At 35.5% G+C, this 72,089-nt stretch overlaps 1 protein-coding gene across 1 annotated transcript; it reads left to right on the top strand.

The window, feature by feature from the left end:
• Nucleotides 1-35,210: 35,210 nt before the first annotated feature.
• On the top strand, nt 35,211-71,645 carry LOC109013654 (TMV resistance protein N-like). The gene is made up of 6 exons (XM_035687106.1): nt 35,211-35,683; nt 54,414-54,485; nt 69,406-69,475; nt 70,890-71,120; nt 71,407-71,499; nt 71,602-71,645. Exons 1-6 carry the CDS (start codon nt 35,228-35,230, stop codon nt 71,643-71,645), a joined length of 966 nt encoding a protein of 321 aa, XP_035542999.1. The 5' UTR covers nt 35,211-35,227.
• Nucleotides 71,646-72,089: the final 444 nt, after the last annotated feature.

Below are 72,089 nucleotides of genomic sequence, written 5' to 3'. Positions count from 1 at the left end.
AAGCTTTCTTGAAGAAGTAAACTATGTATAAATTACGAGTTGGGGTAACATTGCTGTGGAGATACCCATACACACACACAAAACAAAAAACTTAGAATCTAATTATTACCCTAGCAAGTAAGTCTCTTTTACCTCTTCACATCCTTTTGAAGCATGTTCAAATGTCCACACATGCGTGCATTGGAATCTACTTGTTCCAAACTTTAAGCATAAACCTGAATTATGTATGTGTATTGTATTCTCTATCCCATAATCAGTTCTTAATTCATTAGGTATGCATGTAATTTTAGATAACTCATGCACATGTCCTATCCATTTGTTGAAATCTTATTGGTAGGTGTTGCCGAATTTTTATATTTTCTCATGTTTTAATATGATAATTATATGTTAGTTTATAGTTGGATTTCTTCAGAAGTTATGATGAGGTTACTACTCCTTTGACTTCAAACATTAACTTGTTCAGTAGTAGTAACACCAGTCTCCGTCCCAAAGGGAAGACAAGTAAGGACCCCTCAATGGTATGGGAACACTTAAGAAAAAAAGATGGATGTTCATTAAGTAATGCAAAAGCGGGGTGTAATTACTGCCACAAGACTTATTCCTGTCACCTAAAAAAATAAGGTACATCAAGTATGTTGCATCATGTCAGTGTTAATGAGGGAGATAATGATTTGAGTGGCATGGAAACTACACATAAGTTTGATTCAGAACAGGTATGAATGGAAATTGCAAAAATGATAATTTGTGATGAGTTCTGTTTAGGGTAGTGGAAGCCCAAGGATATAGAAAGGTATGCTGATCACTGAACCAAATTTCCAAATGCCATCTCAAACCACTGCAGTGAGAGGCTGTATTAAACTATTTTAAAAGGAGAATGAGAAGTTGAGGAAAGTATTTAAGGTAGTTGGACAGGTTTGTTTAAGTATGACACTTGGACATCTATTCAGAACTTAAATTATGTGTCTTATTACACACTTTATTGACTATGAATTTAAATTACAAAAAAAAAAAAAAAAATATAAACTTTTGTTTGATTCCTAATCACAAAGGAGACACTATTGGAAAGCATGTAGAGTCATGTCTACAGGATTGGGGTATTGACAAGATTTTGACTGTTACAATTGACAATGCTTCCTCAAACGATGTTACCATCGATTATTTAAAAAGGTTTGTGAGAGATCATTTGTTGGAGGGGAAATATATTCACAGAAGGTGTTGCGCCCATATTATGAACCTCATTGTGAATGATGGGTTAAAAGATTGTGATGATTCAATCACAAGGGTGCGTAATGCGGTCAAGTATCTTAGATCCTTTCCAGCAAGAATGGAAAAACTCAAAAAATGTATAGAGAATGAGAAAATTAGCTGTTTAAAATTGGTGTGCCTTGATTTTCCCGCCAGATAGAACTCCACTTATCTCATGCTAGGAGTAGTAGAAACATTTCAAAAGTTATTTTTACGATTGGAGAATGATGATGATTATTTTTCTTGCTATTGTCGTAGTGTGAGCTCGAGTCCCCCAAACTTTAGTGATTGGGTGAGAGTTATAGTAATGGTAAAAGTTTTGAAGATTTTTTATGATGCCACTATGAAACTTTCTGGCTCTTCGTATGTCACTGCTTCTATGACGCCTTCAGCCCCCACTTGGGATTCGAAGAAAGCTGAAGCGTCAAGACATGTAACACAAGGTTATATACCCATCGTACATGACAGATACGATGCAATGCACCTAATGATAACTAGTAATATGCAATATATCGCATCAGAAAGTCAACTTAGGTCAAATAATAGAACAATAATCATGGTACCGAAGCACATAAAATCCCAATGTTTCAAATTTCATAGTCATCAAAAGTTAAGTATTCCCAAGAGAAACTCCCAAAATACGGGACCTGATGGGTATGAACATGGACTTAGTCTTAAAGATCATTTACAAGTTCCAGATGGGCCAATTACAAGGTCAAGAGCCAAGAAAATCAAGGAGGCAATGCAGTCAAGAGCCAAGAAGATCAAAGAGGCAATGCAAGAATTGATGCAATCCACTTGGGACGCGTTTAGCAAGAGCCCAACATTCAAGATGAGCTTGAATGATGAAGATCTAGTTTTGATTCATTTGATAAGCTATGGAAGAGGGCAACAACATGACTTAAAGGTTTTGGGCACTTGAAGGCTTTCAACATGTTTAATTCATTTAAATGACTTATTTTATTAGTTTAGAATAATTGGGTTTATTATGGGAAGGACTTAAGGGGGGCCTATGCAAGGGCATGTTGGAAAAGTTATTATTTTATTGAACTAGGGTTAGGGTTTTACTGTTGCGTGTACTGTAGCCGCACTGTAGATGCGGCACTATTCACACAAGGGGCATTTTTGGAAGATGGAGATTTATTTTGGCTAGGGTTTTAATTAGATTTTGCTTTAAATACTCTTTGTAGTCTCATTTTAAGAAGTTTATGAAATTTGATGAATTTATTCATTGTGAGTTGAGTTTATCTCCTCTTGTTCTTGAATGAACTTTTGAACTTATCAAAGGCAAATCACAACCTTTGTGGCGTTCCTCTTTGTAATTTGGGTTCTTGAGATAGGTTCTTCAATGGGTCTAGATTTTAATATAATCTATGTTCTTTAAATGAGTTCTCATCGGGTCTAGATTCTCCATCCATTGATTTGATTTTGGCTTTCTTGAGTGAGTTTTCAAATTGATTGTAGGTTCAAGGGATTTCATTCCCACGAGTTCATATCATTTGATATCAGAGCCAGGTTTCCAATCAAGTCTGATTTTATCTTTTAATTCTTGTATCTTTAAATTTAATTCTAGGGCTTCATTGTTCTAGGGTTGCAAAAAAAAAAAAAAAAAAAAAAACAAAAACAAAACAAAACAGAGGTGGCTGCTGAATTTCTTCACTGTTCTTAGGGCTGCCAAATTTCATTGTTCTAGGGTTTGTGTTGGCTGAAATCTCTTGCTCTAGGGGTTACCGTATATCACACTTATCCTAGGGTTTTTTGAGTTATTGTTAGAGTTTTCTCAATTGCTTTTTTTTTTTTTTATTTATTTTTATTTTTATTTTGATCAAATCAGTCGGTGAAAATACAAGAAAAGAAAAGAAAAAAAAAAAAACCCGTGGGAATGGAATCCCTTGAACCCACAATTAATTTGAAAACTCACCCAAGAAAGTCAAAATCAAGTCAATGGATGAAGAATCTAGACACGATGAGAATTCGTTTTAAGAACCTAGATTATATTAAAATCTAGACCCATTGAAGAACCTGTCTAAAGAACCCATATTACAAGGAGAAACGCCACAAATGTTGTGATTTGCCTTTGATAAGTATAAAAGTTCATTCAAGAACAAGAGGAGATAAACTCAATTTACAATGAATAAATTTATTAAATTTCATAAACTTCTTAAAATTAGGCTACAAAGAGTATTTAAAGCAAAACCTGATTAAAACCCTAGCCAAAATAAATCTCCATCTTCCAAAAGTGCCCCTTGTGTGAATAGTGCCACATCTACAGTGCATCTACAATACACACTACAGTAAAACCCTAACCCAAGTTCAATAAAATGCTCCTTGTGTGAATAGTGCTGAATCTACTATGCAGCTACAGTACTCGCTACAGTAAAACCCTAATCTTAGTTCAATAAAATAATAACTTTCCCAACATGTCCTTGCATAGCTCTCCTTAAGTCATTCCTATAATAAACCCAATTATTCTAAACTAATAAAATAAGTCATTTAAATGAATTAAACAAGTTGAAAGCTTTCAAGTGCCCAAAGCCTTTAAGTCATGTTGTTGCCCTCTTCCATAGCTTATCAAATGAATCAAAACCAGATCTTCATCATTCAAGCTCATCTTGAATGTTGGGCTCTTGCTAAACTCGTCTCAAGTGGATTGCATCAATTCTTGCATTGCCTCCTTGATCTTCTTGCCTCTTGACCTTGTAATTGGCCCATTTGAAACTTGCAAAGGATCCTTAAGACTAGGTCCATGTTGGCGCACATCATTCCCCCTTTCCTCAAAATGATTCGACCTCAAATCTCCACCTGGAACAAAGGGAAAAATGTTAGTAACATTGAAAATAACAGAAATATGATACTTATCTGGAAGATCCACTTGATATGCATTATCATTAATTTGTTCAAGAATTTGAAGAAATCCATCCAAGCTACTCTTGTCATCAACTGGTAAAGACATTAAATCTAAAGGAGTAAATGGATTAAGTCTATAAACAATTCTAAAAGGTGAAAATTGAGTGGTAGCATGAACACTCTAATTATATGTAAACTCAATGAATGACAAACAATACTCCTACAAATGTTCATGAAACACATCTAAAGTCTTCCTTACACCAAAATGACTGCTCCAATTATATGCAAACACAATGAAATGCAAATGATACTCCTGCAAATGTTCATGCAACAAGTCAATATATGGCAATTGATACTCCTACAAACGTTCATGAAACACACCTAAAGCATTCCTTACACCAAAATGACCACTCCAATTATATGCAAAGTCAATGAATGGCAAGCAATACTCCCATAAACGTTCATGCACCATGTTAATGAATGACAAATGATACTTCCACAAACGTTCATGCAACATGTCAATGAATGGCAAATGATATTCCCACAAACGTTCATGTAACACATCTAAAATATTCTTTACACCAAACTGATTCATCAAATCAAATCCATGCACAAGGAACTCACGCATAAGACTAGTAGGCTCACAAAGTCTATTCTCTTTAAACAAATACCAATCTAGTCTATAGAACTGACCAAATGATTCATTCTCATGTACTCCATAACACTAGCCAAGCCATCATCATTAACATACAATTTCTTATCATATTCAAGTCTCAATAACTTTGCATCTAAAATGATGACAAGGACATACCTTCTTGCTAGAGCATCAACTATAAAATTTTCCTTACCTTGTGTGTACATGATTACATGAGGAAAGGTCTTAATGAATTGCACCCACTTGGCATGCATTCTATTAAACTTACCTTGTCCCTTCAAGTGCGACGAGGACTCATGTTTTTGAAAGAAAGGTTGGATAGGGATTGTCACACCTGGCACAAAATCAATGTAATGCTCTATCTCTCTAATAGGTGGCAATATATTAAACACACCGCTAGGAATCTTGACCTCATATCCTTGCAATAAAGAAACAACAACACTAGGCAAAGAGTCATTAAATTCGTTAGTATAAAAGAATGCCTTAGCATACAAAATCACTTTTGTTTTTCTGTTTTTCTTTGCAATCTCTTTCTTTTTCGTCTCGTGGCTCAACTCTTTTTTCTTGACTCTTAGCCACCTCTTTATTTTTTTTTCACTCTCATTTTTTCTTGATGTTTTGGCCTCATTCTCTTTTTTTCTCACTCTCTTTTCCCTTTTCACCATTTTTTTTCTTTTACTCTCCTATTTTTTTGAACTTTTGGAATCACAATTATTTTTCAACTTGTTCTCACTTTTTCTTCTGGTTTCAGCCCCACCCTCATCTTTTTTATCTCTCATTTTTCTCTCTCTCCCATTTTCGGCCTCACTATTTCTTTTTTTCTCATTCTCATCCCCACTTTTCAGTTTCAGTTGGTCCCTATGGACATGTGTTGGAGTTAAAGGAGCAAGTTTGATTGTTTCCATACCTTTCAAAACTGTACATGTTCCTTAACCCATCATGGATCACTTTCCTATCAAACTGGCATGGCTTCCCCAACAAAATATGGCCAGAATGCATAGGCACTACATCACAAAGCACCATATCCAGGTATTTCCCAGTTGAAAAAGAAACTAGTACTTGTTTATTTACCCTAACCTCCCCACAATTACTCAACCACTGTAACTTGTATGGTCTAGGGTGTTTCAAGGTAGGTAAATTCAATTTCTCCACTAAAGTAGTGCTAGCCAAATTAATACAATTTCTTAAATTAATGATCATACTACATACCTTGTTGTTGATGTGGCATTTAGTATGAAAAATATTTTCACTCTGCTGCTCTGTATCTTTCATCTTAATTTGTGTATTGAGTGCACGCCTGGTAACAAGAGAATCACCATACTCTTCATTCTCATACCCATTTTCAACACTAGACTCACGTTGCCTCCTATTTCTCCTGTCCTGTAGATTTCTAATTACCGCTTCTTGATGATCCATCATATCCCTCACTTCACCCAACACCAAGTTCAACTGCTCAAACTGTTGTGGCATGGCTTGCAACACAAATGATGAGTTATCTGCCATCTCCTTTGGTGATGAGTCACTCCTATGAGATATTGTAATGTGCTGCTTAAAAAGAATATTAGTGGAAAACCTCACACACTTCCTCACGTGTTTACACTTGAATAATGACACTCCACTCGTATTTCACTCTTAATTGAGAAAACCTTAACAATAACTCAAAAAAATAATAACTTTTCCAACATGCCCTTGCGTAGGGCCCCCTTAAGTCATTCCCATAATAAACCCAATTATTCTAAACTAATAAAATAAGTCATTTAAATGAATTAAACAAGTTGAAAGTCTTCAAGTGCCCAAAGCCTTTAAGTCATGTTGTTGCCCTCTTCCATAGCTTATCAAATGAATCAAAACTGGATCTTCATCCTTCAAGCTATCTTCAATGTTGGGCTCTTGCTAAACTCGTCTCAAGTGGATTGCATCAATTATTGCATTGCCTCATTGATTTTCTTGGCTCTTGACCTTGTAATTAGCCCATCTGGAACTTCTAAATGATCTTTAAGACTAGGTCTATGTTGGTGCCCATCAGGACCAATATATCAAGTTATCAAAATAAGTCATATCCCAAAAGTGGTCCCATAACATAAGTCTTTTAATAAGGCCGATCCGGCCTTGTCTTGGTTCCGAATCCTCCTTAGTTGGTCAAAAAGCTGCAACACCTTCGTAATGAATTGGTTTGCAAGTTCCAACCTTTCTAAAAGAGATGACTCCTAAGACCTCGCGTCTCTATGGAGACTCCTTAGGCTTCTGGGAAACTAATCTCTTGCGTTTCCCCCGTTAGTGTCCTCTTGAGTTCTTGTCACAACTTCTACCATTATGAGTAGGGGAATGATAGTGAAAATTACAACAATGAGATTTCGAGAAATCTCAGTAGGTAGACAAATAACATGTAACATATATCGTAAGCATTTGTAAGCAAACTTAACAATGAATGCATCAACATGAGACTTTATTTATGCATTTGACTTTTCAAGAAGACATCGTGCACATCATAACTTTCATAATCCTTTTCTTTCATAAAATGTTTTTTCTTCATTTTCATACTTATTCATTAACATACTTGTGAGCTAAATTCTTATTCATATAACATAACTTTGTGCTCGAGGTATTTCTTAACTTTTAACATATAAATGGATACCTTATGGCTCCCCAATGCACCGTGTGTTCCTCATGTTAGTTACCACATCAACCATTGGCCACTTTGACCAAAGTGACTACGTCTTACTTTTAATCTTTCATATTACGGCAGTTCGCTTTTTGCCTTCCCATAGGGCACCTATTAGCTTTAGGTATAACCCCGTTTTGGTATCCTTTTCTTTTAGGAACCATTCAAGGTTCGTCGACTGTACTTCATCAACTTAGGGGTTACCACTCCATTTTAGTCACTTCTGAGTGGACAGGGGAGTTCCACTAGGACATTTCCCTGTCCTAGCCCTTGGGGTCATGACAAAACCTTTAAAAAGACTATTTTTCATTTCAAAGATTTTCACAATCCCAATGCATGTGACCTGAACTGTGGAAACTTAGAACTTTCATGAGACATGCAAATGCCAAAAGCTTCATCATAGACATATGATACACAAACATGCAAATCCTTGTACATTTTGCATTATGGTTTGAAAATATTAGAACATGCGACCATGTTCCTTTATAAAAGCTCTAAGGCATTGAATACCAAACATGAAATAAATATTCAATACTTTCTATGTAATGGTCGAAACATACAAACTTAGCACATCCAAGAATCTGTCTTAGCTCATTAAACATCAATCACAAAATGAACATACCTCATCCATAGTAATAGTCGAGACCTTTAAGTTTAAAAATATACATTCCAATCAACTTTTAATGAACTTAAAATCTTCTAATGTGTTTGATAAAGTTTTAACAATGAACCTTCATGGGTGGCTGCAACATGCTAGTGATCATGTTTATAAAAGACAAGCATTTTCATGAACTTAATCCCATACAAGATTTGATCAAGTAGCAAACATTCATATAAGTCAAACATTATGCAATCCGAACCCTAAGATGGCTTTTTATTCCATTTTCATATCATGAATAAATTCCACAGGCCATTCTATTCATACATTAGATAGTCATGCTAAGAAGAGATTATATCACATGGAAGAAACATCAATATCACAAACATTCACATAAAACCAAACAACCAACAAGTTCACGTGGCATATACATAAAATATCCAAGTACAAGTTAGAGGTTTACTTACAAAACTCCACAATAGATAACGAGCAAGCTGAACAAACAAATACTAAGAAAAAGACTCCTAATATTCGGACCTCCATTCCCACAAGTCCAAATCTTACATAAACTAAACCTTATCACAAACAAACACTAAGGCCATGACCCTCTCTCTCTTCGAAATATCATGCTTACAAGCAAGTAGTGTTGAGTCCACCTTCCTTGAAGAAAAACCCTAATATAGCCGTATGCATATAGGCGTGAATTCATGTGGAAAACTCCTAAAAACATGAGCTGACTTCTTCTAGCTCAAATGTGTGTGTGTGAGCATGAGCTCTTGATGAACTCACTAAAAACCGAAACTTCATCTCTTAATGTCGTGTGTGTGTGTGTGTAATGGAAGGGAGATTTCGGCTTCGTACCTTCTATGACTCTCCTCTTGGAAGTATCTTCTAGCTTTGCCTACCCTCCAAATAATGTTTGGGTGAGAAAAGAATAATATAGAGAGTATTTGGAGGAGAAGAAAATGGTGGAAAGTTTGAAAATGGTGGAAAGTTTGAGAGAAAGGTGGTGACTGAATACTTCAAGAGAAATTCACCAAATGACTAAAAAACTTAGGGTTTTTGGCTCCTCTCCCTTTTATAGACAAGCTTCTTGCACAAGCCAAGGCTCATTGCATGGATGCTACATGGCGTCCCACCCTAAGGCCTCTTCCTACTTCCTTATCATTTGATTGTGTTGGAAACACAATAAGATCTTTCTGGACAAGTGGTGCCTCCTTCCTCAAAACCGAAACCTCCTTCCCATTTTACCCTTTCACCTCATGTCTTAGTTCAATGAACCTTGTGGCTACATGGTCTTTGTCAAGCTAAAAAGCTTCCCCAATCTCTTACATGTGTGCCAAGTGGCATGTGAGGAGTGTGTGTGTGTGCATAGTGGTTGTCAAAACCTCTATCTTTTCCCAAGAAGATATCCTTTCACCAAACTTTTGGACAAGCATGTGATTGATCATGGTTGGCGGCAAAAATGAACAAACTCCCTTGCCCTAGCCGTCCATCTCAAGGTTTCCCACCAAGATTTCTTCTAGAAACCCTAGGCATGTGGCTCTCCCTTTTCATGTGGATCTTGCCCCTTCCCAAGGCAACATCCTTTCTTTCCTTTTTGCATGCTTGACACATGACAAAAAGCAAGAATATTTTATTTTCCTTTTCCCATGGTTGCCATGCAAGGCCTCTTGGCCTTCCCTAGGTTCCACTTTTCCATAACCTTATCATTATTCTTCTAGAATCTCTCTTTCATAATTACAAGTGTCACAAACCTTCTTCCTACAAGCAAGTCTTCTTGCATGCATGATACATGGCAAGAAGGTGGGTGATCTTCTATGGTAGGCATGCAAGGCCAAAACCCAAGATCCTTCTCACCATCTTCCCTCAATTCCATCTAGATTCATCAAGTCCAAGGCTTAAGCTCCATTGGATGACAACTGGCGTGCAAGAACTTGAGTTGGGCGTGAGCCCTAGTTCCATTGGGATTCAACCCTAATTTCCTATAAAGGCTGAAACACTCATGGGCTTGGGCCCTTTTCTAGTCTAATCCAATTCTAATTGGATTACTCCACCTCTCTTGGCTTATCTAATAATTTAAATAAAATACACAAAAAGCCTAGAAAATCTTGGTCCTCACACTTAATATCGCCTTAAACTTAACATACATATTTAGAATCTAAATCTCAAAAGTTATGAGTTCAATTCTTAACATCTATTGAATCTAAAACCTCAAAGTTCATAAAACATAGTCCTTAATACCTATAGATTCTAAGACCTCAATTATCAGAAGAATCGGCTCTTCCATCAGCAGATTTCTAAACATCAAATTTGAAATTTTTTCCTAAAGTCTGTCGAAGTCCAAAACTTCATATCCTAATGTCTGCATAACCTCAAACCTGGCTTTCGATTAAGCTTATATACACCTTCAAAAATTTAGACCTTAAATCTTATAAAGATTATTTCATATAGTCCACAAAATAAGCCTAACGGAACTAAAATCCCATAGGTCAAGAAAATCATTTCTTAAAATCTACAAAATTTTAAACCACAGATCTCCAAAACTCAACAAAGAGAGTCTGCAAAATCTCAAACCTCAAATTTCATCAAACTCCTTATTATAGTATCCAGAATCTCAAACCTGTCTCTTATACCAACTATAACGTCATGTTTCCAAAGGTCTGGAGAGTTATCTCTTGTAACCCAAAACCATCTCCCATAACATATTTATATACTCCAAATTCTCCATAAAATACAAATTCATTTATTCAACCCAAATATATATGTTCCTTCACCAAGACCAAATAACTACCTCAATGAAATAAATTAAAAACTCCACAAAGTCTCGAAAATATCCATAACTCAAAGTAAGAAAACAACATAAAATCATAAACCTATTAAATAAGAAGCTCCAATAAATACTTGTACCCATTTGGCACTTATTCAACTACGATTATCAAACCTTACTAACACTTCCTACTCTTGACTTTCAGCTAATGCATCAAAATTATCTTAAAAATATTGTGAAGATAAGGGGTGAGTTATCAACAACTCAATAAGCAAAGAACATATACTAGTACGGAAACATGATCATTTTCAAAATTCAGAATGCAGGACAAAATATTTACTTTCAGAACGCAAAATCAGAAACATTTGCTTTCAGAATGTAAAATCAAAACATGTTATAAAAAATATCAGAGCGAAACTTTCAGAAAACATTCTTATTCAAAAATCCTTTGGCATATCAAAATCTGAGACCTCATTTTTATCATATCCGAGCATCATATCGGGATAGATACCATGTGTTTAACCTCCGTGGTAGGATGATAAACCATAATTATAACCCATGGAAGGGTCGTATGCCACCATTATCACCCGTGATTGTGTCGTATTCCATTTTAACCCCCGTGGTAGAGTTATAAACCACAATTATAACCCGTGGAAGGGCAATATGCCACTATTATCACCTGTGATTGGGCCTTATGCCATGTTTAATCCCCCATGATAGGGTTATAAATCACAATTATAACTCGTGGAAGGGTCGTATGCCACTATTATCACCAGTGACTGGGTCGTATGTCACTATTATCACCCGTGACTAGGCCGTATACCATTATTATCACCCGTGGTGGGGTCCTATTGGAACAAAACAGAAGTAATTAGAATTTAATTAGAATACATTTTCAGAAAATCATGCCAAGGTTTTCAAATGCCACAACACATCAAAACATAGTACTGAACAAATTCAGATCATTTCACATCTTGAAAAAAAAAAAAAAACAGATACAGTCAATTTTCTCATCACATGCAAAAATTATCAAATTTTCATATTCACTCCTTTTTCTCAGTTCAGAAAACAGAATGCACAACATTAACTCATGTCTACACCAGTCATGACAAAAATACTTTTATCTTTCATACACATCTCATGAGTAATGCAGAACAAATAACTGAGGTTATTTCCACATTTCTTTCCAAAAACATATCATGCATATTTTTATAAACCAACCTCAGTTCATTTTCTTTTATGTAAAGTCTAGCATAGAAATTTCGCTTACTTGGACTTCTTAACTTTATGAATTTCTTGACAACAGTGATGAATGAAAATTACTCGTCACCTATAAGATTGCCACGAAATTTCCATAAATATCCGAAATCAACATCTTTTTCAATACTTAAACCTGAAATGCTAGGTAACCTATTTTCCTAAAAATCTAAATTTCTCGAAACCCTAAAATATCATCACTTCCCAAAATCCTCAATATCCACTTAATTTCTCTAACTGTTAAACTCTAAATTATTTCTAAAAATGCATATTAATATTAGTTAAATTCTATAATAGCCTATCTACACTTAAAATTTACAACTTAATAAAATAATTATATCAAATTCAAATACTGTAAACAACAAAAACTCATTTAGTAAGATAGACTTAAATCATTTTTAAAGTATTTAAAACAAAAATAAAATCTTATTATTTACTAATGGAATTAGTTGTAAAATACTTAATAATTTAACTTGAATCCATACATATTTCTATATAATTACTTATACTTCAAACAAAGCCCACACAAAGTCGGTTTAATAAAAGCATGCCCAATATGGAACCATCCTAATGACAGGGCCGTTTTGGGAAATAAAACATAAACATGCATGGGCTTTTCGAGAAAGGCATGGAAACAGAAAGAAATATGAGATTATACAAGCTTCCAGACCAAAACTGTGCGACAGAGGGGAGTCCCTACTCACCGGAAGAGAAGGAGAGGCGTGACAAACAGCGTGCTGGGTGGTGGTCGACAATGGTAAGTGTGGCAATTGGGCACTGAGAGAGAGAGAGAGAGAGAGAGAGAGAGAGAACGTGGTGGGAGAAAGAGAGGAAGATGGAGAGGGAAAGTGGGTGAGTTCGAGGGTGGCTTATCGAGAGGATAATGACAGACTTGGGTGGCGTGGTGCTCCCGACGATGCTTTCTATGCAGGTGGCGATGACATGGAGGAGGCTGGTAGTGTGGGGTGGCTAGTTTGTGTCTCATGGTGTGGAACGCGCACTTTATTTTTGCTGAGGGAAACATGGGAGAAGTGTTGAGGTGCAGGTCATGCGTGGAGGCTTACGGGGTTGTGTTGGGTGGTGCTGGGGTGGCATGGGTCTACGATGGTGCAAGGCAGAGGCTGCGGTGCAACTGGGCTAGAGTTTGGACTTCGGCATTTTTGGCTCTCGATGAAGTTTTCTTGCCATGGGTGGTGCTCGTCTTCTGTTAGCCGTGGGTGGTGCACTGAAGTTGGACAGTGGCTTGGTGGTTGCAGTTTTTGCAAAGAGCTGGGCAGCGGGCTAGTGATAGTTACATGGTGGTGTTGCTTCACTACAACTCAAGCGGCAGCAACTCTAGCTTAGGTTACAGATAATTTACGTGAAGGGTGTGTGTGTGAAGTGGGAGAGACGTGCATGAGCGTGGAGATGTGCATGGCATGGAGTCTGATCCTTGGTTCCCACGGGCTTGGACTTCTTGGGTCCATTTCAAAATCTATGGCCCACGTCTTGGATATGTATGAGTTAATAAATTAGGCCGGTTAGATCAATCCAAAAATCTCTTTGATTTGTCTGTAAATTTTCTCAATCGAGTATTAATAAATACTAATGAGCCTCAACTCAAATTCTAAACTAACTAAATCTCGTCTCGTAAATGTTTTGGGCTAATTCGAAAATAGAGATATCCCACTTGGTCCCTTAGATAACTTTAACTAATGATCAAGCCCAATAAAAATTTATATATTGTTGAAATAAATTTTGCGGCCCGTGGCCTACTCTAAAACTATTCGTTAAATCTCAAATGAGTTTTTCTTATGTATTAACCCAAAATAAAGATAAAATTAAAAAATTAAAAAAATTATCGGACCTACGGTTAGTTTGGGCTTGGTGCTCAGCCTGGGTGTTACAATAAATCAATACATATATATATATATATATATATATATATGCTTATAAGGATACATCTTACTAGAGAAGCTAAGGTTCTACATTGGTTGGGGAGTCAACTGGGTTGAATCAACCTCGTCATTTTTAGAAACTTCGTCTTGGGTAAAGTACATGAGTTCTTCTCCAAGTGGGTCATAATACATATTTATCTGCTCCTCTAAATCTCTTAATTCCATTATATACTAATCTTCGTGCTCATGTATTCCTTCTTCTCGGAATGGTAGAGGTGAGACGATGTGTCACTAGGTCTGCATTTACGTCAAACAAAGTACGTTTGTGATCTCTTAGACCGAACTAAAATGGCTGGTGCCAAGCCACTTGCATCACCTACGGTGGCAAGTACCAAACTGTCTAGTATAGAAGGAGAACAAATATATGATCCTTCTACTTATAGACAAATTATTGGGACACTCCAATACTGCACAATAACATGTCTCGATATTTCTTATTCTGTTAACCAGCTATGTCAGTATATGCACCAGCCAAGAACTCCACACTGGCAGGCTATGAAGCGAGTTCTTCACTACTTAAAGGGCACTGTAAACCATGGCCTCTTCTATGCACCATCTCCTCTACAATTACACACCTACTGCGACTCAGATTGGGCAGGCAATCCAGATTACAGAAGGTCTACTAGCGGCTATGGAGTTTTTCTAGGAAGGAACCTGGTTTCTTGGAGCTCCAAGAATTGGCTATTGGTCTAGTCCACATACCAACTATATGGTGCGATAACATTGGGGCAATTGCACTCGTTTCAAATCCGGTGTTCTATGCAAGAACGAAGCATGTAGAGATTGACTATCATTTTATTCGGGAGAAAGTATGTAATAATGATATTAAAGTACAACATGTCTCAACCATGGATCAAATAACGGATGTCTTCACCAAAGGCCAAACTGCACAACGTTTTCAGTATCTTAAGAGCAAATTAATGGTCTGTAAAAACCCCATTAATTAAAGGGGGGTGTTAGACTATTAGAATCTTCATCAGCATCAGAATCTTCATTAGCATCTTCAGCAGAATATCCAGGAGCATCTACACCAATTCTTCACTCTATCCATTCTGTTACTAATTCAAAATAATCCAGCTAGTAGCGTAACTTTCTCCTACAAACTTGTATTTGATTGTTTCCTTATTTTCCTCATATTTGTTTCCTTATTATACGCTTGTAAGTTCGATTATACAGCTATAAATATAATGGAAAACTACACGGCTTAAAGTGTAAAAGCCAACACAAAAGATATCTCGTGTATTCATATTTCTGTTGAATTCTTGAGATCTTATAGTTTATTGGTGAGCAATTAAGATCTTTTCATTATTGATACTGTGCTGTTAGAGCCCATGTTTAGTCACCTTTTTTTCATTCTTTTCCACTTAAACGCCCTTCTCTCTCTCTCTCTCTCTCTCTCTTAGAGCTAGTCTTCTCTAAGGTCTAACCATATATGTTCTCTCTCTTGAAGATATGATAACAGTCTTTTTTGCTGACACTGCAGCTCATTCATCGTATCGGCTGGAATCCTTCAAGTTTTTGGTCGAGAAGTTGCAGAACTCCCTTTAGTTGCAACAAGTAAAGGTAACCATGGAAAAGTGAGAATCTAATGACTGTTCATCTAGTGATGTTTACCATTCACCCCTGCCTTCACAAACTTGTGATTCAGTTGGAAAATTTAAAACTTTTGCAGTCTATTGTGAGGTGTTCTCTTTTTTGTTTTTAATCAATGTTTTAAGGGGTATGTTATTATTCATAAGAGCTAGCTGCAACCTATTTCTATGTTTATGATTATGTAACGCCCCGTTCTCGGAGGTCCGGAGAGTTAACTCTTAATACCTCAAATCAACTTAAATAGTACAACTATAAAATCCGAAAGAATCCAATAAAATATTAATCAATTTAATCAATCAAAATATCTAAGTTCCTCTATGGGGACAATAAAGAAAATCTCAATAACATAAATTAAAAACTCTCTAAAACTCAAAATTATCCTTAACTCATCAAATCAAAATACCCGAAACATAAATTCAGTTTACTAACCACGACTCTCAAATAAGCACTTGTACCCTTGGGGTACTTATTCCACTCTGATCATCACACCTACTAAAACTTTCTACTCTTGTTCTCCAGCTGAACCATAAAAAATATCTGAAAAATATATGAAGATAAGGGGTGAGTTATCAACAACTCAATAAGTAGATGACATATAGTAGTGTGTAAACATGAGCATTTACAGAGTTTAGAATGCAGAACAAAAATATTTTCTTTCAGAAAGCAGAATCAGAATAATGTTTTCAAAATGTAGTGTCAGAACATGTTATCAAAAATATCAAAGCGAAAGTTCAAAAAAATATTCATAAGCAAAATCCCTTTGGCATAGCATAACTGAAATATCACATCTTATCTTATCATATCAGAACAAATACCATGTTTAACCCCCGTGGTAGAGTTGTGCAAACCCCTGTAGTTAACCGAGCAGAAACAGAATGTGAATCTTCCTCTTATTCATTCTCGGAGCCCCGAGTGTGCACATAGGAAAGACCACGTAGAAAACCACTTTGTTTCCAAAGTGGGTGTACCAGAAACAGAAAAGTTGGTACCAACTCGAACAGAAGCCACAGTTTTACACTCGTGGTGAGGTCAGAACGGAACAGAAATAGAAACAGAATGTTATGTCAGAGGTTTTCAGAAATCACATCAGATCATATCAGAGTACAGAAAATCTTTAGAACAGAACAAAATCATTACTCAACATAATTTATGCACAAAATTTTATATTCGCTCTCTTTTTCAAAGTTCAGAAACAAAGTGTAAAAAATAAGCTCATGTCTACACCAGTCATGACAGAAAATAATTTATTCTTAAACAGAATCTCATGAGTAATGCAGAACAAATATCTGAGGCAGTTCAAATATATTTTCATAACAAAACATGTTTATTTTCCAAAAATAACCTCAGCTCATTTTATTTTAAATGCAAAGTCTAGCATAGGAACTTCGCTTACCTGAACTTCTTAACTTTTTCAGAATTCCTCAAAAACGTCGAACAATAATTAATTTTCACCTATAAAATAATCACGTAATTCTCATAAATTTCCAATTAATTACGTATTTCGATATTTAATCCTAAGCTTATAAAATAACCTATTTAATTCCTCAAAACCTAAAATTACAAATCATCACTTTCTAAAATCGCCAATGCTAACTTAATACTATGACTAAAACATTTAAAAGTCAGACTTATTTATTATTGAAAACCAACTATAAAGTTTAATACTGGATAATATAATTATTCCAAAATATTTTAAAATAACTCATAACAATTTTAAATAGACTAAAACATATCTAAAATGTAAAAATAACATTACAACAATATTGTTTACTATTAAAATAAATCTTTACTTAAATAACATATTAAAATATTTAAGTGATTTTTTTGTAATCATAATTATATAAGAGTGTACCAATACATTATAAGAATTTTAAAGCACATTAATATAACACTTAGTAAAAGGGCACTAATGTAATTTCCTTCATTTCTTTGAAAACCAATAAAACCTACGGAAAACAAAATAATATGCATGGTAGGGGCTTACTCACTGAGGAATCACACGGCAGTGTGCGATGGCTGGACTGGGTAGGCAGTGGCGACGCGGCTGGAGAGCAGGCGTGCGGTGGACAGTGCTGTGGTAGGTGGTGAACTCGGTGGAGCACACAGAGAGAGAGAGAGAGAGAGAGAGAGAGAGAGAGAGAGAGAGAGAGAGAGAGAGAGAGAGAGAGAACAACACGGTGAGAGAGAGAAACACGATGAGAGAGTATGGTTTGCGGAAGGGGAGAGAGCTCACCGTGGGACAGCGCGAAGGCGTACGACTGGTCGAGAGCTACGTGTGGTGGTTTCGGTTGTGTAACATGGTTGAAAAACCGAGGGGCACCGGGAGATGGAGAGGCCAGCAGAGGAACTCAGTGGAACGGCTTGAGCAAACACTGCTTTGTTTCGGGAGTGGAAAAACAGAGTATGCCGTGTGTTCCTCCTTCAACGGCTGGGCGACGGTGGTTGGCCTTCCGTGGAGGCGAGGACGACTTGGAGGGTGGTGCGCTGCTTGCAAGGAGGAGTTGCTGTCTGTGAGTTCGTGTGGCAGTGTAGTGGCGTCACGGAGATTCAACCCGTGTTGCGCTACGAGCTTGGCCAATGACTGGGTGTTGCACGGCTGCACTGAGGGGAAGGTCTCACAGTGAGGAGAAGACGTGGCTATGGTGATGCTTTGGGCCCTGGGCGATGGTCGTTTACGGTGGAAAAGGGTTGCTACGGAGGAAACGTGGTCGCTGTTTATTTGTGGGGAGGACAGTGCAGTGGGAGAGATAGGCCACGACTTGTTGGGGATAGAAAAGTGTAAACGGCAACCCTAGTTTGTCAAATTGAGGAACTACTAAACATGAGTATAAATATGCATATCTATTACACAACAGTTGCCGTGAATGATGGAGGGATAGGGACGATCATGCCACGGAAAAACGGACGAGTAAAACGCACCAGACGAAAATCGTGCACAACGAGAAAACTGTGGGGCTAATCGATGCACTGTGAAGTTGCCGTGTGAAAGAAAAAAAATGTTTGAAACAAAACAAACATAATACGAGGAGAAAATAGAGGCGTACGTGTAAGTGATGATAAGTGCTTAAAAAATATATCAAAGGGCAATACGGAAAACCCTAGAGAAAGAGAAACGTGTGCGCGAATGTGTCGTGTGTGTGTATGGAGTGGACGAGAGGAAACCTTACGGGAATTAAAAAAAAAATATAGACGGAAAGAGAAATAAATAAAATAAAACATGCGGGAAAAAATAAATGTGTGAAGAAAATAGAAAAATAAAATAAAATGAACTAAAATAAATAAAAATTAGGCTTGATTGGGTCCGGGTGTTACAGATTATCACTTTTTGATACGTTGAATCATGTTTGAATATATTTGCAACTATTGAATCTGTCATTTTTCATATCGCCAGTCCATCTAGAGTAAGTAATAGTTCGAAGTTCACAAATAATATTATTGTTTATTCTGTTTCAGGATTATTGAAAATGAATTATTTAAGCAAGACTGGAGGTCAAGGAAAAAGGTTCAAATATTTCAGTATGTTTTACTCAAGTGGGCATTTGCACTTCTTATAGGCCTAGCTAGGTACTGGACTAGTTGGCTTCTTCAATAATATTGATGAACCTTGGCCAGAAGTTACTACATGTGCCTGAACCTTGGCCTTTAAATTTCTATTTGTTATAGCTGTAGGGATCTCTAGTTTTGTTTTCTTTTGAATTTAAATTTCTACTTGTGACAGTGAATTTTCGGTATCTATTCTTTTTGCCCACTTACAGTTCTCTACATCTAGGAATAAACCATACCATAAATCTTGCTACAAGGAGAATCACCACCCTATATGTGATATCTATAGGGGAATATATTAGATTTTGTTGAATTACATGGATATGGTTGTATGCATGCATTCATTCATATTCTAATAATATAACCTTAGACGTAAAAGAAATTTATGTACAGATACTATGGCGCATGGTTTTAGATCTATATTAATTATATCTTACAGTACTTAAATAAGTTCATCAGGATATTTGTGGAGTTTTTTTATTTATTATTATTTTGTGAAATACTTTTTCCAGTGGATAAAATTCGCTAGAAATATATTTTTCATATATTAAACTTATTTGCGGCAATCAAATATCATTGGAAATACTTTTCTAGCGATTTTGATACTATTTTCGATGACTATAATTCACAGCAAAAAGATTTTCAGCGATTTAATTAGACCGTTGGAATATATCTCCTCATTAGCGGTGATTTATTAAATATTTGCGACGACTATAATTCGCCGGAAAAATTTTCCCAACGATTTAATAGGCAAACCGAATGAGTACCTGTAGCGTTTTATTTGAAATTTGCGGCGAAAGCAAATTGTCGGAAAATGTAAATATTTGCGACGATTTTTGCATTTCGCTGGTTTAAATTATAATTAAGAAAACAATTACGACGAACATTCAGCACAGTAAAAATCACTGAGAAATATCAAATCCAGAGATATTATGGCTTATTTGCGGCAATTATTGGTGCTAGGAAAGACTCTTTTTTTATAGTGTGTGTGTGAAACCCATCAAGATCTTTTCCGAGTTAGATTTGCAAATTGATACAAAACATTCCCAATTGATTCTTTATCATATTCTCTAAAATATATAATTAAAACTCACTTTTTCTATTTGACGTACTGACTCTTACAATATATCATACATCAGCTTATCTATTTTTTTTTATATCATTTAAATATTATCAAATAAAGTAAAAAATAGAAAGTAGATAAAGAAATGAATTAAAAGTAAAAAATAGGGAGAGAAATTAATTAAATACTTATACAAGTGTGAATAATGTTTCTTAGATGTAGAGATGGTATTGTAGCAAACTAAATAATAGTTATAAAATACATAATTATATTAAACTATTTCTTTTAAATTTTATAAAAATATAGATTTTACATAATACATTAGGAATGCTTTAGTTCAGGATATTGGACATGTTCAATCTATAAATGGATTGTTGGCTACTCCAAACACTACATACAGTACGATTATATATATCGTGTCTATGGCAAAACGTATGAATTCAGGCTTTATGGTTTTATCCTATGGAGTTGGAGAAGGTTGAGCTGATCCCTTCTTTTGGGCTCACGAGGCTTTCCTGGTCGGGCCTAGGCCTAACGTGTTATCAAGACATGAGTAGATAATGGTCCCACCAAAATATTCTTCCTAAAAATAAGTTTTAATTAGTCCCTTACTTTTCCAAATACTGATAAAAACAAGTTTAAAAACTTTCTCAATCAAAAGTCAAAACATCATTTTTAATAAATAAATCAAGACCTATGCAATATGATTTTATTTTTTAAAGGATGGTATTTCTGAAATAGAAGTTACTCATTGAGTACGTGACCAGTGAATCAACATATAAGGGCTTGTGATGGCTTATCATAAACACAGCTTAAATAAACATACATACATACACATATATATATATATATATATATATATATATATATTATGGAGGGTCACGGACTTAGTACGACAAATTTGACAAAATTAGCAGCAAATTTGGTAATGACTGACTCCATTTTATCAATTAGAATGTGTAGATAATATGGATTGATTATCCCTAGATCTCCTTGGAAGATGAACACACTCTGTATATATATTAAGAATAATGTTATTATGTCTTCTTAATTTATCCCTTCATTTTGACCGCTAGTCATCCATTTAACTTTTTTTTTTTTTGGAAATAACTATTAGTGTATTGATATATTTTTTTAAAATATTTGAACATGTTTAAAAGATGTTTGAAATGAAAAGTAGAAAAAAAAGAGTGCAATTTGCATTAATAGGGACAAACCAAGTGGGCAAATTGAGGAGGCATAATAGCACTACTCATATATTAATATTTTGTATGATTGATAAACGTGTATGATAATAATTATTTAAGAAAATTAAAAAATTACTTAGAAAGAAAAAACACTCAAATGACTGTGTTAACTTTAGGTTGGGTTTGGATACAAAAATACTCTCAATCTATCTCATCTCATACTTATAATTTTTCTAAATCCTCATATAATATATAATAAATAATTTAATTTTTTCAAATCTTAAACTAATAATAATATTAAAAAATAATATTCTAATAATATTTTACTCAACTTATTTAAAATTATCTCATCTCATCTTACGATCCAAACAAACCACCATGGATGGGGCTAACAGTGTACATCTAATTAGAGCATTAGCATTAGTTTCTCTATATGCATCTTTAAGATCACATCTTTTGAAGATTAATTTTGCATATCAAGAAAAACTTCCACATTAAATTATGTATCTTTGAACCAAATAATAATGAATATTATTATTTTTATTTTTTTCTTAAAATTATTATTTTTATATATTTTACAATTAGCACCATGTGCTAAAAAATACCAATTTCATATATTAAAATGACCAATTTTATCGATAAATATTAATATTTACTAAAAAAAATATTTTGTATCGAACTTAATACAAATTTTATATATCAAAATCATCTTAATACAAATTCTACAAAGTTGATTTTAATTGGTAGGAGAGAGAAAAAAGGGTAAAATAATGTTTGGAGAGTGAATCATAGCTATGTAAAATTTGGAAGATGTATAATTTAATGTAGATCAATTTAAAAAGATATTATATAAATATAAAAATGAATATGAAAATGTATCAGCCATTGTAAATGCTCTAAGTCATCTAAGTCATTCGATTGTCTAACAATATGCTCAACGGGTCTAACAGTGTATATGATTATTTGTGTTTTAGTTAAAAAATTCTTTAGTGGGTGGAAGCCACCCTGAAAATTACGTACATGCGCGCTTGAAAGCAATACATTTAATAACCGATAGTTGAACTTTCCATCTCAGGTTGACCAATACTAGTACTACGTATATTTTTATTTTTTATTTTTTAGTCTAATAGTTAAGGAAATAATTATTAATGAAGTTGTATATATTTTTTTTATTTTTCTTAATGATTAAGGATATTGGAAAAAATATTTAAAAGAAAAAAATAAAAAAATAAAAATTTCAAATATTGTATAAAATAGTAAAAAGATGATAAACAGTAATAAGTCTATTTTGAGTCAAGGAGAAGCGAACCTACGTAGAACCTTGGATTGCAAATTCATTGGCCCTACGGGTTTTAAATTTCTTTTTTTTTTGCATGCATTATTAATGTTGATGACTAAGAAAGGAGATGTACTAGTAATGTATAATTACGTAATAACGGCTTACATTCTTTCTTGGTATGATAACATATAATACCAATTATATAATAACTAATATATAATAACATTTAATATTAATGTATCATGTATAAACATAAATATATAAATTTATAATAACAAGTAATATTACTAATATTTAATAACTAAATATAATAATATGTACTAGTAATGTATAATAATCAATGTATAATAATATGTAATACTAATGTATAAATATTAACATATAATAACATATAATACTAATACATAAATTTGTACAATGATCTATTTTTTTTTTAATTTTAGTTATGTTTTAATAAAATTGAAATTAAAAAAATATTTGTTTAAAAAAAATAAAATTTGGAAGTCTAAATTCGATTAGTAAGAGCTTAAGATTGTTAAATTGAAATTTCAAATAAATTCAAAAAAAATCTAATAAAAAACCCAAACTAACTCTGTTCTGACAAATCGAAGTTAAAGTTAGATCGAAAGCTATACAAATTGAAATCGGAGTTGAATCAAAGGTAGGGCATTTGGCATCATCCTATTGAACACAAGACAATGAGAGAAATTGTGCATAACCTTCGCATGCATTCAAAGGTCCAAAGTACGCGTTTTAATAGAGTTGACAGAATCATGCCATTCAAAGAAATTACTTCTTTTTCGGGTTTCATTAATTCTTCCTCTGGATCATGACTGGAGAGTTGAAAAAGTCTTGTGGTGTCATTCAAAGGAGTTAATTACTTTACGCGTTTTATTTTAATGTGCGACTTGTGATTAGACTTGGATCGATAAATATGGACGTTGAAGGTATGCACACACAGTTTTTACGTTGAAAATCTACTGTAATAGTTATCTTTGTACTGTTAGACTTTATTTATTTTCATAACTTTCTCAACTTATCCCATTTAATATAATCATTATAAAATTTTTAAATTTTCATATAAAATAAATTAAAAAATTCAAGTTTTTTTAAATTTCAAAATAAAAATAATATTAAAAATATATATTCTAATAATATTTTATTCAACTTTCAACTTTTATAACAACTCAACTGATCTTATCTCATCTCATAAACAAACGATCCATACTTGAGTTGGGTTTGAAAAAATGAAGATTTTTTAATTTTTTTTTACTTAATAGTTAAGGAAGTAACTATTAATGAAATTGTAAATTTTTTTTTAATTTTTTCTTAACGATTAAAAATGTTAAAAAATACTTAAAATAAAATAATGAAAAAATAAAAATTTCAAATATAGAACAGTAAAAGAGTGGTAGGAGCGTAATAAGGATTAGTTTGTATTCAGAGATGAGATGAAATTTGAGTACTTCATCTTCTTTATTGTTTGCAACACTAAGATCATTTGTTCACTTTCTTAAAATTTTTCATCTCATCTCATCTCATTTGGTGTTCACTTTCAAATTATAACAAAATTTGGAAGATGTATAATTTAATGTAGATCAATTTAAAAAGATATTATATAAATATAAAAATGAATATGAAAATGTATCAGCCATTTTAAATGCTCTAAGTCATCTAAGTCATTTGATTGTCCAATAGTACGCTCGATGGGTCTAAAAGTATACATGATTATTTGTGTTTTAGTTAAAAAATTCTATAGTGGGTGGAAGCCACTCTGGAAATTACGTAATTCACGCTTGAAAGCAATGCATTCTACAATTGATAGGATGCTGCATCTACTTTGAACTTTTCATCTCAGGTTGACCAGTACTAATACTATTTATTTATTTAATAGTTAAGGAAATAATTATTAATGAAGTTGTATATTTTTTTAAATTTTTTTAATGATTAAGTATGTTAAAAAAATACTTAAAAGATAATAAAATAAAATAAAAATTTCAAATACAGTATAAAATAGTAAAAAGATGATAAACAACAATAATACTATTTTGAGTCAAGAAAAGAAAAAGCGAAGCTACCTAGAACCTTGATATGCAAATTCAATTCATTTGGAATGTTGATGGGTACGAAAGGAGAAAGCTGACCAACGTCGACTTTTGAGTTGACCACGTGCTATGTTGATGCATATGATGTTTCAATTCCTATGGCTAATAATTTTAAGCAAGCAATGATAGAATTCTTGCTTTACGAGGCAAACTTTTTAATTTGTATTCTTAATTAAATTTGTGACAAACTTTTGCTAATAATTTTATACAGAAGTTGCGTAGAACCTTTGTATGCCATAAGGGTGTGTGATGGGTTCCCATAAACAGGGCCTAAATAAACCGAAAGTTGATGCTGTCTACCTGGAACTTTCCATCTCAGGTCGACCAGTACTACTAGTACTCCATGGCTAGCTTCTATATATATACAAACAGATTGCCTCATGATATCTTCATGAGTGTTCTTCTCTTTGTCTAAGCCCGCAAATTACCAATATTCCCTTCCACAATTAAGCTTCTAAATCTCTTTGCATTGCATTCATGGCCACTCAAACACCCTCTTCATCTACTTTTGAAGTTAGTAAGAAGAGAAAAAGTGACAATTCATCTTCGCTGGATGGAAACATGAAGTTTTCCTTAGTTTCTATGGCAAAGACACTCGCACGGGTTTTACGGATCATCCATATGCTGATTTAAAACGGAAAGGTATTCTCGTATTTAGGGATGATGAAGCACTCCAGCGAGGAGAAGACATTTCTAAAGCGCTTCGGAAAGCAATTCAAAAATCACAATATGTCATCGTCATTCTTTCGAAAAATTATGCTTCTTCCAAAGGGTGCCTCAGGGAACTTGCCGAGATCGTTGAATGGGAGAAAAAGACGAAGCTAATCACAATTATTCCTATTTTCTATTATGTGGATCCTTCAGACGTAAAAAATCAAAGAGGGACTTTTCCAAAAGCTTTCACCGCACATGAAAAAGATCCCAAGCTAGACATCAAAGAGATTAAAATGTGGAAAAAAGCTTTCAGTAAGGTGGGCAATATTAAAGGAGAGCACATACATGACAGGTAACATTTCCTCTTTTCTTCTTCCAATGACAGATATATAGCAAGCAATTATGACATTTATAATTTTTAATGTAGCGCCCCTGCACCGAAGGTCCGGAGAGTTAACTCATATCACCAAAAAAATAATTTCCAAATAAAACTTTTTAAAATAAACCAGAATCTCCATAACATATTAACCTATTTGTTCAATACAAATATCCATGTTCCTACATAAGGGCACATCAGTGGTGTCTCATTGATATAGATAAACTTTTCTACAAGGACTAAAAATATCCAATACTCAACATATCGAAATCACATAAAATATCAACGCTACCAAAAGACTCTCCAAAAGTCATTGTACCCTAGGGCACATAGTCTTCTATGATCCACAAAATTTGCAAATATTTCCTATTCCTGATTTCCAGCTGTTGCATCAAAAATTATCTGAAACATATTGTGGAGATAGGGGTGAGTTATCAACAATTCAGTAAGCAGAGAACATATACTAGTATGCAAACATGAGCATTTACAGATTTCATAATGCAGAACAAAGCACTTTATATTTGCAGAATGCAGAGTCAGAACATGTTATAAAAATATCAGAGCGAAAGTTCAAAAATATTCTTATTCAAATTCTTTTGGCATAGCATAACTGACCACCATCGTACCAGAGCATCATATCGCATCAGAGGCCATGTTTAACCCCCGTGGTAGGGATGTGCAAACCCCGGTAGCTAACCGAGCAGAAACAGAATGTGAATCTTCCCCTTATTTATTCTCGGAGCCCCGAGTGTGCACACAGGAAAGACCACCAAAAACCACTTTGTTTCCAAAGTGGGTGCACCAGAAACAGAACGGTTGGTACCAACCCAAACAGAAACCACTATTAGCACCCGTGGTAGGTCAAATAGGTCACCATCCACAAACCACATCCCAATTCAGAATGTCATGCCAAAAATTTTCAGAAATCATATCATACCAGAATACGGAATACCTTCAGAACAGAACAGAGTTTTCAGAAAACATATCATATCAGAGTGCAGACCATCTTCAGAACAGAACAGAATTTTCAGAAATCACAAAACATTATTTTATGCACAAACTTTCATATTCGCTCTCTTTTTCAGAGTTTAGAAGCAAAATGCAAAATAGCTCATGTCTACACCAGTCATGCCAAAAATACTTTATTCTTAAACAGAATCTCATGAGTAATGCAGAAACAAATAACTGAGGTAGTTCAAATATATTTTCATACAAAACATGTCCATTTTATTTTTATGCAAATCTAGCATAGGAATCCTGCTTACCTGGAATTCTTTAGTCTTTCAAGATTCCTCAACGAAGCCGAACAAATATTAATCGTCACCTATAAAATTACGTAAATTCTGTAAATTTTCAATCAATCACGTATTTCGATAGTTGAACCTAAGAACCTATTTAAATCCTCAAAACCTAGAATTCTAATAATTCCTATAATACCACCATTTTCTAAAGCCACCAATATCCACTTAATCAAATTCGTACCAATAAGAGATTTAATCGAGCAAGTATTTATGCATTTACCGAACTCAATAAAGAGTCATATTTGAAAAAAATAAAATAAAAATCTAAAGTACCAACAATATATTATAACTTAATAGAATACTAAGACCACTTTAAAAAAAAATCTTGTTAAATTCGCTATGCAAAACTCCTCTCTCAAAAATAGGTTTACCTCTTTTTGTTAACAATATTGTTAAAATATTTTCTACACAAAAATAATGTTTTATGAGACTTAAAACCAAAACTCATTTTAACATAACAACAAAAATACATAAATAATAAATACCCTTCATCCGAAAACACACTTCTGGAATGTAAAGGGTTAAATTTGGGAATTGAAATCAACTTTCAAGTTACCACTTTATATATCTATGAAATATAATATATGTATGTACGTAAATCACTTATGAGAAGGAAAACAAAAACTGCTGCACACACAACACTCGGAAAACACCCAGTGAGTGGCGGCAGCAGCACTTACCGAGAGAGGGAGCCACGATGGCGGCGAGCTGGGCGGATGCAGTGGACAAGGGCTGTCCCGACGGACGCGCACTGAGTGGGAGAAAGCGACGAGCGAGACTGAGAACGGTATGAGGGGCACTGAGAGGGAGACGGAGAGTGAGGGAAGGAAAGAACACGGGAAGGGAATACAGGCTTACGGCAGCAAACTGGAGGTGCCTCGGCTGAGCTATGGTGCACAACGATAGAAGGATAGAAGTTTCGGTTGTTGGCTGTGGAGGTGCGACACTAGACTCTGTTTTGGTTGCTGGAAAACAGGGGAGTTCGTGAGTAGTGCGTCCGTGCGTGTGGATGACTCTCGGTTTCGTGAGGCTGAGCAGCGGCCAAGCAGAGGTGTTACGGTGCAATGGCTGAGGTTCCGCGTGGACTGGGTCCGGTGGGTAGCGACTTGATGGTTTGGCTGGTCCTCTGTTTTTCGGTTGTCTAAAGCAGAGGGTTTCCGTGGCTTGCAACAGATGCTATGTAGGCATTGGGTGGCGGCTGAAGCGGCTACACGTTGGTTTGGCTGTGCGGGTGGCTGGGCTGCTGAACGAGGCTTGCGGTTTTGTGCTTTACGGAAGTGTAGGGACTGGCTGCAAGGCCACGGTTTCTTGTGTGCTGGGGCGTGAAAATGAGGGTAGCGGCACATGAACTAGGGTTGAGAAGACCTAAACTTATACATAACTATAAGTAGAAAGCAGAACAAACCTAACTAAAAAGGAAAGGATGGACGTGCATGAAATAGAACTGGTTGGACGCCGTGCGATGAAGTCTGGACCTGCGCGATCCCACGGCTGGGCTCTGAACGAGATTAATGCAGTGCTTTTATCTAAAGCTTCGGGTCTCTAATCAACTAAAAAAAAATAAAAATAAAAATAAAATATATGTATAGATATAATTATCCCATAAATTTGATGAATATCCACTTGATCCATTAAGCTTTAAAACTTAAGTATCAAACCTATATAAAAAAAAATATATATATATATATATATATATATATATATACTGCCAAAATATATTAGGCTCACGCTTTCTCTTCTAAAAAAAATTTTACTCGCAATCTCAAATGCGCTCGGGTGTTACATCTTCCCCCCCTTAAAATAAATTTTGTCCTCAAAATTTGCTGCACTCAAAATCACGTCTAATACACCAATCCTTCATCTTTTCAACAGTCCTAAGTTTCTAATACTCCTCAAGTTAGAAATCTCCAAAATCCAAGTGTCTGTTTCAAACGCGACTTCAAGTTCAAACCTAACGGTACGAAATTTTTTTTTTTTTTTTTTTTCCATAGATTGCAAGCCCCCAAAAATAATAACTAAAAGAGAACTAAACTTCACCACCAGCTAACCTCACAAATCACTAAAAGTGAACTCCCAAAATAATATATAGAACCTCCGAAGAATAATATAATCAAAGTTCCAAACTTAATTCTAAGCAACTTCAGTTCACAAGATTCCGGAATCCAAAGAAGAATCTACTTTCAACCATACTTTTCCTAACTTCTCGCTTTCGAAACAAAAACTAACCCATCAAACACCTAGCTAAAGGAGTCTCATAGATATAAAATATTGTGTCTAAAACCCTTTGCAAACCTCTTCAACCAAACCTCAATATTCTAAGCTATACTACTAGATACGTTCCAAGCAAGCATGATAAATCCTAACTCAACTAAGACATAAAGCTTTCAAGGAGAAAAAAGAGTGAGGTACCTGTGATTGCATTGTTGTCGTCCTCTGCATCTTCAGATGTTAAAGCAAACACTCGGGCTGGTCCCATTCTACGTTGATTATTTCCTTGACTTGATTGTTGGGAAACTGGAGGTGGGTTAGGCTTCCTGTTATCCGACAGAAGCAAAGGACAATCCTTGATAAAATGTCCAGACTTTCCACATCGAAAACACGTCCTCATTTCTTTTCTGCACTCTCCTGTGTGTGCATTATTACAAAAATTGCAGAGGTTATTCGATTGAAACCCTTGCATTCGCTTTTGACCTGAGTTGCTCCCTTCATTTCTCTTCTTCCATGGCCCTTGATCCATACCCGAGGATCCTTGTGGAGTAGTTCTCTTTCTTGTTTCTTGCAATTCCACACCCCTCTTAATATTTTGTTCTACTAGAATTGCCTTGTGCACTAACTCCGAAAAACTCTGAATTTGCAAGACCGTTACCCGTTCATATATTTGGAAATTCAGGCCTTCTTCAAACTTCCTGGCCTTCTTCTCTTCATCCGGGATCAAATATGGGGCGAAACGTGATAACTCTGCAAATTTTGCAGCATACTGGCGTACCGTCATGATCCCTTGCACCAAGTTAGCAAACTCTCGGGCTCTAGCTTCCCGGTCTGCCCTCGGAAAGAAACGGTCGAAAATTTTTTGCTTAAAGTGAGGCCAGCTCACTACTCCAGTTCCATCAGCTTCTCTGATGGCTTTCTCAGAGTTCCACCATCTCTTCGCTTCTCCGATTAATTTAAAAGCTGCAAATCGAACTTTTTGTTGATCGGTACACTCCAAAACACTAAATATCTCTTCAATGTCCTGCATCCAATCTTCAGCTGCATTAGAATCGCTTCTTCCATCAAAAGTGGGGGGATGGGTACTATTAAATTGCTTGAAAGTGCATCCTCCTTCACTATTGTTACGTTGACGACCTGAAGGATTCTGTGCGAGATCATCTATAAGTTGATGCGCTGCTGCTCGTAGTACTTCGGAAGAACTCGTATTTGCTTCCCTCTCGTTATTGGTTGCATTCAAATCTGACACGTTTCGTTCTCGACGGCGAGGTGGCATCCTGGAAAAATTTTTAAAACTTTACAAATTGTTTTAAAAACAAAATTATAGAGTTCATGAATAAAAAGCGTTACCCGTAAAACAAACCTATAGTTTAAACCTTAAAGAGTATGAATTCAACTCGTAAATCTTTATAAATCCTATACATATCTACTCTGGTTTGCAGAATTTCAAATCTTAATTATCCACATCATCAACTCTCTATCCTCAACTTCCGACGTCTTAAATATGGAATTACTTCCCAAACCTACAGATATCCAAAAACTTCATAATTTATAGTTTGCAAAATCTCAAACCTTTGATCAAATTTATGTAAACCTCAAATTCTAGACCTCCAAATCATGTCTACAACCTTCAAAATAAGCCAATCAAATTTGAAGCCTCAAATTCCTAAAATCTCAATCCATATAGTCTGCAGAATCTCAAACCTGGCTCTGATACCAACTGTAGCGCCCCTGCCCCGAAGGTCCGGAGAGTTAACTCATATCACCAAAAAAATCATTTCCAAATAAAACTTTTTAAAATAAACCAGAATCTCCATAACATATTAACCTATTTGTTCAATACAAATATCCATGTTCCTACATAAGGGCACATCAGTGGTGTCTCATTGATATAGATAAACTTTTCTACAAGGACTAAAAATATCCAATACTCAACATATCGAAATCACATAAAATATCAACGCTACCAAAAGACTCTCCAAAAGTCATTGTACCCTAGGGCACATAGTCTTCTATGATCCACAAAATTTGCAAATATTTCCTATTCCTGATTTCCAGCTGTTGCATCAAAAATTATCTGAAACATATTGTGGAGATAGGGGTGAGTTATCAACAACTCAGTAAGCAGAGAACATATACTAGTATGCAAACATGAGCATTTACAGATTTCATAATGCAGAACAAAGCACTTTATATTTGCAGAATGCAGAGTCAGAACATGTTATAAAAATATCAGAGCGAAAGTTCAAAAATATTCTTATTCAAATTCTTTTGGCATAGCATAACTGACCACCATCGTACCAGAGTATCATATCGCATCAGAGGCCATGTTTAACCCCCGTGGTAGGGTTGTGCAAACCCCGGTAGCTAACCGAGCAGAAACAGAATGTGAATCTTCCCCTTATTTATTCTCGGAGCCCCGAGTGTGCACACAGGAAAGACCACCAGAAAACCACTTTGTTTCCAAAGTGGGTGCACCAGAAACAGAACGGTTGGTACCAACCCAAACAGAAGCCACTATTAGCACCCGTGGTAGGTCAAATAGGTCACCATCCACAAACCACATCCCAATTCAGAATGTCATGCCAAAAGTTTTTCAGAAATCATATCATATCAGAATACGGAACACCTTCAGAACAGAACAGAGTTTTCAGAAAGCATATCATATCAGAGTACAGACCATCTTCAGAACAGAACAGAATTTTCAGAAATCACAAAACATTATTTTATGCACAAACTTTCATATTCGCTCTCTTTTTCAGAGTTTAGAAGCAAAATGCAAAATAGCTCATGTCTACACCAGTCATGCCAAAAATACTTTATTCTTAAACAGAATCTCATGAGTAATGCAGAAACAAATAACTGAGGTAGTTCAAATATATTTTCATACAAAACATGTCCATTTTATTTTTATGCAAATCTAGCATAGGAATCCTGCTTACCTGGAATTCTTTAGTCTTTCAAGATTCCTCAACGAAGCCGAACAAATATTAATCGTCACCTATAAAATTACGTAAATTCTGTAAATTTTCAATCAATCACGTATTTCGATAGTTGAACCTAAGAACCTATTTAAATCCTCAAAACCTAGAATTCTAATAATTCCTATAATACCACCATTTTCTAAAGCCACCAATATCCACTTAATCAAATTCGTACCAATAAGAGATTTAATCGAGCAAGTATTTATGCATTTACCGAACTCAATAAAGAGTCATATTTGAAAAAAATAAAATAAAAATCTAAAGTACCAACAATATATTATAACTTAATAGAATACTAAGACCACTTTAAAAAAAAATCTTGTTAAATTCGCTATGCAAAACTCCTCTCTCAAAAATAGGTTTACCTCTTTTTGTTAACAATATTGTTAAAATATTTTCTACACAAAAATAATGTTTTATGAGACTTAAAACCAAAACTCATTTTAACATAACAACAAAAATACATAAATAATAAATACCCTTCATCCGAAAACACACTTCTGGAATGTAAAGGGTTAAATTTGGGAATTGAAATCAACTTTCAAGTTACCACTTTATATATCTATGAAATATAATATATGTATGTACGTAAATCACTTATGAGAAGGAAAACAAAAACTGCTGCACACACAACACTCGGAAAACACTCAGTGAGTGGCGGCAGCAGCACTTACCGAGAGAGGGAGCCACGATGTCGGCGAGCTGGGCGGATGCAATGGACAAGGGCTGTCCCGACGGACGCGCAGTGAGTGGGAGAAAGCGACGAGCGAGACTGAGAACGGTATGAGGGGCACTGAGAGGGAGACGGAGAGTGAGGGAAGGAAAGAACACGGGAAGGGAATACAGGCTTACGGCAGCAAACTGGAGGTGCCTCGGCTGAGCTATGGTGCACAACGATAGAAGGATAGAAGTTTCGGTTGTTGGCTGTGGAGGTGCGACACCAGACTCTGTTTTGGTTGCAGGAAAACAGGGGAGTTCGTGATTAGTGCGTCCGTGCGTGTGGATGACTCTCGGTTTCGTGAGGCTGAGCAGCGGCCAAGCAGAGGTGTTACGGTGCAATGGCTGAGGTTCCGCGTGGACTGGGTCCGGTGGGTAGCGACTTGATGGTTTGGCTGGTCCTCTGTTTTTCGGTTGTCTAAAGCAGAGGGTTTCCGTGGCTTGCAACAGATGCTATGTAGGCATTGGGTGGCGGCTGAAGCGGCTACACGTTGGTTTGGCTGTGCGGGTGGCTGGGCTGCTGAACGAGGCTTGCGGTTTTGTGCTTTACGGAAGTGTAGGGACTGGCTGCAAGGCCACGGTTTCTTGTGTGCTGGGGCGTGAAAATGAGGGTAGCGGCACATGAACTAGGGTTGAGAAGACCTAAACTTATACATAACTATAAGTAGAAAGCAGAACAAACCTAACTAAAAAGGAAAGGATGGACGTGCATGAAATAGAACTGGTTGGACGCCGTGCGATGAAGTCTGGACCCGCGCGATCCCACGGCTGGGCTCTGAACGAGATTAATGCAGTGCTTTTATCTAAAGCTTCGGGTCTCTAATCAACTAAAAAAAAATAAAAAATAAATAAAATATATGTATAGATATAATTATCCCATAAATTTGATGAATATCCACTTGATCCATTAAGCTTTAAAACTTAAGTATCAAACCTATAAAAAAAATATATATATATATATATATATACTGCCAAAATATATTAGGCTCACGCTTTCTCTTCTAAAAAAAATTTTACTCGCAATCTCAAATGCGCTCGGGTGTTAATGTTTAAATTGTGATCTGGTCTGACTGCTCGAGTGTTGCAAGAGGGAAAATATTGAAGTACGAATTAAAGTGTTTCGCTTCCTCTAATAAACAATACTAATTATCAACTAAAGCTAGCGTTTTTTTTTTTTTTTTTTGTTCTTGTCAATTCAGGTCTCGTCAATATTAATTGTTCTATGAATTTATAGGTACGAATCAATAATTATACAGAATATCAGTAGACATATATCTCGTGAGTTGAATTCTAGATTCTCAAGTCATGATTACGATAAACTTGTTGCAATAGACTCCCCAGTAGACAAAATGATGAAGTTATTGGATATGGAATCGGATGATGTTCTCTTCCTAGGAATTCATGGGATGGGTGGCGTTGGTAAGACAACGCTGGCCGAAATAATTTATGATAGAGTTTCTAATTCTAATTGTCGATTTGAAGGAAGCAGCTTTATTTCTTGTATTAGAGAAAAATCTATTACTGCGCGTGATCTAGCTTCTTTACAAAAAGAAATCCTTTCTACAATCATGGAAGAAGAAATACATGTATGGGATCATCACCAGGGAATTAGGATGAGAAAGAAGATGCTGAGTAATAAAAGGGTTTTTATTGTCCTTGATGATGTGGATAGTGACGAGCAACTGACGGCATTAGCAGGGGATCGGAAATGGTTTGGTCCAGGGAGTAGGGTGATTATAACAAGCAGAGATAGTCATCTGTTGAAAAGACATGGAGTGAATGATATCTATAAGGTTGAGCAGCTTCAAAAAGATGAAGCATTGCAGCTCTTTTTTTTTTTTTTAGAAGAGCCGAAGCCACCTGTCCATGAGTGACTCCGTCCCAAATTTTATTAATAACTCTCACTTGTGGCGGAGGAATACCGTGGTTACAGACCGACACCTAGTATTACAAACAATATTACCAGATGTCAAAAATTACAAAACAAAATTACAAACCTACTAAAACGGACAAACATTACACAAGAAAAAGACACTAACGATAACGTAAAGAAGGCAAACCCAAAATATCCAAACGGATTAAACCACGAAGCACCCTAGGCACCTCCCTAACAAATCTCCACTCTGAATTAAGACCCAATGCACCACTCCGAGCCAACCAATCCGCAACTTTATTTCCCTCTCTATAAACATGACGAACAACGCACACCATAGAATCCATGACCAGAGAATTACAAGGATCTATCTATGGATTTTGTGAATTATGCTCAAGGCCTTCCTTTAGCTCTTAAAGTTTTGGGTTCCTTCTTATATGAGAGAGAAATAGATGCATGGGAAAGTGCTAGGGGTCAACTAGAAGCAATTCCTAATCCAAAAATTATGGATGTACTTCAAATAAGTTTTGATGGGCTGCAGGAATTGCAAAAAGAGTTATTTTTGGATATGGCGTGTTTCGTCGGAGGACATGAGCACATATTTTCTTGGATGTTATTAGAAAGATTTGGTCATCATCGCATCGACGTTGATGTTCTCGTCGAGAAGTCCCTCATAAGCAAATCGAAATATGGATTGTTGTCCATGCATGATTTGCTAAAAGAACTGGGCAGGGAAATAGTTCGCCGTGAATGCCGTAGAGATCACCCTGGAGGACGGAGTAGACTGTTTTGTGTGGAGGATCTCTATCACGTACTGGAGACTGATACTGTAAGTTGATTAGTGTAGATATTAATATAAAAAGGTATATTTTCATCCTAATTCTGGCTAATCTGTTGTTTCTTGATTACCAGGGAACTAATGCAACTAAAGCCATAGTCGTGCATTCTTGTGCTGAAACGAAAGATCAGATACTCAAAGCCAAAGCATTTTCAAAGATGAGAAAATTGAGGTATCTTAAATTCCCTGATTCTCGAACTATACAATGGAGTGGAGATCCTTTAAAATACATGCCAACCAATGAGTTGCGATTTCTAGAGTGGCCTGGATATCATTTGAAAACCTTGCCGAGCAGTTTCCAACAAAAAAATCTTACTGTTCTAAGGTTGTGTGACAGTCGTATCAAACAACTATGGAAGGGGTCGATGGTAAGTTTCTCACTCGTATAAATACGTATTCATCTTAATAATTCCCCGTTAATTTTCCAAACAAGTTAATATATTTATATTTTGATCCAATTAACTACTTGTTTATAACAAGTTTTAGACAATTTGAAGGTATTTGATCTGAGTAATTCAAAGAACTTGATTGAAACACCAGATTTGACTGGAATCCCAAATCTTAAGAGAATAATCCTGATAGGTTGTAGAAGCTTGTGTGAGGTCCACCCATCCATCGGAAGTCTCAAAAAATTAAAATTTTTGGTACTTAACAAATGTTCAAGCCTTGAGAAGTTACCAGACCTGAGTAGTTTGGAATGCCTGACCGAAATTCGGGCAAGTGAAACTACTATAACACAAATACCATCTGTCAATCTAAGGCCTAAGAGCAATATTGATGTCTTTGGCGTTCTGTTTTATTTTACTGGAAGCAAGTTGATGCGACTTAAATCAAGGGATCCCATCTATGATATCGGATCACTTGTAAAATATCAGAAGGAAGGAACATATGATAGCCTAGAAGCAGCGTGGATTGATTTTGACAGCAAAGCAGAAAATATTTTAGACATGGCAGGTGTTGTTATTTCGGCTTTAGATGACGATTTGGTGAGTTCTCTCATTCTTTTCTTTAGAAACAAATAAAATATGTCAGAAAAATGCTTTAATAAAAAAGTATTTCATTTCACAAATAAAAAAAATAATCATTGCCTTGCAATTGCTTTATTTTTGCTGCAATAATTAACATCTCTTATTGTGGTTGTTTTTACAGAACATGATAAGTGGATGGTCGTTGGGATTCCATATGATCCCGAAGTGGGTCCAGTATAAAAGTAATGGTTCCTTTGTAAAGATAGATTTGGATGCTAATACGAATCCAGAGATGGGGTTAGCTTTCTTTATTGCCTGTGATTCTGATCAATTCTTTTCTGGTGATTATGGACTTAGTATTTCAATTTCTTCGTTATTCAAGAGACAGAGTATAAACCCGAATGTGGTGAGGCTTACAATAGTGTTTGAGACGGATGAAGAATATTATGTGGAATATAATTGTTTGAGTTACAGTAAAATATCTCATATCTTGAACGTCTCTTTCAGTAATCAAATTGGATTCTGGGTGTATATACCGGCGGTTTTGCGGTTATTGGATATACGGAGGGTCATTAAGATTTCATTTAAAATTGATTGGACTTGGTATTTTTTCCTCTTTTTTGAAAAAGAAGTAGAAGTGAAAGAATGCGGGGTGCATTTAGTATTTCCAGATGATGCTAATTCAAAGTTCTATAATAGCATTGCTCCTTTTGGCCGTTCGGGATCTTCAAATTCAATTTTCCATCGAAAATTTGTTGCCGATATGAAGAAGGCCGAAGGAAAAGAAAAAAAAAAAAGAAAAAAGGAGAAAGAAAGTTGAAGAAGGGTGGCGGCAGTTATGATAGAGATGAAACCCTAAGGGCTGCCCTCCCACTTGCATATAGGCTGGATCCTTTTGTTTAGGCTGGGTCTATGTGTTTTTTCAGCCCATGTGTTGTTTATTTAGAGTTGGTGTGTTTTGTCTCCTTCTCCTCATCTTGGAGGATGAGGGTTTTTTGTAATTTTGTAATGTTGATATGTTTATTTATTAATAAAAGAAATAGACTATTAGACTTATGTTCATAGCAGGAAAATCCCTCCTTTTGGATGGGGTGGTTGGATACTCCAACTCTTTTGGAGGTGGGGGGACAGTTTTATCTCTGTTTATTACATAGAGTGATACTCTCTTATGAGAGTCTCTAGAAGTTAAAATAATGTTCGTCAAAAAGAAATCTGTGTGCAGAGAGGCGTACAATAGATGTGTAGTTTGGCAGAGTTTATTCTGTATTGATTTGTCACAGCTATAACTTCTTTCATGAATGAAATGAATTTTATTTACTACAAAAAAATTAAAAAAGAAGAAGATAAAAGCATGAGGAGGACATTATGTTCTTTCGAAAACAGAAACTTAAAATAAAAAGAGGAATATTATTTGCCTATGTTTCGCGACCCGACTGAGCTGGCGTAATCGATCCGAACCGACATGTGTCGGATTATTATAACACCAATTTTATTCGTGGGAGACTCGTAGCGTATAATTTGCCTAAAAAAGTATTATTCCCCATAATGACTCTAAAGGACTACACGTATTTTTTCACAGCACATTCTGCGTGAAAAGCCTTCAACCTTCATCGCAAAAATCAATTTCATTTCTATCAATCTTGTGGGTATAGGAGCAAGTCCCGCCAGAACATTTGGTGGGTATTAGTACTATTAGCCATTAATAGCGTTGGTGGGAAATAAGCATGTCTTTTAAACATGTTCGCTGATCATCCATGATTGTGATGGTGGGAATTACTTGATTACTTAATAATGCTGAATTACTTTTTCCCCACAAAACCTCATCCGTAGGAAATAGTGATATTCATGAAGGTAATCAGTAGGAAATGCATTTTAAATAAAACCAATTTTATGCTTATTCCCACAACCACATTCCATGTAAATCAGTTATTCTCCATGGAAGTATCCTGTTGCAAAAGTTTGTAGCTCCTGGGGAAAAGCAAGTTTTCCCCACTTAGTTGGGATCGTAGACAATATTTTGGGGTTGTCTACATTTCGCCTCAAATTGTTTTGCATTAAGGAGTGAATAATTGGTTGATACCCAGGTGAGATATATGGTAAAATTACTCCAAAATACACTCACAACCATATAACATAATTTCTATATCAATATTTACAACATTCACTCATGTTCCACTGTTCATTGAAGGAAATGGAAATACATTAATGTTTACTGTGTGGGAAGGAGAAGAGGGTCATCAGCATGATTGTGGATACTATTGTATAACCCATATAACAACTATAGTTCTACATATATGAGGATCAACCTTCCTCCAAATTAAATCTCTCGATAGCTCCAATTGCATTCATGTATGAGATAACTCATTTTGATCTAACTAGAAATGAAGCACCAGCTGTTCCGGTAGCCTCTCTATATCAGGAGATTTTCAGGGCTGAATGAAAAAGACCTGAAAAGATAGCATACATGTTGTTATGATCACATCAAACTCTTGCCTCAGCAGTAGTAGCCTTACAATACAACAAATTACAACCTGACTTCAGTCTGAGAAAGAAATCCTGACATGCTATCTCCCTTAATATATATGGTAAAATCCCATGATAGATGATAAATGTATACTTGCTGCAATATATAAGAATCCAACAACTCAGGAAAAAAATAATTTATATGCCAATACAAGATTTCCCTAGAAAAGGTCAGGTTATAGCACATTGATATAAATTACCTCATGCATTATTAGTATACAATAAAGTACACCACAAAGGTAGATGGCATTTATATATGTCAGTATGCTCGATATAGTTGACAAAAACATCAAGGATTTGTGTAAAGGCCAAATCCTGACATATCATACTCAGAATAGCTAGGACCAAGAAATTATTCTTATCATACAATGGTTCTAGGGATAACCTATTTTCAACTTCAAGCTTGGTTTTCTACCTCAAAAGTGAACAACAAATCAATGATTCCCACTATTCAAAACAAATCTGCTGACTTAAATCTCCCTAAAATCCTATGGTCATTTACAAGTGATCAATTCAGACTATATGACTAATTCAAAAGTAACAAAAAACAAGAAACAATGTTGTGAGAACACCATTTGAATCTGGGAACCAAACCACATGTTTAGCCAATATGGTATCCTATGAACTCAAAACCCATATTATCAGCATCAATCCAATATGAAATATGACATAAAGGAAACATATGTGTCCATTGCATATGCATGACAACTCCAATAAACCAGCTTTGCAACCAACCAAAAGCAGTACATTATTCATGTCTACAAGTATTCCATAAAAATGCCATCATTTTGGTGACCAAGGGAGTGTTGTACACGTGAAAGACTTAATAGGGAAGGTTCCTTCACAATCCTCATTTTAAATTGAAAGAAAATTGCTCTTAAGTTCATGACTTTATTATTTTTTATGGAACTGTTTCAATCGCCTATATATAACTTGAATCTTGATATCAAGATGTAAAATTGACATATTTGTTACGATATTATAAAAATGCTACCAGCCAAATTTTTTGTCAAAAACTGACTGATATCTTCCATCAACATCAGTGACACCTATTAATTCCAGCTAAATACTCTTTCAATACACCAGTCAATACCAAAATCAATATATTTTAAACAAACATGTAGTCTATCCCAAGTTCCATATAACAACATCATGAGCTATGAAGTTAATTCTGTAATAAACCAAGAAAGTCAAAAATTAACATATACCATCACTGGATCTGGAACTTGTGCAATATGTTATATTTTTCACTTCTCTTGGTGGTTGCCATTTCAATATCAACTTTGATGAAACAGTGGCCTTCCATCACAGAACTGTACCCTGCTGGAACCCTTGGATATGCAGCTACCTACATGCAAGCCGGTGTATCCCTGCATGAAAAAAAAACTTAAGTCAACTGTACCCACTCAGGTAATGAATATCCAGAGTGCTTCAAACACTACTTATCATTGTATAGGAGAAGATACTCACTCATGTTGGTGAAAACCATTACTTGATGCATACCATCACCAAACGTCAATACCTACTTCCATATTATACCAGGTTATATATTCCCAACACAAAAGCCCACTTATATAACCACCTCCCACCCTTTATATCAAAACACCCCCAACCTGCCCACACTACACATCGAAACATTGGCATTTATAACACTGCCATTTCCATAGGGGGAACAAAAAACACAAAAAGTCCCCAACATATTCTTCAAAAAACTTGACCATATGAGTGATGTTATGCATCTCCTTGAGTCTCTTGTTGAGACTCCCTACTTGACTCCAATTATGATGATATCATGTTTAGTTGTTTGTCATGCTCAGAAAACTGTTTACTATTGTAAATGTCTGCACAAGTCTTGTTCCTTTCATTCTCCTTGGCCATATGTTTAAATGCCTTGTTCTTTTGCAAGAACAAGAATGGCTCAGGTATGACTGAGTGGCCCAGCCCTTGTGCATAGTCAGATTTGAACCCTAAGACCTCTTTGAAAAAATCAGCAGCAGCTTCATCAACATCCTCAATGTCTTTCTCATTCAACCTCTCTACCATTAGATTCTAAAATTTTGTAAAGAAGGAAACCATGATTTCAGGTCTGCCATGCATAGTCCATTATATAATTAGAAATCAGTATACAGATCAGCTAACTCACATAATTGTGTTCACTTGCTGCATTGATGAATTTTCGCTTCTTACTTGACCAGTGTGTTTCTTTGTAAAATGCAATCATATTCAGTGCCTCCTCACCCTTCAATTAAAATATATGTTAATTAAGGCTCAATCCCTTTTATAAAAACACATAACACTCACTTTAAACACTACATAACTTACCCTCTCTTCCATAAGCCTAACAAAATATTTCCTTCCACCTGTATATTTCACCTTTTGTTTTTTCTTATTATTACTGTTTCTACAAGACTACTCCTGAAAGATTTAAAAAAAAATATTTTCATGCACTTACTCTTATTACTCAATGCCTCAATAGAACTAAATATATGTATATATATAGATGACATCTATAAGAGGAAAAAATAACAACATATAGTCAGTTTTCCCATCAAGATTATAACACTAGTCATACTTACCTTGAATGTCCCGTTGGCCCACCTTTCACATAGCCACTCCCAAACATGTGTCTCAATTGATGATCTCCGACGAGCTAGTGCCTCCTCATGCGATGCATATTTTAGGTAGTGCTTGTGTAGTTCATAGTGGTACACATTGTACTTATCAGGGGTGAGTTTACTACAGCTTCATGATGGTTGTCTTTTGTCCAATCCAACACAAAGTCACCCTGCATGGACATTGTATCATATCACATACTTCTTGCACTCGAAAAATCATGACTTTGAATCATAAATAACAAGCAATAGGCATATCTATTAAACCCCTACTCTATACACTACAAGAAATCTGGCCTTTTCCAGCGATTTTAAAATCGCCGCAACAAAAATCGTTGCAAATACATGTTATTTTCGGCGATTTTCAAGTCGCTGCTAAATTTTCAATGCGAAGTTGGGAAATACAAGGGAAAATGCATAATTGATTTTTTGCGGCGACTTTTATACTTGTTATAGCGATTTATGTCGTTGCAATAGATTTTTTTTAACTGTAGTGGCATAAAATTTCCGTCGATTGCAGTAATCGCGACAATAGATACTATTTGCGGCGAATATTGTCGCTGTAATAACATATGCGCCCATTTACAGGTTATTATCGGCGAATAAAAAGCGTCGGAAAATCTAATAAAATTTAAATCCCCCGTTAGGTTTTCGCTCATTTCGTTCCCTCCAGCCCTCTCCCCCCCCCCCCCCCCCCCTCTGTCCCCAATCCCTCTTCTCCCTCAAGCCTCCGCCGCGCACAGCCCGTCGCCAACGACCCCACCACGCCACCGCCACCTCACCTCGACGTCCACCCCCTCCTTCTCCCCCAGCCCCCACGCCGAAAATTTCCGTTTCCTCGAATCTAGAATTGCCTCTCTCTCTCAGATTTCTCTAGAAATCGCTGCCGCTAGGGGCGCCGTTCTCCACCACTCACAGCTCGACGCTCTCGCCAGTCCTTCGTCGGAGTCGCCTTCTCCTCCTCGCCTAGCCCAGCAGCCCGAGGGCAAAAGTCTTTCCGTTTCTCTCTCTGCTACATCTCTCAAGAACCACTCCATGGCGCCGAGCACCGCCTGGTCTCTCTCTCATCTCTACGCCTCCTTGGTCCTGCTCCGCCACCACAACCACCATGCTCTTCGTCCTCGTCGGTAGGTCATCTCTCCTCCACCGTCTCTCTCTCTCTCTCTCTCTCTCTCTCTCATCTCTCTATTTTAACCGCATCAAGAGTGTAATAAAGATGATTATTGTGTGTCTATGTTGTCTGTGTTGGTGGCTTAGAGTTGTGAGCTGCTTTGTGATGGAGGTAATTAGAACTTGATTGCTACTTTAATGGATCTGGGTTATGAAAAATGAAGTTAGGATTTTGTTTCAATTTTTATATTGACTGACTTGTAGTCTCTCCAAGCTGTGATCTGCATTCTTGGTGGGTGCCATTGATGGTGTTTGTTTGCCTGGAAAATAGTATTTCCATCAGTATATTGTTATAACAACAGAGGAGCTTTGCAAACCTTCTGTTGATGGAAACCCTTCTTTTGCATAAGTCCTATTTAATATTTATGACGAGGAAGTGTGGTAGGAGGCTGTAGAATGAATTTATTTTCTGCTTTGCTTCTGTTTGGGTTCAATTATCTAGTGAGGTCTATAGAAAAAGGAGGAAGCTCGAAGGTTAGAGAAACAACTTAAACTAGTTCAAGTTTGAGGTGAAAAACAAAAAAACTGTCATCTATCATTACTATGTTTGGTTATTAGATTTTCATGAAACAACTTAAACTAGTTCAAGTTTGGTTATTAGATTTTCATGAAATAAAGAGAGCTGCAATCCTGTAGACCACATCATGATCCTGTGGGAAAAAAATTATTATTTGTGGAGACGGACATAGAGATGAAATTCCTGCCATGATAACTGGAAATTACAACTAGTAGAGAAATTGGGGAAAACCTTTATTCTTCTCTTGTGGAAATGTAGAAGTTTTTTCAATAACTTATTACTGTGATTTTGGTTTTCAAATTGTTGCAGGCTATCTTCTTCATGACTTATGTTTTAACATATGGTTGGGCAAGTTTGTCGTGTGAAGTGATGCAATTTCTTGCTCTTTTCTGCAATCTAGTCAAGAGATTCGTACTCAGAATCAAGGATGATTTGTCCAAATTATGCCTTTTCTTTTCCCTACCATACAGAAGTCCCACGAGTCCTCTTATTTGGATTCCTTGGTTTCACATGTTCCATCTTGGCACCCTTAATGTTGCCCTTCTTGCTGATTTACTTTTCACTTGTTTACCTTGTGTATAAAAACCAAGTGAGTGCCTTATCTTGTCTTTTACCTTTTATGATGTTACTTGTGATTACTGTTTGTATATGCTGCTTGAATGTATTTAGTTTTAGCCGACTCCTTTAATTAGTGATTGATCATATTTTTTTCCACAATGCAGAGCTTGTTCTTCCATTCGCCATTGTAGTTACATAATGTGTTTGAATACAGAGTTGTAAACTCATGTAGTTCTGTTTGTTATGTACATATCCAGCCAGCTTTCTTATCCCAAGTTAGTCATAGGTTTCTAGCAATATGTTCTTAGCATCTCTCTCTTACTTTGAAAATGGAAATTGCTTTTTATGTGCCTACACAGCAAGAAAAAATTCTCTGTAAACCCAAATAGAGAATTTGAAGATGTTGGAATTAAAATCAGTGTGTATTTGGAATTATTTTGAAGGGATATGTATGAAAAGAATTCCCCTTCATTCTCTGTATAAAACCTGCCAAGGAAATAGTCTTTATTTTTTGTTCTCGTTTTTTTTTTTTTGGATGAGGAATACATATGCTTCATCCAAATGCAAATGAGACTGTAAAGATTTATGTGATAACTCTTTCTAATTTAAAAAAAAAAAAAACTGTCGTCAACTTGATTGACCCCTGTAAATATATTGGACAATAACATTACTTTTACTTTTCAGTTCCTCAAACTACTCACATAAGTCCCTCAAATACTACAGACAATGCTCTATATTCTGAATCCATCGGACCACCACTTGGGAATCTGAATTAATCTCTACCAGTAGATGGTTTAGTTGCATGCAAGAAAGAGAAAGCAACTGCTCTTAGTTCAGCCCTATTATTTGTGCTGTTAAGGTCAGTTTTTTTCCCCCTAGTTTTCAGTGACTTCTCAGAATTAAGAAGCTGGATCATGGAGTATTAAGATCAAATTACATGATATCATGTACTCCATTAAGCCTTATTTCATGGTTTTGATATGTGCAGGAAGGATTCTTGTACCACCATGCAGAACCGAATTACTTAATGCTCATATTAAAGTCTAATAGCTGGTTTTTTGACTTCCCAAGAGGTAATCCAAGTTGTTCCATAATACGTTTATCAAAGTAGGAGAGGGTCATTGCAACTATATACTTCTATAGGTAGTGGTTAAACATAAATGGCAGTTTTATTATTTGAAGAGTTCAATGTTTTGATCATTAGGATCAATCCAAACCCCACATATGTTTTATTATTAAGATCATTAGGATCATATGTTGGATGTGTTGATCTTTTTGTTTTAAGTTTTTCCTCAATTATAAATAGTGCTTTGTTAGAATTCCTCTCTTTTGCAGTGATGCTTGTCAATTCCTATATTTCTATTAACTTGATATTGTCTTTTGCATATGATAGTTTGTCAAGCTTTCTAATATTTGAGAAGATGTCTTTCTAATTTAAGTCAACATCTTCATTCAAACTACCATTATATCTTCACTATTCCAAGGAGTAATCTTTTCCTATTCTATTGAGTTGAGAAGGTATTCAGTTTCAGAAGTAAAACATGCACATCTCAGTTTCAGTTTTTTTAATTTCTCAGTTTTAATTGTCCCTCATCTGCAGGATAGATTATTATTATTATTATTTTTATTATATCCTTTTGTTCTCCTTTTCCATTATAGATGCATAAAATTTAAGTAGATGGGTCATTGACAAGCCATTTCACATTACAGTAATGTCATTTTTTTGTGTAGACTGCATATCTATACTGTTTTGTGCATTTTTTATTTTATTTTGTGAAACATCTTTTCCGGCGACACTAAGTCGCCACAATAACTTTTTTTGCGGCGAAACCTACCAGCTGGAAATACTTCCCAAGGGCGATAATTTTAAATCGTTGAGAAAAATAATAAGTTATTTGCGGCGATTTATTAAGTTTTTGTGGCGATACATATCGCCGGAAATAGTTATTTTCAGCGATTTTAATGGTGAATCGGAAGGCCATTTCTGTCGAATTTTTGAACATTTCCGACAGACTAAAATCGCCAGAAATAGTAGATTTTCTGACGATTTTTTCCAATCGCCGCAATTGATCAAAAATGGCTTTAGGATAGTGGCGAACCTGCAGCGATTTATAAATCGCCACAATTGATCAAATGTAGCGATTCTGAAGGGTATTTGCGACGATTTTGAGCGCTGGAAAAGGCCATTTTTCTTGTAGTGGATCTAACACGATTGATGAGTTCGTGCTTCTCCTTGTTGTCTACCACACTCCAACTTGCATGACTCATTTCTGCATGTACTCTTATAATCCAGCTCACTCGACTACTGAATATTGTGGCATTTTCGCATGATGGACCCTTATGACCATTCTTTATATTTAAAGGGATCTTACCCACCTTTCATAACCTTTCAAATGCAGTACCCTTAGCAAGCCCTCGACCTTGTTTTTTTATGGGTGAAACCATAATAACGAAGTTAATAAACTTGTTATTAACACAGTAGCATGGCTAACCAAATTAACAACAATGAGTAAAGATACATGTTATGAACATCAAAACCTTTAACTGACAAACCTGTGATGTTATCCCCATCATTTCCATCACGTTGTACATTGTGGATGGACTCTTCTACAACCACTGCTAGTACTGCTTCAGGTGAGGCATCGACTATGGGATCCACATCATCTCTTGGGCTCCTTGTCAGAGGCACCAAATCTGGAACTTCGTCAATAGGGCTTGATACTATGAGTGGACGTCGAGGTCGTCCCCTCCGTCCTCTTTTTACATATATCACCATTAATGCTGTATTTTCCTGTAATTAAAATACAGCAATCCACATGTTTTCTTTGAACATAACCATATAACAATTGTTATCACCACTATACCAAGTTGTGTTACTTTTTTCTAACTTTATCTCTCCTAATTCCCCACCAATAATTGTGTGTAAGTAAACATCATTGTTTGATTGTGCCCAAAAATATACATAACTTAATCTGGTTAGAAAATACAAATCATGATTCAACACTTTGCTATTGCACATCAAGTCACCTTTTCACAAAAACAACAACATATAGTTCAATATTTTCCATGGCCCTAACACAAATCATGTTATCTATTCTGAATGATTTTTAAGGACATAATATAAGCCTTGTGTGGTAGAAATGTGTATGATCACTAGTGCCCAATTAATTAAGTCCTTATCACATTAATGCAATTGAACACATAAAGCTCAAAGGAAGATCAAACTAGAGATGACATTTTAAAATCACAGGTGTTATCATATTCTGGCCTTTTCACAACCAGGAAGTGAAAACTGTTTCAACATGAGTTATCGCATTCTTGTCTCTTTTTAAACTTAGAGGACTTATCACATTTAAAGTATGTGAAAACATACATATATGGACAGAAGCCCTCTACTTTGACAAAAAAACATAAACTAATATCTGAGATGATTTCTAAACACCACACCAGCGGGTATGCTGCTACTGTAATGTCTTTACTACACTTTGCAACATGCCTGAAAAACTATTGAAGGTACTTCTAGGCCAACAACGACAACTTTAAGAAAATGTTTTCCACTGTGTTCTTCTAATTAATCCTTATATGCAAACCCCAGTATGAATTTTTTTACCTCAATATCTGTCAAAGTTCCTACCATAGATGAAAAATTAGTCTTTAGAGTCAACATTCAGATTTAATTCCATCTATATGCCTCTTGAAAAATCCATGATCTTTATGAAGAAGATATATCACACAGAAAAACCATCAACCAAAAATGTATTTACTTTGTGAAGGAAAGAATATGATTGTAGGGTTACAAATGGATTTACCTTTTCTTGCCTTTGCTGGTTAGTTCTTCAGCCAAATGGGTGAACTGTGTGGTGATAGCAAGAGAAATGATGATCAGAAGGTAGTTGTGGTTTTTAAATGCATATGTTGGCTGTGCTGACCAATAGAAAAGACTCTCTGGCTAATTTGTATGTGCGACTTAATTATTAATAAGGTTAGATAAATATATCTCAAGTTAATTTGTGCTTGCATTGGGCAATAGTTTTGGATTTCAATTGGCCAAAGAGGACAAATAAGTTTTTCCCTAAGATCCTAATCCTAAAGCAATTATGACTTAGCCTAATTTCAATACATGAACTCTTATAGATGAGCGCTAATTATAACTAAACTTTTTCTATTCTTTTCTATTGGATTTCCACTTCGGAACAGACTGTTTGCCAAAGGGAGTTTAATGCCCCCTAATAGAAATAGGAGTAGTATACAATTTAAAGTGATGAGGATGATCACATGGAATCCTTACCAAAATAAAAAGACCTACCAGCCCCATTTGGTCATTCTTGAAAGATCTGGTTGTCTTCTTGCTAGTTCATCTTGCCCACCAGCCGCTTGTGTTGTCGTTGCACGTTAATCAGCTATTGCTTAGTTTTTCGCACCTCACTTTTCTCATTCTTCTCAATTTGATTGTCTATTTTCCTTTTCTTTTTTTCCCCTTCTTCACTTGTTGTTCCAATATCGCACCTCAAAATATGGCTGTCCACAAATATGGTTCCCAATTTGTCACATATCACGTGGTGTTTGCTGATTGTGGAAAGTCTGAACATGTATTTACACAAATTGTTGGACATGGCTGTCCAAATTTTGATAAATTTCTCAAGTATCATGTCGTGTTTGTTGATTTTAGAAAATTTGAACCTGTGTTTGCACAAATTGTGGGAAATGGTCTAGGCGTTAGTGAGGGAAGAGAAGTGGCCTAGGCGTTAGTGGGGTTAGAAGAGAAAGGGTTTGGGCATCCTATGTTTTGCAGTTCAAGATAAGTCCCCTAAGTGGTCTGCATGGCAATATTTCATTAGAGGTTTTTTTTGGACATCATCGGAATCGCCAGTTGGAAGATTTTGCCTTCCTATTGATATTGCTTTTCCACAAAATTATAACTCTTATAATATAGCATAAAACAAAAATATAACAAAAATGAAAAATTGAAGCAAAATATATATTTATTCATACTCTTGAAATAAGTAGGTTAAAAGAATATTGTTACATAATTCTACAGTATGCATAACGTGGTCTTATCATCTTATCATAAATTGCAATACTAGTAAAATTATTTTCTGTAAGAACTAATTTTTAATAACATAGCATAGATAGATAGGACATTTTGGGAAAAAAAAAATATTAAGTATTCTGAAATACAATTTCACTACATGTAGGCGAGTTTGCGCACGAAATTGCGCATGCCCCATATGATCCTTCATGTTAGCTCCGTTTTTTAATAAAAACAAACAAAAGAAGAAAAACATGACGAAGAAGACAACAGAGGTTAATTCACTGTGTCCATTCCCAGATCTGATTAGAAGAACTAGTTAGGTTCCATTCGTCAACCCTAATCTAATTTTCGCACCCCATTTTCATATTCCTCATTCCTTCATGACCCAAATTCCACTCTCATATCTTGAAACATGGGAGTGAGGGTCACAGTGGCTGGCTTCTCTTCTTCTTGTTGCCGATTTGTACATACACGAGGTTGGGTGGTGGTGCAACAAGGACTTGGGTAGAGCGTTAGTGGGGCAGGCTAGTGTTTTTCATCCATGGTTGTTGGCCGCTATGTGCGGCAGCTCAAGGGAGCAGTGGCAGTTGGGTTATGCGTAGGATTGATTTGTTTCAGGGGTAGCAAAACAGGGCCTTTTCGTCGGTTGTTTCCATGGTGGTTCAGAGTGCAGGGTTGTGGCAGTTTCTATGGTGTTTGGCCTTAGGTGCTGGCTGGGCAGCATGGGTCATGGTGCAGGGTGGCAATGTAGTGGGGCTGGGCAGCCAAGGTTGTTTGTGGAGGAGTATTCAGTGGCTTGGTTTGTTAAGACGCTGACCCACAAGGTGGTTGGAAGTTTCTGTGCACGGTGAAGCTGGGCTGAGGGCCAAGAGAATTTGCTCTATTTTTTACTTCCCGAAATAGAGAACACGGTGGAACCTCTCTTACGACATTATGGTTGTTGTGGTTTGCCGTCGGTTGCTCGTCTATGGAGGGGAGGCTCACAGTGTAGAAGGTGTTGCTCGGTTTTGGTTTCTCACGGTGTCGCCTAGTAGGACTTTCAGTGGTGGATTTGTTCTGGTCGTGGGCTGTGGAGACTTGTTGGATAGGTTAATAAATTTGTTTTCAATTGGCAGATTAACTTGTAGTCTCATTTTACACGATAATTTTCAATCAGTGTTGAATTTCTTACATGATATCTCAAGCTTGAGTAGTGAAAAAAATAAAGGGGCTTCGTGAAGATTTCTCCTCTCCCACCTTGACGCATCACTCATTGAAACGTACCTTATCAATTTCTAGTTGGCCATCCCAAGTCTTTTTCGTGCCCAAGGGCGTGTGCAAACTCGCCTGCATCCAGCTTTTTTCTCTTAAATATACATGATATGGTATTCTCGTACTATCACATCCTCATTTCAATGAGTAATGAGGGATGCTACCATCCTCTTAACAATACACCCCGGATGATGTATGCATGTAGGCATTAATGCCGAAAGGAGCCTCTTCCCCTGACTATGAGAGAGAGAGAGAGTGTGTGTCTGTGAAAGTACATTGAGATCTTATACGAGTTAGATTTGCAAACTGATACATAGCACTCCCAATTGATTCTTCATCCTATCCTTTAAAATATATCATCAAAATCCACTTTTTTTATTTTACATATTGACTTTTACAATATACCACACATAAGCTTATCTATTTTTTCTTTATATCATTTAAATATTATACTTTTTAATATATTTTATTAATTTAAAATAAAGTAAAAAGTAGAAAGCATATAAAAAAATGAATAAAGAGTAAAAATTAGAGAGAGAATTGAATTAAATACTTATACAAGTGTGAATAGTGTTCCGTAGAAGTAGAGATGCTACTGTATCAAACTAGATATTAGTTATAAAATACATAATCTATTGGATGGACTATATTGAGTTATTTCTTTTAAATTTTACAAAATCTATTGGAAATGCTCTAGTTCAGGATATCGGACATGTTCAATCTATATATACATGGATTGTTGGCTACTCCAAACAATACGTATGGTACAACTATATATATTTTGTCTATGGCAAAACGTATGGATTCTGGCTTCATGGTTTTATCCTATGGACTTGCTGAAGGTTGAGCCTATCCCTTCTTTTGGGCTCAGGCTTTCCTGGTCGGGCCCAGGCTGTGAAAAACCCAATTTCAATTTCAACTTCAAGTATCAAGACATGAGTAGATATTGGTCCCAACAAAATATTCTACCTAAAAATAAGTTTTAACAAGTCCCTTACTTTTCCAAATATTGTTAAAAGCAAGTTTTAAAACTTTCTCAATCAAAACATCGTTTTGAATAAATAAATCAATACAAATACAATATGATTTTATTTTTTAAACTATGGTATTTTCGAAATAGCAGGAACTCGTTGATGAGCACGTTACAAGTGAATGAACATATAAGGGTTTGTGATGGGTTTATCTCTATGATATCTTTGGAAGACGGACACACTCTGTATATATATTAAGAATAATGTTACTATGTTTTCTCAGTTTGTCTTTTAATTTTTCGAAAGTGACTATTAGTATATTGATATATATATTTTTTTAAAAAATGTTTAAACATGTTTAAAAAATGTTTAAAATAAAAAGCAAAAAGAAAGAAAAATACAATTTGCACTCCAAGTGGGCAAATTGAGAAGGCATAATAATACTATTCATATATTAATATTTCGTAAGATTGATAAATGTCTACGTATCAATAATAACCTTGGTGTGCAAATAATTCATTGGCCCTACGCATTTTAAATTTCTGTCTTTTTGCATGCATTATTAATGTTGATGACAACGAAAGGAGAAAGCTGACCAACGTCGACTTTTGAGTATACTGTACGCTATGTCGATTCATGATGTTTCAATTCCTATCGCTAATTTTAAACAAGCAATGATTGAACTCTTGCTCTACGAGGCAAAGTTTTTTGTATTCTAATTAAATTTGTGACAAACTTTTGCCTTTTTATATCTGAAATTTGAGTACTCCATCTTCTTTATTCTCTGCAACACTAATTTGGTTGTCAGAAAAATTAGAAAAAAAAAAAAAAAAAAACAAGTAGCTACTAATTTGCAATATTCACTATGTCAAATGAATTTCTTCGATCTTCCTATAGAAAATGTAGCGAAGTCGGTCAACAGCTTTACCAAATTAATTTATAATTTTGCCATCACCCTATTAAGTACAAGATGAGAGAAGTTGTGCAGAACCTTCGTATGCCACAAGGGCCTGTGATGGGTTACCATAAATAGGGCTTACCTCATGATATCTCAGGTCGACCAGTACTAGTAGTACTAGAACTCCATGGCTAGCTTCTATATATACATATACAGATCACCTCAGGATATCTTCATTGTTCTCATTCTCTAAGCCCCCAAATTACCAATATTTCCTTCCACAATTAAGCTTCTAAATCTCTTGCAATATTGCATTATTCATGGCCACTCAAACACCCTCTTCATCTACTTCTGAAGATACCAAGAAAAGAAAAAGAGACAATTCATCTTGTTCGGAAGAAGATGAAAACATTATAACCTCTTCCTCATCTTCTTCCTTGATGGCCTCGATGCAAATATGAAGTTTTCCTTAGTTTCTATGGCAAAGACACTCGCACAAGTTTTATGGATCATCTATACGTTGATTTAAAACGGAAAGACATTTTCGTATTTAGGGATGATGAAGCAATACAGCGAGGAGAATACATTTCTCAAGCGCTTTTAAAAGCAATTCAAGATTCACAATATGCGATGGTCATTTTTTCGGCAAATTATGCTTTTTCCAAATTGTTCCTCATGGAACTTGTTGAGATCGTTGAATGGGAGGAAAAGAAAAGGCTCACAATTCTTCCTATTTTCTACCATGTGGATCCTTCTGACGTGAGAAATCAGAGTGGGTCTTTTGCAGAAGTGTTCACTGCACATGAAAAAGATCCCAAGATAGACAAGAAAGACATGGATATGTGGAGAAATGCTTTGAGAAAAGCCGGTAGTATCACTGGATGGCACATACACGACAGGTAATATTAGCTTATAAACAATGCTAATTATCAGCTAAAGCTAGCATTTTTTTTTTTTGTTCGTGTCGATTCAGGTCTCGTCAATATTAATTGTTCTATCAATTTATAGGTACGAATCAACAATTATACAAGATAATAGTATACATATATCTCGTGAGTTGAATTCCAGATTCTCACGTTATGATTACGATAAACTTGTTGCAATAGACTCCCAAGTAGACAAAATGATGGAGTTATTGGATATGGAATCAGATGATGTTCTCTTCGTAGGAATTCATGGGATGGGTGGCGTTGGTAAGACAACGCTGGCCGAAATAATTTATGATAGAGTTTCTTATTCTTATTGTCGATTTGAAGGAAGCAGCTTTATTTCTTGTATTAGAGAAGAATCTAAAGCTCGTGGTCTAACTTCTTTACAAAAACAACTTCTTTATATGATCATACAAGAAGAAATACAAATATGGGATCGAAACCAGGGAGATCCCATACAAGAAGAAATACAAATATGAGAAAGAAGATGCTGCGTAATAAAAATGTTTTTATTGTCCTTGATGAAGTGGATAGTGATAAGCAATTGACGGCATTAGCAGCGGATCAGAAATGGTTTGGTCCAGGGAGTAGGGTGATTATAACATGCAGAGATAGTCATCTGTTGAAAACACATGGAGTGAATTATATCCATAAGGTTGAGCAGCTTCAAAAAGATGAAGCATTGCAACTCTTTAGTTTGTCAGCCTTCAAGAAAACCCATCCTACAGAGAATTACAAGGATCTATCTATGGATTTTGTGAATTATGCTCAAGGCCTTCCTTTAGCTCTTAAAATTTGGGTTCCTTCTTATTTGGGAGAACGATAGTTGCCAGGAGAAGTGCTAGGGATCAACTAGAAGCAATTCCTAATAAAGAAATTATGAATATACTTCAAATAAGTTTTGAGGGGCTAAAGGATTTGCAGAAAGAGTTGTTTTTGGACATGGCATGTTTGTTCCAACGACAAAGTTTTGGGCTAGATAACATATTTTTGCAGACATTAGAAAGTTTTGGTTACTATCCCGGCATCAACATTGACGTACTCATAGACAAGTCCCTCCTCACCATCTCAGATGGAACGTTGTTCATGCATGATTTGCTTAAAACAATGGGTCATGAAATAGTTCGCCGCGAATGCCCTGAAGAACCTGGACGACGTAGTAGACTGTGTGGTATGGAGGATCTCTATCACGTACTGAAGAATGATACTGTAAGTTGATTAGTGTAGATATTAATATAAAAAGGTATATTTTCATCCTAATTGTTGCTAATCTGTTGTTTCTTGGTTACTAGGGAACTGATGCAACTAAAGCCATAGTCGTGGAGTTTTGTGCTGAAACGAAAGATCAGAGACTGAATGCCAAAGCATTGTCAAAGATGAGAAAATTGAGATTTTTTAAATTTCATCATTCTCGAACTTTAAAATGGCATGGAAAACCCTTAAAATACATGCCAACCCATGAGTTGCGATACCTAGAGTAGCCTGGATATCATTTGAAATCCTTGTTGAGCAGTTTACAACTAAAAAATCTTACTGTACTATGGATGCGTCGTAGCCGCATCAAACAACTATGGAAGGGGTCGATGGTAAGTTTCTCACTCGTATAAATACGTCTTCTTCTTAATAATTCCCCGTTAATTTTCCAAACAAGTTAATATATTTATATTTTGATCTAATTAACTACTTGTTTATAAGGACATAATATAAGCCTTGCGTGGAAAAAATGTGTATGTATGATCACTAGTGTCCAATTAATTAAGTCCTTATCACATTAAAGCAATTGAACACATAAAGCTCAAAGGAAGATCAAACCAGAGATGACATTTTAAAATCACAGGTGTTATCACATTCTGGCGTCTTCACAACCAGGAAGTGAAAACTATTTCAATATGAGTTATCACATTCTGGTCTCTTTTTAAACTTAGAGGACTTATCACATTTAAAGTATGTGAAAACATACATATCTGGACTGAAGCCCTCTACTTGGACAAAAAAAAACATAAACTGATACCTGAGGTGATTTCTAAACACCACTCCAGCGGGTATGCTGCTACTATAATGTCTTTACCACACTTTGCAACATGCCTGAAAACCTATTGAAGGTACTTCTACGCCAACAACGACAATTTTAAGAAAATGTTTTCCACTATGTTCTTCTAATTAATCCTTATATGCAAACCCCAGTATGAATTTTTTTACCTCAATATCTGTCAAAGTTCCTACCATAGATGAAAAATTAGTCTTTAGAGTCAACATTCAGATTTAATTCCAACTATTTGCCTCTTGAAAAATCCCTGATTTTTATGAAGAAGATATATCACACAGAAAAACCATCAACAAAAAATGTCTTTGCTTCATGAAGGCAATAATATGATTGTAGGGTTACAAAAGGATTTACCTTTTCTTGCCTCTGCTGGTTAGTTCTTCAACCAAATGGGTGAACTGTGTGGTGATAGCAAGGCAAGAAGGAGTCACTACCCCGTGAGTACTTATCCTATGGTATGCAGACTATTAAAGCTCTTCTACTTGCTTGCTTCTTTTTTTTTTTTTTAAAAATCTCCTTGCTTACTTCTTGATCCTATTGGAACCCAAAGCACCTTCTCACATTCTGGCCTTTGGTATCCACAAAGAAATGATGTAAAGCTTCTGTCACTTCGAGGTCAGAGACTGGTGCGAGGTCACCTACTCTCCAATGTTAAAATCCCACCTCAAATCAACAGAAATGCTAATTCGGGACTCAAATAGTGTCCGGAATGATTTTTTTTTTTAATTTTGTTTTGCTTAGTGATTAAGAATGTGTTTTTTAATGATATTGTGATTTTCTTTTTTAATGTTTATGATGATTAAAAAAATATATGAACAAAAAGAAATAAAAAATTAAAATACACTATTTGATGACCTATTCGGGACACAAATTCGGTGATTGTAGCACCGCTCTCAAATAAATATTCATGCGTTTGGACCGCCTGGGTCAGAAATCACCTTTTGTGTGATGGAAAACTCACCAATAATTGACCCCTTGGTAAAAAAAATTTTATTTTTTATTTTTACTTAATAATTAAAGAAATGATTTTAAAGGTATTAATCCATTTTTTTATTTTTAAAAAATATTAAAAAATTGTGAATCAAATAATAAAAATAAAAAAGTTGCAAAACAATGGCGGTAACAATTAGCGATGCTACTCAAGCGGCGGAGTAGCACCACTCTTGTGTGATATATCGGGCATCAAAGGTCTTCGAAGAGGGTTGGTACAAAAAGTATTGTATATTAATATTTGAATGTTGAGTTAAATTGAGCTGAAATGAGTTTTTTATAAATAATAATGAGTTGAGATGATAAAATGAGTTTTGTGAGGTCCACCTAATATGGGTTTAAGACTGTATTTAGATGTTCAGCTGAATTTAGTTCTTTATGAATAGTAATGAGTTAAATAGTAGAAGGAATTATGTGGAGCCATCTAAACTTAGTTTAAAGTATGTTTAATTGTTAAGATGAGTTTAATACTTTTTATGAGAAGTTGAAAAAGATTGTAGGTCCTACGTATAAAGATGTGTTAAGTTGAAAAAAAATTATAAATTTCACATGTAAAAATGTTTTGAGTTGAGATGAATTTAATAATTTGAAAGTTAGATGTTTAAATATTAGATTTAACTTAAAATTAGATTGAACTTAATTGAACATTGATGAGTGTAACAACTAAACGGTTCTGAGTGGTTTAGTATTTCTTTTGTTTTAATAATGAAGCAGCTGGCAAAGTATGGTACACATGAAAAGTATTGGGCTGAAAGCTACATGCAATAAAAAAAACATTAAAATTGTTTTATCATTCACCTAGAGATAAATTCGTGGAATTTGACCAACATGTATCTTCGTGTCCAAACAATTTGGAACCACTGGTAAAAGAAATAAATAAAGTGGGACCCAATTAAAAAATATTTTGGCATGCATGCCTGTTTTGGACACTAGATTTTAATTCTAACATGTTAAAATATCCCATTATCAATACCCCAAACTATGAGACATCTATGAATCTTTATGGCGAAGCTTGTTTACTCTCATTCCGCACATTATATTCTTCATCGTTTACGGTTACAAGAGTCATATTTGTTGATATAAGTATAAAACGCTACTATTTTAAAGTATGAAGCACAGAGGTTTCCCTCAACTTTCACCCATTTAGGATTTAGCTCATTGTGCAATTTTTTTAAGAAAAAATTGTGTTAAAGATTTCATTGGAATGATCCATACGTTATCTTTCCCATATACAATCACTACCAAAAATATTTATTCAAATACGTATCTTAGGGGCTCTTTGGAAACAGACTTTGGAACTTAGAATTATTTTTGCGACTCTCTAATATGTGAGTTTATTTAATTGAAATATGCAAATTTAATATTGTTTAATCTGCCTTTGGAAAAAGTTCCACGTTGAATAAAAAAAAACTGTGCAGGCGAAATCGCAAGAAAAATTGTACAATGAATCGTGTCACTAACTCATCCCGTGCATTGAGCTCGCCCGATGCAAGGAGCAATAAGACAAATCTAACGGTCAATAATGAATGACCGTTATTTGCCAATACGATCCAACGATTTATATCATGAATACGCGTACGTCTAGTGATGGACATATATTACCTGTAACTGCTCAACCAACCATGACCGTCGTCAAATGGTCATTAACAATTTTCAAGTCTCCTATCTTCACTGAAATGGTGCTTTGACTGTTTTTCAAAAGTCATCTATCTTGCTTGAAATGGTGCTTCGATGTCTACATAAAGAGACATGCCCAATCGGAACTAAATATACAGTTTTCTTTCCTTGAAGTGTTGTGCTTCCATTATTATACTCTGTATTAGTGGTTGAGATTTTCTGTGAGTGATAATACGTGACATGATCTGTGAATCCAACACGAACACGATACAAAATTATCGGATTTGAGTTTGATGTTAACGGTTTCAGATCAAAACAGGTTGACCCATTAAGACACTTTATAAACGGGTAAATTCACTTAATATGAAATCAACCCGTTTATATTTTATTTCAAAATTATAATTTTATTATTGTTGAGTTGTAATATTATTGGTATTTCTTAATATGGTTATGTATTTATTATTGAGATTGCAATTTTAGACTTATGCTCATATTTATCATTGTAAAATTTGTAATATTGGTTTTATTATATGTTAAAATTTGAACAATATATAATAGGAGCGTTGCAAAGTTTATATTCTTAGACAACGTGAAATATATATATAGGCCCTGTGTGACATTAGCTGTTTGTTTGGGCTGAGCATGTCTGTTGAGCAATATAAGATTAGCTTTGTTGCTCATCATTCCAATATACCACACACCACACTTGTTTTTATATGACAATTCAATATCTTATTCTTATCAAATATTGAATTGTCATATAAAAATTTATGCTTACAAGCTATAGGCTATAGATTAAAGTCATAACTTATTAACTTATAACTTACTACTTGATTCTATCATTTTATGAAGTACTATTAAAGACTTTAAAATATTACTAAAATAATAAAAAAAAAACTTTAGTGTATTACTAGTTATTAATCTTATTACTTTATATAAGATTAATCAGTAGTAATATTGTATTCATAAGATTATATAAACTACAACGTAATATACATATTCAGTATTAATATCTATTATTAATAATTAATAAGCTCATACTAGTAGACTAATAGACTAGTGTCTATTGTGTAGTAACTAGTAGCAGTAGTCTAGTATTAATTCTTACACGTGTGTTATAACTACAAGCATAAATAATATTATGATTTTATGCAAATATAAGACCTTGTATCAATATTTAAGTATTGATATTCAATATACTAATTTTGTAGTTAATATACGGTATTAGTAAAATAGTATTATATTAATTAATATAACTATAATATTATATCATGATTTACGAATAATAAATTATAATTTTTGATAAAATATAATGTTAGACAATTTTATATAATTAAATACTATAAATACATTGTCTTATAGTATTTAACATGTATTAAATATTAATCTAGTTTCTTTTACAACACTACTTGCTAGTTTTATAGTATATAACAATTAACATGTATTATAATTTATAGACTATAGTATTTTTTTTTTAATAGACTTAGTATTTAATATAGTAGTTACTTTAATTTGTGAGTTCAGCCTAGTCACATGAATGTGTTATGTGTGGAGCTATTGAGGGCCTGAGGCTGTTGGGTCTTTATATCAGAATTGTGAGCCGTTGATTCGATACCCTAAAGCTAGGGTTATGCGATGCTCTGATGCTCATCGAGTCATCTCATTTTTCCTTCAGTCGTTTCACTTTCACACTTCGACACTCCTTCAGACCTTCTCTCAGAGCCATCAAGAAACCCTAGCCTCCTCCTATACTTACGCCGGTTACCTCCTATTCGATTTGCATGGAATGCCTTGATTCTCGAAGGCTTGCAGCTAGGGATTCTCGACGGGCCAAGAGAGATACCGGCTGTATCTGCCAGAAACCCTAGCAGATGTAGCTACAAATTGACAAACGGGTCATTAAAAGCATACATTTATGACTCTCAACAAACTGAATCCCTGATTCTGTGGTTCTCTGATTCGTTAATTTGTCTGTCTATGAGTCGATTACCCAGGTTCTTTTCCTATTTTTAAGCATTTGGTTGGGAACTTGGCAGATTTGGAGCCACTTATCTAGTTATTAACTTATCTGAGTATTTTTGAATATTCAATTTGGTTCTCTCCTAACTCTTTATACATTGTAGTATTGTTCCATTGTAGATCTAAATCTAATCATCTAAGTACACAGCACACCGAACTCCTAAGTGGTTAGTGGTGTGACACTGTTGACTGTTCTGCCAAACATCACCAGTCGTCTATGCTTGCTTCTGTGACTGTCTATCCCTTTAATTGATAAGTTTATACTTTATTTATTTTTTATTTTGTAATGGCAGAATATGCCCTGTTAAGGCCTTAGGCTATTAACTTGATCCTATATTGATTTTGTTATTGTTTACAAATATATGTTTTGAGCTTTATATTTCATATCTAAAAATTTTGAAAAAGAAAACCTTTTGAAGAGCTTGCATACAGATATTTGCTTGAAGCAAGATTTACAGTCCACTATGAGTTTAACTTATTCCCCCCTCCTACCTGGTGCTATGTTATATTTATTTACTTTAGATTTTCAATTTTTCATTTGCTTATCTAAGTTCCATCAGGTTATTTGTGTATATTGTTGACTGGAGTCAGAGTTTGGAGATTTGGTTCTGGCTTTATGTTCTTGTTCCCAGTATTTAAATATGCTTTCTTTTAAATGTTTTGGTTGATTAATCTAATCCTATCTGGTTCTGGCTTAATGCCTTATGTTCTTGCTTGAACTATTTAATGGTGCTTTATTGTTCATGTTTTGGTTAATTAATCTGATCTTATTTGGTTATTGCCTTAAGTATTGAAAGATGTTTTATTTAACATGTCTTGGTCGATTAATCTTATCCAATATGTTCTATGTTTATGTTCTTGCTTCAAGTATTTAAATATGCTTTCTTGAACTTTTTTTGCTTAATTATAAATTATCATAACTAGTTCTTGCTTCATATTCTTGCTTCAACTATTTAATTATACTTTCTTTAACATGTTTTGGTTGTTTCTTTGTTGCAGGAGTTTGAGGATGTATTCCCGGAGGAGATGCCAAATGAGTTGCCACCCATTAGAGGCATTGAGCACCAGATTGATTTTGTGCCCGGGGCTGCTATTCCAAACCGACCAGCCTATAGGAGTAATCCAGAGGAGACAAAGGAGCTTCAGAGGCAAGTTGAGGATTTGATGAGCAAGGGGTACGTGAGGGAGAGCATGAGCCCTTGTGCAGTACCAGTGCTACTAGTGCCAAAGAAGAATGGGACGTGGAGGATGTGCATTGATTGCAGGGCGGTCAACAATATCACGGTAAAGTATCGCCATCCCATTCCTAGATTTGATGATATGCTTGATGAATTGCATGGCTCATGTATTTTCAGTAAAATTGATCTTAAAAGTGGGTACCATCAAATTAGAATGAAAGAGGGTGATGAGTGGAAAACTGCTTTTAAGACTAAGTATGGGCTTTATGAATGGTTGGTTATGCCATTTGGACTTACAAATGCGCCCAGTACTTTCATGAGATTAATGAACCATGTCCTACGTGCATTCATAGGCAAGTTTGTGGTTATGTACTTTGATGATATCTTAGTGTACAGCAAGAACTTAAATGAACATATTGAGCATTTGAGATATGTGTTTGATGTGTTGAGATGTGAAAAGTTGTATGCTAATTTCAAGAAATGTGCTTTTTGCATGGAAAAAGTTGTTTTTCTTGGTTACGTTTTTAGTACAAAGGGTATTGAGGTGGATGAAGAGAAAGTCAAGGCCATCAAGGAGTGGCCAACGCCAAAAAGCATCACTGAGGTAAGAAGCTTTCATGAGTTAGCTACCTTTTATCGGCGTTTTGTTAAAGACTTCAGCACTATTGCTGCACCACTCACTGAGGTAATTAAAAAGAATGTTGGGTTTCATTGAGGGGCTAATCAAGAGAATGCTTTTGCCACTATTAAAGAAAGGTTGTGCTCTGCACCTGTGTTAGCATTACCTGATTTTAACAAAGCTTTTGAGATTGAATGTGATGCCTCAGGAATAGGGATTGGAGCCGTTTTGATGCAGGATAGGCGGCCCATAGCCTTCTTCAGTGAAAAGTTAAGTGGGGCATCCCTGAAGTACCCTACTTATGACAAAGAGCTTTATGCTCTTGTTCGTGCATTAGAGACTTGGCAGTACTACCTATGGCCAAGGGAATTTGTGATCCATACCGATCATGAATCATTGAAGCATCTCAAGGGTCAAGATAAGTTGAATAAAAGGCATGCTAGATGGATGGAATACATTGAGACCTTTCCCTATGTCATCCGTTACAAGCAAGGTAAGGAGAACATTGTTGCTGATGCTCTATCCCGGAGGTATGTACTTCTTACTTCTATGAGTGCCAAAATGCTTGGGTTTGAATACGTGAAAGACATGTTTACCGATGATACTGATTTTTCAAATGTGTATGTGGCATGTGATAAGGCGGCATTTGGTAAGTTTTACAAGCATGATGGTTATTTGTTTAAAGAAAGCAAACTTTGTCTGCCAAATTGTTATATGCGTGAGTTATTGGTGCATGAGGCACATGGTGGGGGATTATTGGGACACTTTGGTGTCAAGAAAACTTTAGACATTTTGCATGAACATTTCTTTTGGCCTAAGATGAAGAGAGATGTTAACCGTATTTGTGGTAGGTGCATTACATGTAGAAAGGCCAAATCTAAGGTTTTGCCACATGGGTTGTATACACCCTTACCCGTTCCTAGTGAGCCATGGGTAGACATATGTATGGACTTTGTTTTGGGGCTGCCTAGGACCAAAAGGGGTAGAGATTCTATTTTTGTTGTTGTGGATAGATTCAGTAAGATGGCACATTTCATTCCATGCCATAAAACAGATGATGCAACAAACATAGCTGACTTGTTTTTCCGGGAGATAGTGCGACTCCATGGTGTACCTAGGAGTATTGTTTCTGATAGGGATGTTAAATTCCTTAGCTACTTTTGGAAGGTGTTGTGGGGGAAATTGGGTACTAAGCTCTTATTTTCCACTACTTGTCATCCACAGACTGATGGTCAGACTGAAGTAGTTAGTAGGACTTTAACTCAGCTTTTACACATTGTTGTTCATAAGAATTTAAAAACTTGGGATGATTGTTTGCCATTTATAGAGTTTGCATATAATAGGACGATGCATACTACTACTTCATACTCTCCTTTTGAAATTGTTTATGGATTTAATCCACTTACTCATTTGGATTTGATGCCTTTACCTGTTGATGACAGGAGTAGTTTGGATGGACAAAAGAAGGCGGAGTTGGTGAAGTCACTTCATGAGAGGGTACGGCTTCAAATTGCCCAAAAGAATGAAAGGGTTGCTTCCCAAGCCAATAAAGGACGAAGGCGTGTCATCTTTGAACCAGGAGATTGGGTTTGGGTTCACATGCGCAAAGAAAGATTCCCAGCCCATAGAAGGACTAAGTTGCATCCTCGAGGAGATGGATCTTTCCAAATTCTTGAGAAAATTAATGACAATGCATATAAAGTGGATCTTCTAGGTGAGTATAAAGTTTCTGCAACTTTCAATGTTTCTGATCTTTCTCCTTTTGATGTAGGTGAAGATTCGAGGTCGAATCCTTTTGAGAAGAGGGGAAATGATAGGAACCAAGGTGGGCCTACTCTTAAAGATCATTTGCAAGTTCCAGATGGGCCAATTACAAGATCAAGGGCCAAGAAGATCAAGGAAGCAATGCAAGGATTGGTGCAATCCACTTCGGATGAAGCCAGCAAGAGCCCAACACTGAAGATGGGTCTGAAAGAAGAAGAACCAGCTTTGATCCACTTTATTCAAGCTATGGAAGACATGACTTAGAGATACGGCCTATTGTTATTGGAGGCTTCCAATTTGGTTAAATGATTTATTTTATTAGTTTAGAATAAGTGGGCTTGAAGATGCTTGGCTCACATGTCTTATTTCTTTTGAACTATGTTTTTGGGAAGGCCTTGTGTTTTGGCCAAGGGCTTATTTGGAAAGTTACATTTTAGGAACTAGGGTTTCATCAATTTATTGTAGGGGTTACTGTAGCCACGGTTACTGTAGCCGGTACTGTTCATCAGGGATAATTTTGGGTAAAATGGGCATTATTTTGGCTAGGGTTTTGATTAGGTTTGGCTTTAAAAACTCTTTGTAGCCTCATTTGAGAGTAGACAATATTGAATTTTATTTGTGAGTTGAGTTTTCTCCTCTTGTTCTTGATTGAACTCTTGAACTTATCAAAGGTAATCACAACCTTTGTGGCGTTCCTCCATTGTAATCTGGGTTCTTGAGACGGGTTTTTCAACGGGTCTAGATTTTAATATAATCTAGGTTCTTGAAACGGGTTCTCATCGGGTCTAGATTCTCCATCCTTGACTTGATTTTTGGCTTTCTTGGGGAGTTTTCAAATTGATTGTGGGTTCAAAGGAATTCATTCCCACAGGTTCATATCATTAATTCTCTTGTTTTAAAATTTATTGGATTTCTCGTTGGTTTATTATATGATTTTTTTTTAAGTTGCAAAAATTATTTTGTTATGCTTTATTAATATTAATTACTGTTTTGCATTTAAATTTCTCTTAATTTAAATTAGTTGGTGGGTTTTAAAATTATTGTATTGTTGGATTTAATTGTTGTATTTTACTTAGTCACTGTGTTTTAATTTATTTTATATAAACTGTTGTTTTGAAATAATTTTTTCGTTGGAATTTTTATGATCCTAGATGTGAGGTTTGGACCTGATCATTTCTTTCCCTCACTTTTTTCTTTTCCTTTCTCTTTTCTTCCTTTTTCTTTTCTCTCTCTTTTTTTTTTTTTTTTTTTTTTTTTTTTTTTTTTTTTTTTTTTTGTTTTTCTCCCTAGCTCTCCCGCACGACGCTCTCCGTCTCTCTTCCTGTGCGTCGCCCCTCTCCCCCAGCCAGCCGTCGTGAGCCGGCGATGACCGACACCGTCCCTCCCATCAGCGACCCCACCCCTCCATTTCCAGCTCCTCCATCGCCACTGATAGCCCCCACGAGCAGCTTAAAGCCGCGGCACTCCTTGCGCCGCTAAGCCGCCATCACGCCACCACCAGCCACCATTTCTTCACCACTTCATCCTCCACCTCCTAGAAACCCAATGGACCCAACCCCAGCTCCGATCCGTCACCGGTTAAGCACATCCAACCCCATTTCCGATTTGGATATTTTTGTTCTTCAACTGCCACCCACGCCGCCACCCACGGCCAACCACCACCACCACTAACTTCATTGACATCCCTAAGCCCTTCCCTATCAATCTCTGGTCTTGGCTTGTCCCCGTTCAAAAGTGGGTTTTTGAGACCCACGGCCACAGTGCATTTTGCACAATTCCGTTGCTGTGCCGCCACTTCTAGCACCTCAGTTATCTTTCAAAAATTATATTATACCATTGTAAGTATTTTTTTTAAATAACTTTTGAAATTTAAATGTATTTTTGCACTAACACATTTTACTGTGAATTGATTGGTTTTGCCGGACTGAGTCCGAGGAGTACGGGGGTTGGATGGATTAGATGATGGAGTTGTTGATGTGATTGGTTTATGCTATTAGATTTGTTGGTTGTTTCGGGTTTAAATATTGGTGTTTTGAGTTTGAAGTTCTTCATGGTGGATATTGGTGATAATATATTTTGGGATTATGAGGGTTTTAAGTTTTGAGAAATTAAAATAGGTTATTTTAGAATTACGGAAATTATGTGATTATTTTTATAGGTGATGATTTATAGTCAGCTCGATATTTATTTAGGAAAATTCTGAAAAGCTAAATTGTCCAGGTAAATAGGGTTCATATACTAGTTTTGAATAAAAGAAATGAAATGAGGTTGACTTTTAAAATATGCATGTTTGTTTGAAAAGAAATATGAAACGACCTCAAATGTTTGTTCTGCATATGCATAAATTCTATATAAGAGAAAGTATTTTCTATCATCACTGGTGTAGACATGAGCTAATTTTGCGCATTCTGTTTCTGAATTATGCAAAAAGAGCGAATATGAAAATCTAAAAGTTGTTGCTATGAATAAATGAAGATGTTTTGATTCTGTTTATTTCAAACATGTGAAATGATCTGAAGCTATTCAGTATTTTGTTTTGATATGATGTGTCATCTGAAAAACCTTGGCATGAAGTTCTAAATCTGTATCTGAATGTGATCTGTTTCCGATGATGTTCCATTCTGTTTATGTTAAGGCCCAGCGATGGGTATAATGGTAGTTTATAACCCTACCACGGGGGTGAAACATGGAATACGGCCCAGCCACGGGTATAATGATGGTTTATAACCCTACCACGGGGGTGAAATATGGTATACGGCCTAGCCATGGGTATATTGGTGGTTTATAACCCTACTACGGGGTTTAAACATGGTATTTGTCCCGATGTGATACTATGAAATTATATGAATATAATGTTTCAGTTTGGATATGCCAAATGACTTTTTTTTTTAGAACAACTTTATTTTTCTGAAAATTTCGCTTTGATATTTTATAACAAGTTTTGTTTATGCATTCTGAAAGAAAATATGTTGTTTCTGTATTCTGAAAGTAAATGTCTTGTTCTACATACCGAACTTTATAAATGCTCATGTTTACATGCTAGTATATGCTCTCTGCTTACTGAGTTATTGATAACTCACCCCTTATCTCCACAATATTTTTCAGATATTTTGATGGTTCAGCTGAGGATCAAGATTTTGAGGCTTTGGGTGAGATGATTTAAATATAGTGGCTTGAATCAAATTTTCTATATGATATTGGGAATTTGGAGTCTATTTTTATTTTGTTGAAATGTGAGTTTAAGTGTTAGGAAGTAACTCTCCGACCTGTGCGGGACCGGGGCGTTACATCTAGAGGCACATTGAGCCACCAAAGCAAGACTTATGTTGAAACTGTTCGAGTTAAAATTATTTGACTTTAACATCTTTTGGTTGATTGGTATCAACTGTATCAACTTTGCCTTTTGGAGGCACATTGAGCCATCAAGGCAAGACTGTATAACAAAACAGTTGGGGTCAAATTTTTTTTACTTTAACATCTTTTACTCTCCTTGCTTCTGGAGGCACCTTGAGCCATCAAGAGAAGGTTGTTTTGATTTTAGTTGATTAATATAACCTGTATGGTCAATGTTTATATACCTATTTTATGTTTCTGGTTTTGTGTTTAAAAAATATTAGACCCTAGCAAACAGATGATTGTATGAATGAACTTGATCTGGTGGAGGAGTATAAAAATGAAAACTCTATTGGGATTAGCATAGTAGAGCCCATAGTTGATGATGATGGAGAATTGTACTAAATGCCTAATACTGTCTCTACCGAGGGCCCAACATAAGTTCAAACAGTAGCCTATGAAAAAAGTAAGAGACAGAGGACTTCTATTGTATAGAATGATTTTGTCGAAATTGAACTGGATGGGGCTAAACAACCTCAATGTAGGTGGTGTAAGACTTTGTTTAAAGAATCTTGATCAAGTTCTACGACTACACTATGTAGGCACTTGCTAACTTGTTTGCCATACATGGGGTCTAAGAAAAAACAAAAAGTCTTAGCAGTTGAGTTTAAGGAGGCAGATGATGACTTCACTGTTTTAAACTTTACCTATAATAGTAGTAGGGTCCAAGAGCTTGCCTCTCATATGATACTTTATCATGAATATCCATTTTCTTTAATGAAGTTTGTGGTATTTAATAAGTTCATGAGAGCAAACACTCCATATTAAAAAAAATGTATAGGGCTATTGCAAAGAATGAATGCATGAGAACTTATGAGACTGAAAAGACAAAATTAAAGATTTTGCTTAAACCTGTTAACAAAGTTCATATCATAATTGACATGTGGACTTCTTGTCAAAAACTTTTATATATGGTAGTGACATGTCATCTTATAGATACTGATTGACATCTTTAGAGGCATGTGTTGAACTTTTGTAAGGTGCCACATCCACATACTAGCCTTCTTATTGCTGATGCTTTATAAAAGTGTTTCCAAGATTGTAGAATTGAGAATACAATTAGTTCAATTACTGTTGACAATGCAAGTTCTAATGATGTTGCCATTAGGATCTTGAAAGATGAGTTTAGATTGAAGAAAACATTGTTTGTTGGAGGGAAATTTTTCCATATAAGTTGTTGTGCGTATATAACTAATTTACTTGTGCAGTATGGACTTGGGGAGATTGTTAATTGTGTGAGAGATGGTATAAAATATTTGGTAGCATTAGAGAGTAGGTTAAAACAGTTTAGTGAAATTGCAAAACAATTGCAATTGCCCTCAAAGAAACTGATTTTATATGTGCCTACAAGATGGAACAACACATATTTAATGTTGGATGGTGCAGTTCAGTTCAAAGAAGTTTTTCCTAGATATGGTGATAGAGATAACAGTTTTGAATGGGTTCCGACTGTTGAAAAGTGGAGACAAGTTGAAATTTTTTGTCAACTACTTGTTATCTTCAATGAAGTAACAAATATTGTATTTGGAAGTGATTACCCAACAATGAGCTTATTTCTTTCTGAAGTATGGAGAATGAAGGATGTCGTTTCATGGCTGGGATTTTTTACTTAATAACAAATGACGAAACAACGCCGTTTTGGCATAGACAAAAGGACCTCGTTTTGTCATTTGTTAAGATCCCCCCTTTGAGCCCTTTCTCTCATTTCTCTCACCCTGAATCTCTCTCTCACTCTCTCTGATCCTCGCTCCCTCTTTGCATCTCCGATTCTCTATCATCGTTGAAGAACTCTCAAATTACGCTGTACCCGTTGCCGTCTTCATCTCCATCGCCGTAGACTTTCGTCTTCGTCTCCATTGCCGAAGGTATGAATCTTGGTTAAAAAAACAATTTTTTCTGATTTATGGAATGGAGATTGGAGGAAGGACGGGGGTTTAATCGGAGATAGAGAATGAGATTTTGTGAATTGTGTGCTGTGAAGACTTGATTGTGCATGTGGTTTGAATCGTTGATGATTGATGAACTGTGTCTAAATCTCTCGACTTTTATTTTTTTGGGTTTGTATTATGTAATGTGTTTTGAATTTTGATGATTGAATACATGATAGTGAATCATTGGTAGTGAATTTGTGGCTAATTAATTCGGATTGGAACCCTAAATTAATTTAGGGTTTCGGATTAATAGAAACGTGGATGTATAATCATCATCAATTAATTTAAAAATGTGGATGTATAACCCCTAAATGAATTTTAAAACGTGGATGTATAACCATCATCAATTATGATTGACTTGTTAATCATAAAAACGTGGGTTCAATAAAAAGAATACAATATGCATTTTAAGACATCTCAGAAGGAAATAAAACCATAATCATCTACTGCTTGATGGGTAATTGTGTCTTATTTTCTTACCTCTCAGGAGTTGTATTCTATTCCTGAATCCCACGTACGTTTATATTTGATATTGTTGATTGATTTGTAGTAGTCCACACATTTTTTCCCTAAAAAAAAATTGACTTTTTCATTAATCACCATCCCACGCACCAAGTTTATTTGTATTCAAAGAGCATGACAAATTACTTTCATTAACATAATTAAGTTTGGATGTTAATACTTGGATGTTAATTGTTTGGCATGTTGCTTTATTTGCTATAATTTCAGATTTCTTGTTTGCTTAAGTTCATGGATATTCCGGTAGATTCTAGTGTGAGCTCCCCTTTCCAGGCCCAGGGTACCCCTACCCCTACTCCTAGCCCAACACCTAACCTACGACACCTTGCCCCGCTCCCAAGCCCAGCAAGAAACCTGCTTCTATAGTTTGGTCTCATTTCACCAAACGAGAGGGTGGTGACCCCAATAACCCCCAAGCCAATTATAACCACTGTCGAAAAATTTATGGATACTACTATAGGAAACATGGTACCTCACAATTAAAGGTACACTTAGAAGAGCAATGCAAAAAATATCTAATATTAAGATCATTACAAGAGAAGAGCCAATCTATACTATAAATTGGACTTAAAAAAATGGTGGATGGGAGTAGTGGGGGTGCAACATTTAGGATATATAGTAAGTATAATCCCGATGAGTGTAAGAGACACCTAGCTCATATGATCATAATAGATGAGCTACATTCTCAAGTTGTTGATGGGAAATGGTTCCAAGCGTATTTTCACTACTTGAAACCAAGGTTTAATCTTCCGCCTCGCCACATGGTGGCAAAGGATGTAAAAAAGAATTATTTGTTTGAAAAAAGGAAGTTAAGGGGTCAATTGGTATGTCAATTTGTTTGCCTCACCACTGACACTTAGACATCAATCTAAAATTTTAATTATGTCTTTAACTGTGCATTTTGTTGATGGTGATTACATATTGCACAAGAAAATCATAAAATTTTATCAAATCAACGATCACAAGGGTGAGACAATTGGGAGAGCCTTGGAGGCCGCAATAAAGGAGTGTGGGTTGACATGAGTTGTTACAATCACAGTTGATAATGTCGCATTGAGACATCTTACGACCTATCTTAGAGAGGCAAATCAGACAATTATGGGTGGTGAGTGTTTGCATGTCAGATGTGCAGTACATATTTTGAATCTTATTGTCACTGATGGTTTAAAAGATCTTCATGACTCGATTGCTCGGGTTAGGACTCTTGTGAGATGGGTGAGATCTTCTCCTTCGAGATTAGAGAAATTCAAGGTTGCCGCGAGGTCTACAGGCCTAACATCCAAGAAGGGTCTTTGTACTGATATGCCTACATGCTAGAACTCAACATTTTTTTATGTTGGAAGCGGTCTAAGAATATAAGTTGGTATTTGCATTATTGGGTGATGAATATATCCAATATGTAAAATATTTTGATGATTACGAGGGACCGGGGAAACCCATGTATGATGATTGAAAAATTGTATCTATTTTCGTATATTTTTTTAGGCTTTTTTACGAGGTCACCACGACACTATTTGACACTTTGTACCCTACATCCCATCAATTTTGTTAGCAAATATATAGTGTAAAAGAAGAATTAGATGACATGGTCGCGGGTGGTCACATTAGGCTGCGGGAGATGACATTGATTATGAGGTCGAAATATGACAAGTTTTGGGGAGATTTCACTAGGGCTAATATTTTGTTATATGTAGTTGTTGTCTTTGACCCATGGTTTAAGGTGGATGGCATGATATTTGAATTGAAAATTACGTACGGGCAAGCATGGGCGAAGGATATTGCAGCAAGGGTCAGGAAAACCCTTGATAGATTATTTGATGATTTTACCGTCTTGCGGGGTGGTAATATTGCGGCACCTACACCTACCCCCCACCAGTTCCAGAAGCCTAAGTTGGGAAAAGACGTAGATTGGACTGGGGTGAGAGGTTGGAGCAGAACCCCTTCGTCCGGAGTTCTACAGAGGCTCAGTCAGAGATAGACAGATACTTGGCAGCAGAGCTTCAAGCATTTTCATGAGAGTTTAATATATTAAGTTGGTGAAATGTCAATGCCGTGAAGTATCCCGTCCTTAGAGAGATAGCTCGCAATCTTTTGGTCATCCTTATTAGCACCGTAGCCTTAGAGTCAGCCTTTAGCATTGGAGGGCTCATATTGGATTCATTTTGAAATTCATTAGCTCCTACCACTGTGGAGGCTTTGATTTGCAAGCAGAATTGGATCATGAGGACTCCAATTCATATTCGGATGTTCTTGACTATGAGGAGGCCGACGTCGAGGAGGAGGGTGGTGATCAGCCTGGATCTGGTAATTGATGAATCATGGGACTTGAATTTCATTTTCTAATTTCTTATTTTAATTTATTTATTTTCATTTAATCGTTATTAATTTCAAATTTAATTGTTGTAGTGATACATGAGACGGCGTTTACGGCTACTTCTGATGCAGTCTGACCTTGTGTGTATTGGACCCACCATTGTCATGGTTTGCACAATTTGTCCCTTAATTGTTTTTTGCATTTATAATTTAATATAATATTTTAGTATCTAATTATTTTGCTTGTATTTATTTTAACTTTTATATTCTCAATATATATATGCCGAATCCTAATCCTAAGGACCCACAATCTATGCTCATCAACCACATCTTCATCCCAAATTCCAATGGCCCAATCTCATCTTAGTTAGTACTTTTAATATTTTGTATTTTAAATTTTTGCTTCATGTTTATAACTTTATAATTCGAATTTTTTTTTTAATTTTTAACTTATTAATATTGAAGGTTTATTACTTGTTAACTTCTATGATCTTGATTTTCAGTCTCACAGTAGTCAATACAACTCACCACTCAGTGAACTCACTACCACAGCGCCACCCAAAATCAATATTTTGAATACT

Source organism: Juglans regia, unplaced genomic scaffold, assembly GCF_001411555.2.
Source record: "Juglans regia cultivar Chandler unplaced genomic scaffold, Walnut 2.0 Scaffold_674, whole genome shotgun sequence".
Lineage (NCBI taxonomy): Eukaryota > Viridiplantae > Streptophyta > Magnoliopsida > Fagales > Juglandaceae > Juglans > Juglans regia.
This window is presented reverse-complemented; position numbering and strand designations above follow the sequence as displayed.

Bases quoted from the DNA above. Each gene is read 5' to 3' on its own strand.
- LOC109013654 (XM_035687106.1), top strand. From the start codon at position 35,228: ATGGATTTTGTGAATTATGCTCAAGGCCTTCCTTTAGCTCTTAAAGTT. The intron at 54,486-69,405 runs GCATTGTCAAAG...CTATAATTTCAG, and splicing joins ATCAGAGACTGAATGCCAAA to ATTTCTTGTTTGCTTAAGTT. The intron at 69,476-70,889 runs GTACCCCTACCC...TGTTATATGTAG, and splicing joins CTCCCCTTTCCAGGCCCAGG to TTGTTGTCTTTGACCCATGG.